The sequence below is a fragment of the Larus michahellis genome, chromosome 2 (genome assembly GCF_964199755.1).
Source record: "Larus michahellis chromosome 2, bLarMic1.1, whole genome shotgun sequence".
Classification (NCBI taxonomy): Eukaryota; Metazoa; Chordata; class Aves; order Charadriiformes; family Laridae; genus Larus; species Larus michahellis.
This window is the reverse complement of record NC_133897.1, coordinates 103799037-103871125: the sequence shown is the minus strand read 5'-3', so window position 1 is coordinate 103871125 and position 72089 is coordinate 103799037. Positions and strand designations below refer to the sequence as shown.

Here is a 72089-nt window from a genome sequence, read left to right as displayed (position 1 = left end):
GGAAAATGCGTGTGTGACTTACAAGAAAGAAAAATGTGGTTAAGAGGGGTTCTTTCCTTCTTTTTAACCCCTTAACAGATTAGGGAGAATATTACTGGCTAAGGATTTTACCAGAGGAGCTAAAGAATGCGTTCCTAAGCCCAATTTTTTTTTCCTATAGTTTCAGAAAATGTAACAAAGTGCTAGGGCATCTGATTGTTCAGCCCCTGCTTTGGCATCGTACAATGCAAACAAGTGCCACACAGCATGGATTGAAGATTCAGAGAGAAAAAGCTGTTGGTGTTCGATAGTGTTTTGGATCTCAGAGAAATCTAAAAATACTAAATACAGCCGGCACATGTGCAGTGCTTTAGCAAGCCGAACATCTGGGAGTATTCTCAAACACTCCCCTTTTGTGTTGCTTGTTATGCTATCAGAGAGCAACAAAGTGCAGAGGAAAACTTAGCGGGTTTTTGTAGTGCTTCTAAGTTCAGATCCAAAGACATTAAAAACTATAATGGGGAAAATTAATATATGCCAGTTTACAACCCTCATTTATTCTAGTCTTAGAGGACACTTATGAGTGCTATGCTGCACCCCTCTCTAGTTTTCTGGATTAACTATTATTCTTGCTGTGGAAATATATGCACATTTAAAATGTCTACATCAGTATTTCCCTCATGGTGTGATTTAACTGAGACTTGTGGAACGCTTTGCAAACTCCAAATGAACTTCACATAATGACATGGAAATAGTAATCTTGTCACCCACCATTCAGAGACACCACTTCTGTTGATGTAATACTTGCTTTTGATACAGCGATGTCGATGTAAAAACCTGCCCTGTAACTCAAAAGTGTCAAAATAAAGATCCAGGTCCAAAATAAATAAAGCAGTTTTGCTATTCTATAGGAGGAGTTTTGCTATAGGCTTCAGTGAGATGAGGATTTTGCTAAGCCATTTGATTTTTGCTCATTAATTTATATTGCATGATCTTATTTAATAAGACTATTTAAGGGAGCAACTACAGCTGTGTGTCTCTGGGTGTCATCCATGCTTAACAGAAAGGGCCAAAGAGTACAGCATCCGCACAAGGCTGTTTTCAAGTCTTAGACAAATAGCGTTAAGTTTGGAATCTGCTGGATCAAACAGTAACTTTTCCAGATAGATACATATTAGAAGCTTTTAGCAGTTAGAAAGGAATAGGATTTTGCCAGGACTGAACAGCAACAGGGAACAAAGGATGTGAAATGGCGACAGCCAAGGCCAGAATCTGATTTAGAGGGCCTGCAGGTCATCAAAAATGAATGAGGAAACCCCCCTTTTTTTTGTTGTTTTTTTTTTTAATGCATCTTTCAAAGTGTTCAGCCCCATGACTGAGATTTTTAAAAAGTATATCAATATAGGCTCTATGGTAAACAATGCCATTTAAAAAAGAAAACCAGGGATGCTTTCAGCTAATTAAGCGGATCTTCTCTTTGGACTCTGATTTTCTGCACATCCTCAGGTGGGCAGTCAGCACTATCTCCGGGAAAATAAACAAGTATGGAAAGAATACTCAGAGGACAGATCAGCACAACACCCCCAAGTTCACACTGTGTTGGGCTGTAAGTAAACAACAGAGCTATGGAGAAGGCCAACCAAAGAACTTCTGAACAGTCTCTGCTATATACTTGTTTCAACAAAGAAATGACTTCAAATTTCAGAGGGATGAAGACAAGGTAAAAGCACGAAAGAGGATCCTGTTTATCAAAGGCTTTGGCTTCCATATGGCCAAAAAGTATTATAAGAAATGCCATCATCTTGTAAGGTAAAAACAAACCATATTGGACAAAACCATATCAGTGAATAGTGACCATATAAACTGACTTGACAAGACCTGCGCTGCCTTACAGAGAAACCCCTGAGTTACAGAGAAAACGTATACTAAAGGTATAACTTAAAAGATATATTCATTACACACCAACATCTTCCTCATGCTTACAGACTAAGTAAAAACGCGGTCACCCTTCTCCAGTGATGGGTTCTCTGCTTTTGCAGGCTGGCCTGCTTACGCCGTGGCTGACATACGAGGATAGAGGAGGCAAAGAGATAGGAATACCCATGCCCATGCATCAAGGCAGATTTTATATTTGTAGAGAATGCATGTGCAGATTTTTATGTACACTAATCAGAATCAGCGGGAAATTTGCACAGACCCTGTGAGCCATCACTTCGAGAAATACGTTGATTGGAACACGGTAACGCACAAAGACAATACTTCTTGAAGCTCAAGTATTCTATAACATCAGTTTAGCGTCCGGCAAAGGTTGAGCTAAGGAGGCAGGTGCCCTGTGCAGTTGTGTAGGCTGCTACACCCAGCCCCACACCACAGGACACCACTGGTTGAACATATTCCCTGGCTCAGTGGAGCTTCTCTGCAGACCTGTATCAATCTTTATAACTATTTTAATAACCTAAATGTAGCTGGGATGGACTTTCCAGTGGTATTTGCCACTGATTTATTGAAGTTAAGAATTTTAATTAAGGTAGTCATCAAACAGTAACTGCTTAGAAAAGTCACTAATTGTTTTTGTGTATTTGCCCTTCACATGGTGCCTTTGGGCACCATTTACAACAGTTGTTGTGCGCCACAGCCGCCAGCAGCTATCAGACTCAGACCCAATGAATCAAAACCACTGAACTCCTCCCGCCGTCAGAAATGAGGAGCCTCTGCAAAGCTGTTAGGACCAGCCACAGAGCATACATTGGGTATCGCATCCTCACACACAAAATGGTGGCCAGGGAGTTCCAGTTTGGCTTTCTCAGTCCCCTTTCCCTAGAATCAAAATAGAAATAAACAAATAACCTTTTCCTTTCTTACCCCTCTGACCCCACTAAAGACAACAAATTAAGATCAGTGCAAAACTAAGCAATAAATTAAATGGAATATTCTGGGGGGGGATCAGGTGTTCCGCGTCCAGATCATCTTTAAAACCTCAATAGGGAGAGTTACAGGCAGGCTGCAAAAGCTGAAGAATGGCCAGATCACAGGATTTGTAATTAGAGTGAGTACACGGTGCTTCCTCGCTGAAAAAAAAAAAAAAAGAAAGATGAGCAGCTGTCTCAGCAATATTAGAGTCAGCGAGGACTCCCAATGAAATCAGATACTCGTCTGCAGAGAAAGTGAGTAGCGTGCATCCATCAGGCGGGCATGTGTCACAGCTAGTTGAAGAGAAATGGCTTCTAGAAAGTTAAGCTTCCTCTGAAACCTCAGCACATCTATTAATAAGGGAGAATGAAAAGAAGGCTAGAAAATAAACTAGAAATACAAGCGGTAGTCACCTGAGGCTGCACATGATTAACTTCACTAAAGCACATTACGTGCCTCTACAAGGAGAAAAATTCAAAGATATACTTTATTGCATTAGATAACGGTAAAAATAAACTGGCGGGGCTCACATACCCATGTGTAACGGTTTCAAGACTCAGACAATTATTTGGGACCAGATTCTGGTTTTACACCAGTTCTATGTCGGTATAACTGCATTTATATCGGGATAAGTTTCAATGGAGTAATTGCACACATCCATCAATTTAAACAGACACAGATGCTCCCAAGCTTTTGTCTAAGCTCTGAAAAAATACTAGAGCTTGTCTGAAGAACTAAGAGCACCAAATTTTACCCTGTACCATGCAAATATTATTTTACTCTTGCAAAGCAATGTCTTCAAGACGGTCAGTACAGGAGCCTGGGAGCCAGAATAATAAGCAACACAGTTTTCAATGGATGCTGACCCCAGGGGTCTCAGCGACGGGGAAATTCACACAACCGGCTCCTTTCTCTCTCTGCTCTGCTGCTAGCACCGTGCCTCATATCTATTCTGCATGGCAGACCAGCTTCGCTCTCACTCCAGGACCCCATCTGCCAGACGTGGCGGTCACCGCCGTACCGGCAGCTATCCCTTGGAGACAGTAGGGACAGCATGTACCTTGCCCTGGCACATCCCAGCTGAGACCTGCTGTTATCACTGCCCAGCAAGCACCGCAGCAGCGAGAGGCGCAGACCTCCCTCCTTGCCTCACACGCTCTTTCTCGTCACGTTTCCTAAGGTCTCATCACCCTTTCAAGCTGTGACTCAGAGGTCTCCTTTGCTGCCACCTAAGTGGGTCCCATAACGTGCTGACAACTGCATCCACCTCGTGGGTCACACGAGGGGCAGAGGTGCTAAGAGGTACTCGGGGCCCAGGTGCTGGTTTTGCTCTGAAGCCACGCCAAGGGGCCAGCAGCAAAGATGGAGGTGTCAACCCTCTCTTGTTTTAACCTCTGAGAACTTTTATTCTGTCTGTGTTTCCATAATGTTTCTAAACAATATTATGACCTGAAAGTGAAACAGAATTAAGTCGAATCTAATTTAAAGCGCTTTAAAAACCAGGTAATTGGCAAAGCAGACTAACAAAATTACGTGCCTGCAGGACAAGGTCCTTTTATTTCTCCTCAGCGGGGAAACAGACTTCCATGCAGTACCGTGCTGCTTTTTTCCTCTTGCAGGCAGGAGAACAAGAGAAGTAATAGCATCAGACAAATGTTATTCTCCCTTTGCCTTGAAACACACACCGCTTCCCAGGCAAGTGAAATCGGTGCCATTCTGCAACAGTCGGATAGCAATTAATCTGTACTCCCTCCACAGCTCGATCCAATGGGGCTTCCATCTGTCCACCCTAAAATGCACGGCGGGCTGGGATCCATGAGGAGATCAGTGGTTCTCGCTGTTTCTTCTCGTGCAGACGGCGCCACCGCGAAGCCTCGTGTGGCAAAGGGTCTGAATGGGCCATTGTAGCCCAGCCCTGCCCGTCCCAGTCCCGGGAAAGGAGGACTTTGTCAGCGGGACTATGCCAAAGGGCTTGGCACGCTCTCCCTTTCAGTTGCATAAGGCAACTGTTCAGAAACTGGTGCAGGGACATAAGCTGGGCCCGAAGGCAGAAAACTGCCCAGAGCTATGAAACACAGATGACAACAGAGCAAAACACCACCGCACAAACTTACAAAAAATCCTCAGTGGCAATTTATATCCTTCCTGAGGACGTCCAAGACCTGAAATGAAAGATTCGCAACCTAATAAAACTACTGTAGCTCCGGAAGTGAGAGTCGGTATGGCAGTCTCGGGTCCGAGGACAGGTGACTCTCCCTGCAGCTTAGCCATGGGAAAGCTTGGCATTTCGCCAAAGCCACCAGCATAGGCCTCCTCTGCAGTTGCTGAGGACACAGCAGCAGCATTGTGGGGTGACCCGTCTCATGCAGACCACTTCTCTGAAGGGTGGGTGTCTCACCTTTCTAGAGGTGACCTTCTCTCACTTGCCATTGACCAGTTCAGATTCAGGTTCAGATCAGATACCTCATTTTCCATGGCACAAACTAGGGGAAATGGATCCTTCCTCTTCTTCCACTTGAATCCAAGCTTCTACAGTGAACTTTCTCATCTTTCACTGCTAGTTTTTGACCAGCTCAGCATTTTTGGTCTCAATTTGGTAAGCTGACATGGTTTGGTAGCAGAATTTTTGCAGGGCTTTTTAGTAGTAGTTCTTATAAATGGTATGAATTAATTATGTGGTATGAATTTACACTGCATGTCACAAATTTTAGGCTTATGTGTTTCCAGAACAGCAAACATTCTGAATTTGCCAGGCAGATGGCTGTCTTCTCGCTCACAGGTCCACCCATGTAGTCCTCCCAGCCCCAGCAGCAGGCGTAGCGTGCCCTCTGTTACAACACCCCAAAGCGAGAGAATTTTTCTGTTAACACAATACAACAACTTCATTTCTAATGATCGCATAATGCTGTGCTCTAATTGAATTTTTTATTTCTTTTATAGTAGTCAATCCTGCAAAAAGAAGCTGCAAGATGAGCTTATAAAGTTTTCTACATTTGCCTGTTTTGTTTATAAAAAGAGCGTATAATGACATATGTTCTTTGAACCAGCTCTTAGCAATTAAAGTTGTTTGCTAATAAAAGTTTGTTGCTTTCATAATACAGATAGAAATGTGTAACTGGGCTACACAAGCAAACTTAAACTCATACTTCAGGCTGATCATTTGAGTTCCTCACTTCATCTGTACTACATTGCAGAATATTTTGCAAAAAATACTTTACCCATACAAAGCTACAAAAGAATGCTGTTAATATTTAATTAGTAACTAGAAGACCCATCACACAGTCCCAGATTTTGTAAATTCATCTGTATAAAATGTCATAAAGACACCATGCCTTCAAGTTAGCATGTCTATTGTTGATAGGCTTGCTTACAGGAACAATTTTTGGCAATAAAAGAACTTACTACAGTGCTGGCTTTATCAGCGTGGCACTCCTGCAAAATCAAACGGACCTCAAGAATGCTGAATTTTAACCTACAGGACAAAGCCAGGCTGAGAAGACAGTGTCAAGTGAGAAGTTTGTAAAGAAAATCCAGTTGAAAGAAAAGGCTTTTCGTGAGATACTGCAGTGAAGGGAAACACCTACGTACCTCAACCAAGTGAGGATTTGTTCCTTTGTCCAACAAAAAGAGGTCATATTACAAAAAGCACGCTGCATAATCAGCTGAAGGAAATGCACTAGTTTGGTTTTTGCTTGATGAATAATTAACATGCAGTTAATTAAGAGGAAAAATGTATGCTAATGCATTCAAAAGTGAAGTTTTCAGCTACTCCTATACATGCTGTAGCAACCGAATGTGTGCAAAATAAAATAACTTATTTTGCAGGAAAAGGGTACTAGTTGAAAACATCAGCTGTGCTTAAATATAATGCCCATTATATGTTATCATTTCGTGACTAGAGAGAACTTGTAGTTGCAGAAAGTGTACTACAAAAACTCTGTATCCTCCTGCACCGAATTACATAAAAGCGAGCAGAATCCGATTGAAATTCAATTAAAAATGAGATAAAGCAGAAGCATAGACCTCGCTTATATATGGGACTTCCTCCAGCTTCATCCTTTGCATTGTCAAAACTCAAACAGACGGAGCAGAAGGAGTGCATTCAGTTCTGAAACTGAAGCCAGAACAACAAGCAGAAGATCCAGGCAATCTGCTGTGTTCCTCACAAGGAGAATTTACAAATAGTGGGAATGTTTTTAATTGTCCGTCTCTCACAAAAAGAAAGGAAAATAGCCTAATGGCAACACAAACTTTTAAAGTCAGGCACATCTAGGAGTATTGTTATCACTCCATGTACAAACAGCAGGTGTAAAAATTCAAGCACCAAAACCTAACGTACAGTAAAATCAGGAGGGGAAAAAAATGGAAAATATAACTGAGAGAAATACCGGGGCAGATCTACTTCTGTAAGTAGCCATAGATCCGTTAGGTGATACGGTACTAAATGTTTTCTTAGGAGTTACTGCAGCTGAGCGCAGAAGCCCTCCCTCACCCTTCTTCCCTACCCTCTCCCAGGTAGACCCTACCACGCATTTACTTGTGGCCTGTGAAAATATTGCCCACATGATATGTGTTGTTTATAGACTTACTAATGGCAACTCGTATTCATGCTTTTAGTTCATGTATTTCAACAAGCAACTATGACCTCACCATCTTTCTAAATAGGTGAGCTGGGCCCTGAAACTTTATAAAATAAAGTGGATATCTAAAATCTGATTCAGTAGCCTAAGGTGCCGACAAAATGTCCTCCCTGCCCTGCTGGCGATCAGTGCGATTTCCCCTCTTCTTACTAGGTATAACCCAATTATCCCAATGCAACTTTGTCTGTGGGGATAGGACACTTTTCTACCATTTGCAAGTATGTTGGGGCTTGCAGCCATGCTCAGAACAATTCTCCACATAGTAAGCAGGTTCCGAGGCGCTCCACAGCATCAGAAATGGCAGGTAGTGACTGAACTTTGATAAGACTGTGGCACTTACCAGGGAATGGGGAAACAAACTTTTCCCCAAACCCTATTCTGGACATTCATTTTGTCACAGTTATGTGAAGGAGGGTAGATTTAGACTGGATATTAGGAAAAAATTCTTTACTGTGAGGGTGGTGAGACACTGGAACAGGTTGCCCAGGGAAGCTGTGGATGCCCCATCCCTGGAAGTGTTCAAGGCCAGGCTGGATGGGGCTTTGAGCAGCCTGGTCTAGTGGGAGGTGTCCCTGCCTATGGCAGGGGGGCTGGAAGTAGATGATCTTTAAGGCCCATTCCAACCAGAACCATTCTATGATTCTATGATTCTATGATTCACGTATACGCTGTGGCACAGGGCAAAGTATATGCAGCTCGTACACAACCGACCTTTTGTGCCCAAGCAAATGCATATTGAAAAGGGAGCAACTATAAAACCTATATATTTAAATGTGAATATTATAATATCGTCTTCATAATTATCATTCCCCTTGCTAGTTTCCAAGATGCTCCGGGAGGATCAAAACACAGCTGCTTCCCTACTGAGAATTTTCACACTTATACCAGCCCCAGGTTTGTTTCCGTCCCGGCCAACAGACGGTGCGGAGCTGCTGGTCCCTGGGCATGGCAGAGCTCTGACTGTTGACTGTTACTTTCGAAAGAAGGCTAAAAACTGACAGGCTGTTTGAATACAACTAAGGAGGAAAAAGGAAAAGGACTTCACTCAATCCAAATGATGGTCTTGCAAATCTTGACTGTTTTCCTTTAAGCCAACTCCAACGAGAAATTTTTTTTCCTCCTTCCTACAAGAACATCAGCATTTGAAACACCAGTGTGGGCTTAAGGAGAAGATGGATTTTCACCATATGAACTGTATGCATAATTTCCAGATAGGAAATGGCATGTTACTTTATTCACATACATTCACATTCATTTATTCACATGAAAAAGAGTTCATATTCTCAGCTATGATTGACATAAGGTACGAAGAGGATTTCTTCCGTAAAAAAAAGCAAACAAATTACGAGTAGTAGGAAGCAATAAGGTTGTTTATTAACACTCTTCTATCTTCACCCTCCTGCCCACCCATCACCCGTGGAATGGCATTCCAAATCCCTGACACAAAATGATAATATACAGTATCAACCATACGTTCTCTGCCATTCCCATCTGAACCTCCAGCACTGCAAATGTAGTCATCTTCTTTCCACAGGGGGAAATAGGAAACATTCATACTTGTGCTTTACCTTTATTTGGCACTCAAACCCCTGTGAAGTAGAAATTTTGCCATTTAACACAGTCCCAGCCTCACAAAATACAGCCTTTCTAAGGATAAAGAAAAGCCTACAGTGTCTGAACAGATTCAAGACACTTTACTAGCATTCTCGCAAGGCTCCTGTTTGATTTGCATGATTATTCAGGTGATGGAGGTTAACTACCCTGAGCAATGGGAGGAAATCAAACTATGATCTTACATGCACAAATACACATAAATTGAGTATTTTAATTCATTTCCTGGAAGATTATTGGCAATGCCCATAGTAACGCCTATTTTGTTAATTTTAGCTTTTATTACAACCATCTCCAGGAAACAGCAACGTTCCCAGAGATATTCCTTGAGCAGAAAAGAAACTCCGTTCACCGAATACATTTCTTGTTGCAAATTATTTACCTGAGGCAAAAATGTTTATCGGCCTTTCTAATTTGGTGGCATAGTACAAGCTCCTGTAACATGGTGAGCTCAACAATTAAGCGGCTGCACTGTTTGGTATTTAAAAAGAAAAGCATTATACAAGCAGTGCTGGATGCAAGGGTAGTTTTTAGCCATTTACGTCAAGGGACAACATTATGCTCATACTATTTGAGCAAGTTCTGGCACTGAATGAAACAAGACTGATTTTTTTTGTCCCGTGGTTTGGGTCAGAGATCAGGAAAAGGAATTTAATGAAAAATTTAGTCAAAGTAAAACTCAGCTGCATGTTACAAAGAGCTCAAAGTTTATAAAGAGCTGCAGGTAACGTCAAAGATTATCAGATAGCTGTGCTGGAGTCCGAAGGTGTAAACGCCCCGTCACAGCAAGGCACAGGGAGGAGATGCGATATCTGACCCTCCAACGTTCAGTAAATGTGGAGCAATTGTAATCAATCTTAAGTGACTTGTGACGCAGTATCACTGTACCACAGGAGGGATGACAGGGTGGTGTTCCCGGGAGAGAGAAGTGAGTAATTTGGTGCCTCGTGGAAAGTGCTCAGAGACATAAGAGAGAAGTCTGACTTAGCAAATGTCATGGTGCATATAGAATGACCAGAGGTGAGCCAACGTCCTGCTGGTGACACCGAGGACAGGATTCCCTCCTGCCTCTTTACTAGTGATAGATACAAAGCACTTTCCACTAGTTAGGGAAAATTCCTCCCCTACTGGCATTGTATTCCCCCTCTCTGTTTTATACATTTTAAAATAAACATGTCAAGGGAGCAAAGAAGTGTTCACATGTTTTCGGAGCTTGCAAGAAAGCTCGCAAGGGTCCGTGCCAGCTGGGTTGTTGCCATATAGATGCTTATGGCACAGAGGACTTGTGCAGTACGTCCTCAAGGACGAAACTTCCCAAAGGGATGCAGAGAACAAAGATGGGATGGTGGGAGTGGGTAGGGGCTCCTGAGCTGCCTACAACAGGCAATCTGCATACAGATGGCCTATAGGGAAGGCTGTCGGGAAGCTCTCCATGAATGCCACCAGTGCAGGCTGCAAAGCTCAGCACCGTGCAGAAGCAGCCTGAGGTTGAAACGGCACCTAGAGGGTATTGTCCTGCACGGTGAGAAACTGGGATCAGGTTCTGGCGGGGATTTGGTGATTCATTTTCCCAGAAGATTTTCATTTAAGACGAACAGAAATTTTTTGAAGAGGTAAATGCTTGGTAGAACTTAATTAATTAAAGTTGGCTGGAAGCCAGACCATCTTGGGCTGTGATTGCTTCTGCTTTTGTTAGCTGAGGAGCATTAGACCGGTTCAATACTTCCACTGGGAGCACTGACACACATGGCAGGTGCTCAGGGAGGTGCCGTTTGCAAAAGGGCTCTTCCCTGTGGGTCCAAAATGGATCATGAAAAGACTTGAGTGGCGTGGGGAATCGCCCAGCCGCTGGGCGTATCCCCTTTCAGAAGAAATGATGTCTATTATTTACAGTCCTCATAGGCATGCGGGCTGTTTAACTGTGTGGATGAGAGAGACCTGATCCTGCCTTTGAACAGCGTTGAAAGTATGATATGATATGATATGATATGATATGACATGACATGACATGACATGACATGACATGACATGACATGATATGATGATATGATAGCAAGACAGAATGGGTTTAGGGAAGAGGGACAGGGAGAAATCAACAAGATGCTCTGTCATTCATGATAAATATATATATATATGTAATTTTATATATATATATATATGTATGTCTATGCATAATTTATAGAGAGACACGTTATTTAGCTGTTTAACTTTCACTTCCTTTCCCAGAAGCTCTATGTGTGTCTTTTCTAGCTGAAAGCGCGACGTTCTGCTTCTGAAGTCAGTGTCCTGAAGTTCAGGGCCTGCTCATGGTGATCTCTCACCCAGAAGTTTTAGGTTACTGATATCGCCTCTCATGCGCTTGCGGCAGCTGTCACAATCAGCCACAGAAGTACCTGTATTCCAGCAACATCAGAAGCGATTTAAGTCAAATAATCAAAACCAATTAAAAGCAAATAACTAAGCATACAGAAGAATGCACTCAGCCTAAGATGCTCTAGTAGACCAAAGCATCTGTGCACCCAGCTGTTTGGTGTATGAAGCAGATGTGACAAGATGTTTGGATCTGGTGTTGTTTATGTATCGGGAGATTTGGGCTGGATGGATTCACAGGCTGTAACAAATGTCCTCATTTATCCTTGCTTGTTCCTATGCTATAGCCTATTCCAGGGGACAGACACGTGGCATCCAGAGAACCCCATATATCAGGAACACTGAAACCTAGTATATTTGCTGGCAGGTCTCCATAAAAGCCAGCTCAAAGAATGAAAGTTATTTGTGGAGCTTCTAATTCTTGAAAATGAATTTTTTAATGTTCAGTAAAATGGAATATAACAAAATTATTCTCGGAGTCCTTACAGAATTCTTGTTCAACAAAATTCCCACAAGTTTGTATAGCAATGTGTTCTGACTCACGGGATTTTATAGTGTGAATCTCCTAATATTTGGGATTTCAATTCAAGCACTACTTTTGGAGTCAAGTGCTTTGTGACAATCTCATTCTGCCCTCCACCTCTTACCCCCAGAGTTGCTATCTCTTCTGGTTGCACAGAAAAGCCTGAAAACATAACCCATATTAAGTCTCAAACACCAGACGGCAAACAGAAATACACAACATTTATTTATTTTATTTTTTTTAATCTCCTGATTTTTAACACTTAGAGTTGGCAATATTGCAACTGGAATTTGGTTTGAATGAAGACTGAGGGCTGAATGCCAACTTGCTTGCTCTCAATCTGAAGAAAAGCAATGCCTGGAAATGCCTGGAAACGAAGGGCCTGATTCACAACTTCCTTCCAGGCAGCCCAGGCTGCCTTACCCTGCCTGTAAACCTCGATCCAAATATTCATGCATATTCCAAACTAGGTCCAAATCCAAACAGTACAAATAGTCTCTTTCTTTAGAACATGCTAACCTCAGGCCCAAAACGCTTTCACTTCTGTGATATGTGAAACCTAGATTTATTTTAAACAAGGTCTTCTCCACTTAAAAACCATCTCTAAGACCTCTGAAACGGAGTATGTAAAATAATCTGAGGATATCTATTTGAAAATAATGTTTTTCCCCAGGTGTGTCTCCTCCAAGTGTTGCCACAAGCAATATTGTGCAGCAACAACTGAAAAAGCACTGCTTATTCTCTCTGAATGAAATGGCTTCTGAATTCACCTACCAGGACCGTAGTGCTTCCTCAAAGCCACCAAACACTGGAATTCAGTAGGAAAAGAAAAGCTGGTTCTACTACATTCACAAATTCCAGTCATTTTGGTAGATATATCCACCAAAAATTTCCGGTCTGTTGCTATGTCTACCAATAATTTCACTTCCTCTTTTTGGATAAAAAGAATTTAACTTGTTGATTTCTTTTTAGTTAATAAGAGCTTATATCGGGGGAAAAGCCCTACATCTCCCACACACCACCCCAAATCCTCTGTGTAGCCAGATATACCAGAGCACCAAGGGTGAATTGTGTGTATGCATATTCCTGTATACCAACAATGCTCCCTACACTGCTCAAACAGCACAGGTTTACAACTTACAAAAGGTATTTAGCACCTGTCCGCTTTCAGGTCTACGGCTCAGTTTTGGCGCTCTGGGCCTCAGTGTGCCCCGGTGAGCCATAACGAATGTTTGGAACAGTACAAACTATTGCAGAAATCATTTCCTATTAACAGTTAACATGAAGCACTCTTTTTACAACAAAGGATGTTGTTGACAAGGTGACAGGTTTGATTGGTCGCATGAAATGGAACTGGTGCTACAGGTTTTGAGTATCGTCTCCTGACAACTCATGCATTAAGCCACAATATACTCATATATAGATTTAGTGCATTCAAGAATCGACGGGAAGAGAAGAAAGGCAGCACAACATCTACTCTGAAGGCTCAAATTTGATTGTAGTGATCCATAAGCATTGTCCTGGTGCTGCTCTCCATAATGAATAACATAACGATGTCTGGGACTGCTCATCGTGCCTCAGAAAGGCCCTTCAAAGTAGCAACAGGTAAATAATGCCAGTTTGTCCTGATCTGGTGCATTTCCCAGTGGAATCCCTTTCACCATTCCTGCAGCACGCTCTCGTGCACAAGCAGGGCATGCGGAGGGACAGAAGCTGGCCACCGCTGTTCCCAGAACTGTCTCGCTCATTGACTTTCACTGGCAAGCACAAGGTTTCGGCAGCAGAAGCGTGTTACCTCAGCTGCCAGTGTCTTGTGTCACCGAAATACTTTCCATCAAAGGGAAACCTCTGCGAAGCAGCAGAGCACAAGGGCCGGCTGGCAGCTTAAGCTTTTGTAATGCTTAACCCTTTTCCTCCCCTCCATGGCAGCTCTTCAGATGAAAAAGGTTCTTTCTGCTTTTGGGAAGTCACCACCTGCCACAGTCTAGTGCAAATATTTGATACTGTAGAAAACCACATATATTGGCAGCAGCAGGCTGCGTGGGCTCTCTTATGAGTCTATTTTACCTTTCAGTAGCCTGCCTGCCATTTGTGGCCACAGAGTAAGTCTGGTACTACTATAAATTACAAAGTTTGCTGCTGTTTGCTGGAGAGAGATAGAAAATTGTATCAGACTGAGCAGCGAGAGGATGTTATCGAAGCTTCCTGAGCCCTAGTCTCCATCACACCCACCCTTCCCCTTGTGGAGGACCGACAGGAAAAGGACCATTCATATATGCATAAACATATCGTATCTCTGCATAGGCTACAAAAACATGCCTGGACACTGCAGTAAAAACGGTGGAGAAAGCACCTTTGTAGGAGATGGCTGAAAATTATGCCAGTGTAGTTGAAGCACAGTTATTGCTACTTGTAACTTGTGACAGCAAAAAAAATGGCTCTGTTAACGAGCCAAGATTTTGATACACTCGTTCCTTATCAGTATAAGGTAACTGACGGATTTACCTTGAAAATATAGATGAGCTCACCTCTGCTCCTGATACGTACGGCTATTGGCTGTGTGTCATTTGGGAGCCATGTGCATATCACATGCTCGTGGCATGACAAAGGGAAGACAGGTTCTGCCTCCAAAAGGATGTTTATATATGTTCTTTCTTGTACAATTTTAGCTGTCACGTGGCAGTGGATACCAGAGACCTTACACACGGGACAGAGCATTTGCGGTTGCGCTCCTATCAAAGGACCAGAAGTTATATCAAAAAAATTGTGATTCCTCAGCTCGATAAGTACCATCAGTAGTTAGCCTTGCTACTGTCCCCCACCAGCGTGAACCATGCCCAGAGCAGGAGAGTCACACAGACAATACACACTGTGCTGGCGGGGGGTGACCCTTAGATCCTGAATGCATTTTATTCTCTAATGGTAAATCTAAGGCTTAGCAGGAACTAAGGGGGACTGGAAAAGACAAGTTTTTTAGAAGACAGTTTATAATAAAAGGTACACAGTTATGGGGGTTTTGCAGCCACGCTTCCCTTTCCCTAGCTTTTAGTTTCAGTTTGTAGTTTCTAAACCATCAAAAATATACATCAGCTAGCGGTAGAAACAAGATTTCAAGTGGAAAGAATCCCGCATAGGATAATATCATCAAGATGACATGTTCTTAAATAAAAGCGTCTAAAGACAGGTATGTAGATCCATTCGTGTTTGGTCACCTAGCGGAATGGATGAACCTATAGAGCATTAAGCATGTGCAGCTCTCACTGACTCTCTCAACACCTGGCCACGACTTAGTGGGGATTTCGCTGCCCAGCGTTGAAAGCACAAACACGAAAACGTCAGTTTTGATTTTAAAACCTAGACCTCACTTCACAGATGACCAGAAGTGGTTTTTTAAGAAAATTAAGGCATTCACTGTAGTGGAGAAAGAAACAGCACTGGAAAAATTAGTAACAGGAAAATGTAAAAGAATTGATTCTGTTGTGATCAGCATATAGAAATTTTGACTGGTGTGAAGCTTGTTCAGTCTCTCTCGTGTTGAAATCAGTCTGAAAAGGGAATTAGCACAAGAGTAGGAAGTACAGAGAGAGATTAAAAAAAAACCTCTGTAAGCTTTCCAAACCATTTCAAACTTAAACAAAACCTACTTCTGTGAGGCTCCATTTCAGCTTTACTCCCTAACTTAGCTTCCTGATAAAACTTCCCAGTTAAGCATGCAGACAGCAAAGCATTAAAAGATTGCTCCCTAACTTCACTCCTTTCTAGGAATTTGTTCTTCGGTGCAAATAAAGATGTTGCTATGTGTGCAGAGAATAACCTATTCCCTACAAAAGCATGTGGGTATCTCGAAATCCTGGGCATATGATTCGAATGAATCAGGCGTCCTGAGTCAGCACGCTGAATGAAGTGTTTCTAACCTCTATAAAGGGCAATTCCCTTAGGTCGAGTTGAGGTCACTAGAGCAATGCAGGGAAACCCATACAGAAAACGCTATGTAAGGACTGCAACTTACAGGCTTGATTTATGGCTGCAGCACAGTGCTCTCCAGCATTTTCAGGGGACTCTTACATTGAAAAACCGAACTAATTATCCGAAAATAACATCTGTTGCGTTCGAGTTCCAAAGCATGCACCTATTAACAAGAAGGATCAGAAAAGCGCTGATTATTTACAGATCGTCTATTTTAACTACCTGGTAGCGGTCCTGAAATCATAATAATTTCCTGATCCCTGTGCTCCTCATCACACAACAAGAACTCATGGCTCCTCCAGGAGACACCAGAATAATTAACGTACCTCTGAAACATCTTCACCTTTAACAAATGCAGCGGGACTAAGAACACAGCTTTGCGACTAGAGCACGAGATACAATATGCCAGCCATTAAAAAGCAGGTTTGCCAAATCTACCGCTGAGTTGCTTTTTCTTTGCTTATCTGTGTATCTGCTGTTGTACAAAAGAGCTTTCAAGAACTGGCCTGAAGACGCATTCTCATTCTTTCTTCCCATAAAAAAGCAGACCTGGCACAGGCACAGTAAATAAAAATAACAAGCATATGATGCCCAAGATGCATGTGAACATTAAGTGACGTTGGCAGCCCCCGCAAATAGAACTCCGGTTAAAAATAGCCTTTGTCTAAATGTGGAAAGTGAGTAAATATAGTAGCAGTTTCAGCTTACTATAGAGGCTTACAGGCTCCAAGTAACAGAGCTTATTATAGAGCATGTGCGTCAGCGAAGGGGAGAAAAGGGAGAAAAGAAAGACGACGCATTCTGCAATTAGTATCTACAATGAGACATAAATTAACTTTTCCCCTCGTTATTTTTCTTGTTGTTTAAAAAATGGACAAAGGAAGGAGCGCTTTCAAATTGTAGCAGTGCTAAAGAGAAAAAAAAAGAGCCGGGAATGAGGAGAAAACTGAAACTAGCACCCAAAAAGCAACACAGGGAGCTTTCTGCACAAAGGATGGTTGCACAGAAAATGAGATGTGAAATTGAGATGTAAAAAGAGACGACAGGTCAGATTTTGATCTCAGTCACCCTGAGACAAATAAGGAGTACAGTAACCTGGCTGGAGGGAGCTCTCCTGGATTTGCGGGCACTCATTTGACTGAGCACAAGCCGGTGAGCCAACTCTTGAATTGACCGAAAAGCAAGCGGCGTCAGTGCTTTCCCCTGCCTCTGTGCACTCCCTACATCCAAGGAAATCTCACGAGTTTCCGGGGATTGCAGAACTTGCTTCACTGAATCAGTATGCCTGCTCTACCTCCTGTTTCGCTCCATAAACTCTTTGAAACGTAGTTGAGGCTGGGAAAGCCCACAAACAAAACCTGTGGGATGTTTTACACCCGAGGAGGAGTACCTGCTGTGGAAGGCAGGTACACATTAAGTGACGTCCTCAGGATGTTATCTCCAAGCGTGACACTGCAGGCAGGAGATCCTGCAATATTTTTAACATTCCCTTTTAGTTGAATTGACAGAGAGGAGAGAAACAGTCCCTGTTCTGTGCCTCTGATCTTCTCAAATCAGAGGTGGGGGTGGGAAAGATCCTCTGTGTTTCTTTCGACGCTCAATTCAGTTACAGCAAAACTCCCCAAAACTCCAATTCCTCCCCTCATTCACACAGAATAGGACCCTTTTCACAGGGTTCGGCGTGCCTCTGCTTCGGTACGGGGTTTCTTATCTTCTTACTTTGCATTGAGAAGAATGGGGCGACAGCGCATAACAGAAAAATAAATGTTTGGGAGTGTTAGATGAGATGCAGCATGATATAAAAGTTGTGACCAGCTAAGAGTTGTCAGCAAAGTTGCCTTATTCGAATGGCATGGTAAATAAATGCTATAAATTCCTAAGTAGTGCCTAAATTAGCTTTTGGCATAGTGCATCACTGTAACAAGTTAATTTTGCAGCTCCAAGGAATAGCCTTATATGGTTCACTTAAGTAATCTTGCTAAATGAATGTTTAAGTGAGAACCATTTGCCAAATGCAAAGCAAGAACCATATATAACCTCTTACACAACTACATAACACAGCAATGTTGGCTGGTTTCCAAAATTCTGGTTTCTGTACAAATTATATTTTCTAACTCCAACCAACACCTGAGCCAAAAAGGAGCTACCTGGAAAATACTAGCATGACTGTTCAGGATTAATGATTTAGCATTTGTCCTGGCCTACCTTCCTCACAGCCATGCAAAATAAACCTTCTTTCTCCCCGCCCCCCCCCATTATCCAGTATGGCAAAGAATAGTTTTGGCAATCCCCTTTACTTTCATTGTTTTGCCAAGAAGAAATAAGAAAGGAAGGAAAAGAGAAAACCGATACGCCAAAAGCTTCATTAGTTATCTCGAAAGAAATTCAACCTCCTTCTAGTCTAGTGCATCATTGTTCCAGTATTTGTGCTGTTTCTCTGGTATTCTTGTCTTACAGCCATCAGGGGCCGCACAAAATGTGTTCAGGAAAGGCAATTACAACATAAGCTGTGTAAGCTTAATGCTCATTGTTTCTCCCTCCCTCCCTCCCTCCCCCCCTTGCATCCTCCACCACCTATAAATATGGCAAGTTAAACTATTAGGGATAACTGAAAAAGTTCAGACAGACATGCCTATGTCTGTTAGTCATTGTGCACGCATTGTAGCAAAATAACCTGCAATAGATGCCGGCTTGTTTCTTGCTAGAGAGTGCTGTTGAGTTCTTGCATTCACAATAAATCTGTTTGGAAGACTGCCCTTAAAGAGTTGCCATGGTGATTATTTTGGTATCACAAAGTAGAAGAAGCTAAAGTACTTACTAGCTGTATCCAAAATCTTGTCTTTTGGGGGGAGAAAAAAAGAAATCAGCAGATGGCATTTGTCAGAAATTCGACATTCTGATTATTACCGGAGTTGTGTTTTTGGAGGGATTCTGGGGTTTGAGGTTTTCTGGCCAGAAAAGGGAGAATGAATGGGGTGAGGGGAAGGAAACGGAAAAAAAGAAATTTGCTATATCTGGGAAAAAAAGAAATTTGCTATATCTGAAATCCCTTTAGCTTGCACTATTACAACAATTTAGGAATAGTCCTTAAAACAGTAGATGTTAAGTAATGAAAATCTTCAAAGGAGCCTCCTTCCAGACTATTTACTAAATACTTAACGTACTGTAACACGAACAAGGGGAAATTGTTATCTCCTTGTGAAAACATCGCATCCTTCCAAATGGTTAATTATAGCTCCTTTTTGCACCTTTCTTATGATGGAATCACAACGTGAATGTCAGAAATGTCCCAAAGAAATCCAGATATCAGGTCTTTCTACTCTGTACAGTACAAGTGCAGGAATATGGGTCTTCAGACTAGGCTGTGTATTTGGTGTGACTGTAACCCAAAGGTGAATTTAGGCTGATTTAGCGCACCGTCTCTCTTCAGTACAAAAGAAAGAAAAAAACCCACCAGTTTAGCTGCTCAAACGCCTGTTTGCTGAATTCTCCAGACAGTCTAGTGCCTGTATATGGGTTTGACACGGATTTAAATTTTAAAGTACAGCAGCAAATTGGGAAAGGTATGCGTACTAGCATGCACCAAGACATGTTGTGAGGTATCTGTAGGGCATTAAGGAGCAAGGGCTGGTCGCACCAGCACACTAGAGTACTGTACAGATACTAGCTTGTGTCCTAGAAGCGGCGTAGCTACATTAGGTACGGGCTATGTGGCTCAGGCAGAGTGCCATGCTGACAGGGCTTTAATGCTTCTCAGATTTGGAGTTAGCTCAGGTATTGCTGCAGGAGGCTGCCTCGCATGATTTAGGGGAGTTGCAATGTGTCATACGGCTTTTTTCATTCACAAGCCTCTTCTTTTGCTCCTTTTAGCTGTCAGTTTTCCTCTGAGGCAATAGCAACTTCCACTTCTTCACATACAAAGAATCCAGAGTTTTGGTGAAAAACAGCTTTGTTTACTTTAAACTTTATTTACTTAAAACTGTAAAATTGGCCCCTTTCTGGTGAAAGGTGCCAGATGAGCAGCTCCAGGAACTGAAACCCTTTATTCACTCTGGAGCTCATTTGCAGCCCATTGGAGTCAACGACAAGCCTCTAATTGACCAGTTTTCTGGCTGCTGGGTCAGGCCTTCACAGGCCGGGCAGCAGCTGTGCAAACTCCTTCACGCTCCCTCCCAAGGGCACCTCCGAGGGAGAGCTTGGGTCCGAGCACGGGGGCCGGTTCAGCCTGAAATCCCGCTCAGAAAACTGCAGCTGCTGAACGGCGATGGGTCCTCACCAAGCTGGTGATTAGAGTTTCTTTTTCCAAAGGGTTCCCATGGAGTTTTTGCTGCCTCTGACACCTCTGGTGTGTGTTTCTCACCTCTGCCCTGTGTCAGGCACAGGAGCAGCGACACGACACCATGAAGGCCATGAAGAACAGGCAGCACCTCATCTCACCTTGAGGTGAGCCATGTTCAGCTGCTGCTCAGGACAGCTTGGTCACTACTGTCCTTTGGGATGGAACTCGTTTCCCAAACAGTTTTCTATCTCTGTACTTAGGATTGGGGTTGTGGGGTTTTTTTTCAATTTTACTGCTGAAAACCAGAACCTGACTCACGTAGGGAAAAGCAAAAGGCAGTAAAAGAACATCAGTACAACAAATTCTCACCCCTCCCTACAATTACGGCACTTTGGGGGGGAAGCAGTGGTTTGTTAAAAAATTTCCAAGAGAGCTTTCAAAGAACATGCTCTATTAAGAAAAAGAAAAATACCCTGCAACCAAAACAAACCACCACCAACCAAAGCCCAGAAAACATAACCAAAACCAACTTTGCTAGCTTTTGTTTCCATTTATGTATGGCTCCCAGGAAGATGTCAGAAATTACTTCTGATCACTTTTGACCAAGTAAGTATGGCTTTGGGTTAGTGACTGGTCACAAAACCCCTCTGCAGCTCTCTGCCTCTGAACCATCCAGGCCCTGTTAGCATCTTCTCTCCCCGCAGAGCTGAAGAGTGACCCAAGAGTCCTCAGCAAAACTGGTGACAACTCTTCACGGGCAAAGGACAGAAAAAGTGAAGAAGCTATGATCAGAAAGGGCAGAGATGAAGAGTATTGCCATGCAGTAGGAAACTCAAAAAGGCAGCTGAGGATTGTATTGTAAGAGTGAATCTGAAGATAATTCAAATAAGTTGCACAGAGGATCAATAAAGTAGGCAAAGATAGCCCTGAGAGGAACACCACAATTAGTTCACTTAGATGGTTTCTTCTCTTAAGGGGCAGAGAAACAGCAAACAGGTAGCACGTGCTGGTAACTTATTTTTATTGTTCAAAACTTTTGTTCAGCAGCACATCATGTGTGTCTATAAAAAAAAGGCCTATCTGGACGCACTGTATACATGTTTAGAGTTTCCTGCTATAATAAGAACACTGTGCCTTAAAGTTTAGCCTCACCATAACTTTCAAAATACTTACTGACATGTAAACAATACCTCTCTGTCTCTTATATTAGTACCACCAAGGTCTCCCTGAGGAAAAGATTTGTTTAATAATTGACTTATAGCAGATGTTAGAATGAATATTGGAATTTTAACCAGGACAATTTTTGGAGGGAAAGTCTGAAATGGTACACTAGAAGTTCCAGCAAGCAGTATACGCAGAGCTCAAAAAAGTAACTGAAGCGAGAGTCAGTTCCACATTAGAATAAGCACACTCCGTGGGCAACTTCATTCGAGGCAGAGTGTCAGCGGGAGTGACTTGAAGCCCTGGTTCAAAGATAGCTGAAGTCATGGGAAATACTCTGTTGACTTGGCTGGGAAGACATGCCAAAGTCTGGTTCTAGAGGTCTCACACGTGTTACCCTTCATTTGGGACAAGTTACCATTGAACAGGGTTTGACAAGAGGCTGGAGAGGATGGAGGTCTGGGGAGGAAGCTGCTGAATGAAAGGGTGGGCTAGGCAGCAACAGTGGCTATTTTGCAGCTATTTTGACCTTATTTTCTTTATTGGACAGACTAACAAAAGAGATCCTGGTTCTGCTGGTTCTCTCCTAGATCTTTCTCCTCTCAGAAAGCCGGTTCTTATAATCCTGTTTGTTCACATATTGCTAAATTATCAGTGTGTTCATTTTTATCTCTGTCAGTCTTATTTCCTTATTTCTTGATGTAATGAGTTGTCTAATTACTGCGACATCAATTCCTTAAGGAACTTCAAATAATTACATCTGTGTATTTCAATGACATCCTGAAGAGTTTGGGGGAGGTTTGCTTCAGGCTCAATAGCATCAGGTGCCTCCTGATACATACACTTTCTGCCAAGATCTCCCTTCTTCCCTACTTGCTGAAACATCTAGAAACAAATATATGTCAGTCCTAATTAAAACAATCACCCAAGTGCTGGATCTGACTCAGGGATTGTCATTGTAATTTTAAGAGCTGCTTTCTCCACACAGTTGCACAAAGCGTCTCATTTTACTCGGAATTTCCATGTTTCAGTGAGACCATGTCTCAGTTTTTCCTTCCTTTCGTTTTCAAAAAGGGTCAAATTATACAGTTGTTCTAGCTGTAGTTGTGTATATTCAAAGGAGCAATGGAAATAGCAGTGAGTCAGAAAAGTTTGTTTTGTTTTGTTGCAGGATTGGTATAGTCCGCAGTGTGTTTTTTTTTAATGCACAAGCAGAACTGCAGTCCTGTTTGCCTTTCACTGAGCCAAGGAAGGGGCAGGGGGAGCTGTGTAGAAACTGTAGTCGAAGTAGGGCACCGCACTGGTCTCTTGAAACACAGTGCCTTTCAGTACCGGTGTCAGCTGAGACACCCAGAACATGGGATACTGTCCCCGTCTCCTGGACTATCACTTTGCGTTAGCAGAGGAACACCACAGTAACGCCATAGACATGCTGGCTCCTACCCCCCAAAATGAGCAGTCGCGAACCATCTGAACAACACTCACCCTTCCTAGCTTCACACATCCATACCTGTGCCAGCCACCTAGACTTCAAAGCAAAAGAGGCATTTCTAGTGTCGATTCATTTCATCCTAATGCAGCTATGTAAAATAATCCAGGTAAATTATACCACAGAAACCCCCTTCTCCCTCTTCCCAGACTATAAAGGGAGTCAAGAACAAAAGCTTAAGTGTTGTAAGGTCCATCTTGCTTCTGTTAAGGGCATTTGGGAAAGAGAGAGAATACTTGGGGGAAGAACGAAGGGAAGGTCAGTGGTGTAAATGTACCTAACTGCAGAATCAGAAGAGTACACTTAGTATAACCTTGGGCCCTTCTAACTAGAACATTGTACACGAATTGGGGGCGGAGGCTTTTTTAAACATTAATGCTCCCTGGCATATGTTCTAAATAAATGAGCGGAATGAAAGAGCATGGAAAAATATTTTGTACTGGGATTATTAATCTCTATGGTATTCAGCCACTTCTTAGCAACAAACATTCCCCCGAGGAATTATTTCAATCAGAACTCACTTCTTGGTCTCTGAGTCCTTTCGGGCATATTTGAATTACACGTGGGGCATGAAATGTATTTTGGGGCATAACCACAGGGCAGTTCAGAAAGACCTTGGGGATAGTTTTGTACATACACTGTGAGCAGATAAATTGCATTTAAAATCATCCAGTTGGAATTCCACTGCTCTGGAGGAAGTTGCTGCTCGGGATCAGCATGAAACATCTCCCAGCTGAACACTGCTACGTACCAACAAGCAGCACCGTACCATCAGCCACAAGGTCCAACAGCTCCGTGTGTCACATGCAAACATGTCTTATCAGATGCATGGTATCTGTTTTTAATCACATAAAAACCAGTGATTAGAAAAGTTAGGGAGCAGCTTAATGATTTGGAAGGTTAGGCGATTTCATTCATGCTTCAGAGATGGTAATGAACATGTTTTGGCATGGGAAGCAATGGTATATTTTTCTTCTTCAAAGTGTGTCAACAGCTTGAGAAGATACTTCATCCTGTGGAGGATTGCGCTGAAGATAAGGAGGGATTTTATAATAAAAAAATTATATATATATTATATATAATATATGTAATGTTAATATATATTATATATAATATAATAGATTTTAACTACACATTTGGATAGTAATTGCAATATGGAAATTGCATATTCAGCAGTCACTCCAATGGTCACTTATCAAAAACTACTGTGACTCTGGCTATTCAGCATATTATGGGATAATACTGCACAGAAAGGTGACAGTGGATGATGTAGGGAATGAGTCCTAGCAAGGCCCTCCAGCCTCACACTTCTTTTCTGGCCTTTGAGAACAAAACCTGTGCAAACAGTGGAGGCTGGGGTTGCTTGTCATCATCTCTGCTTCTGTTTCATTTCTGTGGAAGGGACCTTGGAGTTGTAATAATTTTATTAGCAACATAATACAGGTATTACATAGAATACCTATATAATACATAGGTATAGGGAAAGAGTGACCTCTGGAAGGTCAGATGCAGCCAAGTGGAAGCGATATTGTAAGTCTAACCTTCCTTTTGCTGCTGCCAGGCTTGGTTCCTGCACTGAGCTTTCCACAGCTGGATCAAAGAAACCAAGCATGAATACTTTTCCCGTTAGAAAATCTTTGACACGCAGCCAGAATGGTGTGAGTGTGTATTCAGAAGTTCATAGTGGTCACAATCCATAGAGACTGTAAATAGGCCCCCGATCTCATCTAACTTTCAGATATTTTTACATTGCAGACACGTACACCTGAACAAGTCACCCAAGTTCTCTGTTTAGCCAGTGGAAAGCAACGGGCATTGCTGTTGCATCATTTCTTGAGAATAAAATGAATTATGAGCTAAAATGCTAGGAGAACCAAAAGGGAATCTCACATGTAAGGCCAGGTGGGACTGGCTGGAGCCAGAGGGCAACAGGTAGACCCACTCTCGTGTCTTTGACCCAGAATTACCCTGTCTAACACCAGGCAGTTAACCACAGCACCTGAGTTCAGAATCTACCCTCCTTCAGAAGCCATCAAAGACTGATACTTTCAAAGACCAAGACGTTATGACGGACACAAGCGTCCCTAGAAATTTCTCCCAGTCACACCCTACCCTCCAGCTGAGATTTGTACACCGGAGGCCTCTCATCATGAAAAACACGGTGCTGTTACTGCTGCTGCACCTTCTGCTGTATGCTCCTCCACCAAGCCCAGAGCCACGGAGCCAAACTGCATCTGCCGTCGCGAGCTGCCCAGGTCTCTGTGCCTCTCAGAGCTACCTTTGTGAACTGGGCACGTCACCGCACACCCAACTCACCCAGCATGAGGTAAAGGCAGCACAACACTCCATCTCAGCACACAACTTAAGAGAACAAGATCACATTTCCTGGGTAATTGCTATTGTTTTATCCGTTTGGTAACTAATTTTCATTGTGTACGCCAAGTTTCAGAGGCCAGTTAAACATTTGGCAACACTAAACAATTAGCAGATTTTCATTTACGTAGCAGCAGTCTTTTGGCAATCACGCTGACTTACAGGAGAACACATCTTTGCAGTTTATTGATATTACATATATTTCAGACATTTCCTAAAATAAATACTGATCGATTGCTAGAAAGGTCGTTATCAAGAATATTCAGTCATTGCTTCTCAGAATCTATTTCCTGCACCTGCAAAGCCTCCATTAGTCTGCTAGCAGTACTAACACCTATTTTACTTCACTGTGCCTGTCCTGGAACTAAATAAATAAATAAGAGGGAGAAATGTCAATGAAGACATTAATTTTTGTAGTATCTTTTTTCACACTGTGGGGAGACAGGAACTGTTGTTCAGTCACTCTTTCAGAATCAGCTTGCATTTTGGTCTCCTATAGAAAATAATAGAGAAATCTATTTTGATTTCAATGTCAGCTGGGCCAATGGGGGATTTTCTATAGCTGAGATACTAAAAAAATGCTAAAGTTAATATGTTAAATTCTGCTTGTCATTCAGTTTACAACTGTTAGAGCTGATAGGTTAAAAATCCTGGTTCCTCTGGTGTGGTTTCCTGGTGTGGAAAACTCTGACCAAATAAAACATAGATGGAGGAAAGAATGAAATGCAATTTTGTAAATGTCCTTCTCTGGTTCTCTTGCAATTTAATTTAAAAGATGTAAATACAGTAAAATGTAACTTTGATCATAATTATCAGCCACCAGGTCTGGTCTGCGTAGCACAGGCAGCCTGCCAAAGATGATTTTAAAGACAAAGTCGCTAGCACTTTTTTAACAGGTCTAATCCTTCATATTAGAGAAGGTGGAGGGGACTTGTTATTTTGATGAGGAGCATTTTTTATCAGAAGTGGCTCACAATGGAAGGGAATGCAGGCTTTCTTGCTTTCACTGCATTTTTCTTCGTTTTCTTTGTTTCCTTTAAAATTAAATGCCAGTAAACTTAATTTTGAAATGAAACAAAACATTCCTCTAAAGAAAAATCTAAGTATAATTCAAAAGCTTTGAGCTGAACTGTCATTTCTTTTTGAAAGAAAACAATGTAATGAATTTTACACAGATGTTTCAATTAACTGGAACGGATATTTCTTAAAGGGAAAACATCCCCTCCACATTCTTCTTTAGAACTAGCCTGTTACAAACATGCTTTGCTTTCACTAAAAGGTGTTTGCTGTTCTTGGTACAGAAAGGGATCTCTGCCCCGATCCTTGCCATCGCCGGTGGCCGGAAGCTATGCAGCCTTCTCCACTCCTAAATGCAAGGTAATTGTTGAGGGTGACTGCCGGGTTCTATCCCTTTCTTTGTCATGCATTTGTGCAATACCTGGGCACAAAATATCCTTTTTCCCGCTTGTACTCCTTTGTGCAAGCAGTGGACAGAAAGGGTCTCTTTCCAACTAAGGGTGTTGCTGCCCACTGGGGTTGAGTATTTTTTTTCTCATGGGGCAAGAATGGGAGGGTGACCAGAAAGGGAAAATACTGAAGTTAGCAGGTGGTAGATTTAAAGACAGCAAAAGAAATCACTTTTTCACACATCGGCGAATCATTATGGAATGTATTGCCATGGGATATTGGGGAGTCAGGAAGAGTAAAAATAATTCAAAGGGAGATTAAAACAAGTTCCCTGGCAGCCTATACAGCTATCATATGCTAAAGCGCAGAGACAATATCTGGCTCAAGAAGCTTCCACATTCCTGGTTTCCCGGCAAACCACTGAGAAGTATCTCTCTGTAATTGCCTTGTTCTGCTTCTCTTTCTCTAAACATCTGCTGCAGGCCACTGTCAGAAAACGCGTGTTGGGCTGGCTGGACCTTCGATCTGACCCACGGTAGCGGTTCTTGTGGCATACACTAAGGGGACGAGACTATCTCCTCCTGCACACCAGCCACTGAAGCTGACAAGATGTGGAAAGGAGTGCGAACTGAGCCCTAATTAATAGTGATGCAAGAGCAGCTCTGGAGGCGCTGTGCCTCCCTAAGACATGACAACTCCCAGAACTGGCGCAGGAGTGATAGGGGCTCTACACTATCCCTAGAGCATAGCTTGTTGCTTGATGCCATAGTTTAGTACTAAGTATGCAAGTGCATTTTCAACATAGCTGGTGGCAGAAATTGCACTTCTAAGCTGTCTGGTGGATTTATATGCTTAAAGGATTATGAATTATTGCAAACCAGTACCGTTTGCAATGTTTTGCTTTCTATCCTACAGATCCAATTACTTGAGGGCATATTTGATTGTATATGTAGTCAGACTAGGGGTTTGCTCTGGTTATTTTACATTTTCATTACAATAAGTTAACACAGAGGCAGACCTCAATCTAACAGACTCATGCTAAACTTCAGCAGTATTACTTAACTGAGTAAAGCTAAGTACATGAGTAAGTAAAGAATTAAGCACAGACCTCAACAATGAGGCATCTCTAAGGACGGAACCACAACACAAATAAACAGATCTGGAAGGATATAAACCACACCTAATCCTGCTTGAATGGCAACAATTGTTTGTGCCTGAGCCACTTGCACACAACCAGATTTGAATAAACAATTTCTGGGACAGGAAGCAGAATCTATGGTATATAATACTGTCCAAGTAAATATGAACCTAGGAGGTGCACGTAGCACGTATCTTGCCGTGAAGGTAAGAAAGGAATGAACATACAGTGTGTGCCAGGCCACAGAGAGAGACCAGAGGTGTGGGAGAATGCACAGAGAACCTCTGTTCCACTTGCATTCCAAAGAGACTGAAACCTCACATCTTATTTCAGGGATCCATTTTCCCATATCAGTACCAACCCTGTGTGAAAATTTATATCACAAAATCCCAGCAAAGAGGGACTCATACCCGTCTCTAGGTTTCATATTAGAACTAGCACAGGGCATACTGCGCAGGTGGACTGAGCAGGATGCATTCCACTATGTCCACCATGGGTTGAGAATGAATGCTGTGGACAGGCACAGCTCACAGGATTGAACAACCGTGATAATTTTCACTGCAAAAAACTCCCCCCAAAACCACACAGAAGGAGAAGGAATCCTTTCAGCCTCCCAGTAGGACCTACAGGATTCATTAAGAGCCAAGTTTTTCCAAGCTACCGTCTACGTTTGGAAAAACTATTATGTGGTACAACTGGGACGGTTCTCACACAACTGGCACAAGGGGAAATTTTCTGTAACTGTGAGCAAGCAGTCATGAAGAGGCATTTTGGTACCTATATCACCTTCCTTCTTGTATTCCCAGGTAAGACTATTAATGCTTTGTCCAGCTGCTCAGACCAGTTGTACCTCTTTTCTGGCCTGCAGAAGCCTCTGCCCAACAGGTTCTGGTTTTAATTACTTCAACTTGACAGCTATTCAGAGTACCTATCTTTCTTCACCAGCCACTCACACAGCTCTGTAAACAACTGCAGCATAAATAAATAATGGGTGGTTACAGAGAAGACAGACTCATTTTGAAGAGGCATAGTGATAGGGCAAAAGGCAACGGACACCAGTTCCAACACGGGAAATTCCAACTAGATCTAAGGAAAAAATGTGCATGATGAGAGGGGTCAAACACTGGATCAGGTAGTCCAGAGAGGATGTAGAACCTTGATCCTTGGAGATATTTAAATACCCACTGGACAAGGCCCTAAACAACCTGCCATAACTTTGGAAGTGGTCCTGCTCTTAGTGAGGTGTTGGACTAGAGACCTTCAGACGTTCCCTTTTCCCTAAACAATTCTGTAATGCTAGTAAACCTGTACCAAGTAAATGCACCTTTGTAACTAATTAGCAAAGGAGACGTTTTGTTATTAAAGAAAAAAAAAAGCAAATGGAACAAGTTGATGTCCTTTAAAGAGTACAGAAAAGGCCACACAATTAGAGTGGATACCGTTGCTAATGAGGAGGAGGCATCATATTAACACACAGCTGCAATTACAAAGCATAGTAGTATTCTTCTGAGAGCCCAGAGTAAGGCTGTGCTTGTAGTTACTTAGCCACAGAGGTATAATATAGGTGTGCCCGACTGATGGTGGGTGGAAACTGCACTGTACATGTGGCAAGGGTTTTGGTTACTTTTGTGAAAGTAGTCATTCTTTTGCATATGTTCCCACTCCAAACCTAATATCCCTTTGCTGAAGATACAGACTGTAGCCTCATGCTTTCTGTCATTGAATTATCCAAAAGTCTGGCCATCAGGTAGACAAAGCACTTTAAACACAGTCTGTCCAGGTTCATACTTTAAGAATGTAAAAACAGATACAATAGTAAGGCGCGAAACCATAAGTTCAGCTGTCATTTGTTCTAGTTTTTATGAACATTCAACATAATTCTCCAAAGTACAAGAACGATTTTGACAAACTGCAGCAAGTTCAGTGAAGGGCCACCAAGACAGATGGGGAGGGTCCCCCATACTACAGATGAGGAAGATGGAAGAGCTTAAGCTGTGCCAGAACCTTCTTCTAAATTCACATCGTCTGGTGCCCCCACAGTGACAGACTGCTAGTCAAAGCCTGAGTACCTTTCATAACTGCAGAGGTTTCCTCAGTCACGTTCGTATTTCCTTCGCTGGTTATGTTTCAGGTGGAACTTGGTCATTGGCTCCGTATCTGTTGCACCTGACCAAAACTGTTTTAGATCACCTCAAAAGACTGCAATGGCTAACTTACCCCTTCATCAGCCCTGGGTGCTATTACCATGGTTTTTACCTTTCATCCCTCCTCCCCTACCTGACACATTATCTTTTAGCTGAAAGGATTCAGCACAGAGTGACAATCAACAGTTCAAAACATTCCAGCCCAGGAAGGAGCAGGGAAAGTTGCAGCCTTTTATGCACAGCGTTTGCTCCCCAAAACAAAATCAATAATACAGAGGGGAAGAAAGGTGAGATTTCCCCTTACTTAAAGAGGAATTTCTGGTCTGCTGGGATCAGTCCCTGTTGATTAGATATAAAATGTAGATATTGAAAGACACTACTGTAAAACTCCAGGAGCCCTCAAGATATAGAGAGCGTGCCACAAAAAGCAAGAACAAAAATCAAGGGATTGTGCACAACTTACTTGCTAAATCTACAGCAAACTGGGAACACTGCCAGACCAAACTGCTCCAATGAAGAGAGGCATTTGCCACAACAAACATTCCACTCCACATCCTGGATCACACAGTTTTAAAGAGACATATTTGAGCAGCAAATAAAATGCAATGACAAAATCAAATTTAACATCAGAGAGGAATCTTTTAGTATCTGCCAGTCCTTCGAGTGTCAAATACAGGGAAAAAACCAGAGAAGCTAAGGCTCCGCTTTTTGCTTTCCACTGTTTATGATGAAATGACTTATTCAGAGGACAGATACTGTGAATATGTGAGCTGTGCTATGACCAGCTGGCCTATTTTGGATTTCAGCCGCAATACACAGATGGAAAGTATGTTTCTAGATTGCATGATTTCTTTTTAAAATCTGCTTTTTTTTTTTTTTTTTAAGCAGCAATTACTGAGGTTAAGGAGAAAGTGTTGCAGTTCCTTTGAAGCTTAAAGCAAGTCCAAAGATCATTCAAACACCATTTTCTGAATGTTTTTCTAGAGACCTGCACATCTTTTGTCATCCTGCTGCTGAAATCTCAACACAGGTGACAGAAATTATATGTTGTTTCACAGCTTGCCCTGTGGAAAAGGTATGAAAAAAGTCAAAAGATTTCACAGAGAAATATGAAAGCTACCATGTGTATTTGCCGTCTCTGTCAATATGAGCTACATTTAGTTTGGGCAGGAGCCTTTCATTATCAACAGCCCAAGGAATATGAGGAACTGGAGAAAATAGAAGTGGGACCATTCTAGGTGCCTTCCAGCATTGCTAGAGTCAACTTGTCAAAAACAATCTCTTTCCCTGTGCAAGATCAATTTGCATACAAACTGCACAGGCTGAATCAGTCCTCTCTTCTTACTTGGAATGCTGCGTGGCAGCATTTCTGGATTAACTTCCATTAATCATTCCTGGATCCCAGCACTTTTCTTTCTTTTAAACCCACACACAAAACCTTGCAAACTCACTCAGGCTGATGTCTTGTTTCAGATTACAATTGCTATACCAGTGCCCTGTTTGGGACCAGTATATTTTACTTTGGTGTTTATAGGGACATATTATCAAACAGGTTTAGTCCTTCCAAAAGGCAGTGCTAACACACAACTTAACCAGGATGCTATATGAGGCGATGGGAAAAGGAATGGTTCCAGGTGTACCCATACACCCAGCTGATTTCTACTCTTCTTCCTTTAAGAGAGAGAAAATGAGGGAGCTTCCTAAAACCAGGAGGTACAGAGTTGTAGCCGTGTGTTTCCTACCAGCCCTCCACAAATCCCAAAAGTGACAAATGCCCCATAATCTGCACACGGCGGAAACTGAAGCTCAGGATTTGATGTTGTCCCTACTTAAGGAAGTAGAAGATCCAGCTCAGGCCTCAGCAAATGAAGAGTAGACCTGGTTACAGAACAGGTAGATTTTTACTTTTGGAACTGAGCCCCCCTTATATTCGACCCAGGCTTTGATACTCTGGTCAGGCAAGGCTTGTTAAAGAAAGATTTTATTCCAACACCCGAAGATGTACTAAGTGCAGTCACTTGCTGGTGAAACAAGTACATAAATAACATGATTTTAATTTACAGGGCAAAAAAGCCCAACGACTCCCTGCCTTCCCCTGTTCTCCCCCTCTCTGCACACAAGGCACTTTAAAGCCACAGGATTTTCATTCACCCATAAGCAAATCATCGGTTTAGCTCTCTTCTTGTACTGGCAGGAAGTGGTCTTCTGAGACCTGAAAAACTCAGCAAGTTTCTGAACAGATACACCCACCTTTTGGGGTTGATTTTTTTATTTGTTCTTTAAGAGAAGCCTACAAACGTATTTGCTCAAAGACATTGTCCCTCCCATAAAGAAAAAAAATACATTGTGGAAAGTGTAGTTTTGAGATCTGCAAAATCACCTCTAAATAGATTCATAATGAGGCATTGTATCTTCTTTTACAGATTGTCTTTAAGACAGCAAAGAAACCTTGTGTAAGTAAACCTGTGCTGTAATGTTTTGCCATACCCCATGATCATGTATTTTCAGTGATCTAGTATTGAGCAAGGGTAGCAAATGACCTAGAGAAAACAAAAGATGAGTTCCTTATGACAGAAGACATCTTGTTTACATGCTCCATAAAAATGGGTTGCAATATTCCCAAAATGGCTGCTGCCCCTTTGGACGGACAGGCTGCCTAAAGAAGGGAAGACAGAGTATAGCCATAGCCACCAAAAATAAATATATTTTATCAAGTCAGGTACCAAGGAGTACCTTTGCTGTTCAATCAGATTCAACTCTTTTTAAATAATATGACAAAATTTTTGCCTCATGTTGATGCAAATGGGCAGGGTTCCAGATATCTCCACTGAGAATATCATCTTAAAACTGGGCAAACAAAAAGAAAAGGCTCTTGAATAGTTTTAATTTTCTAGAATTTGCCAAGGCTGCTTACTGCTAGGCTACTGTCCCTGCAGCACTATTTTCTTGGACAGACAGCCCAACCCCCCTGGTTTCTTCAAGCCTTCTGCCTTGTAAGCTTTATGCCCATAGAATGGGCAACAATACGCAATTATTTGAAACGTCAGTGCAAAACAAAACAATTCACATTTTGAATATCAGGTGTCAACTTCTCATAGCAAAGCATTTGCAACTAAATCCTACAACAAAAAGTTGAGAGAAATATTATTTTTTTAAAACTTACAATGACAGGAATTTTCTTTAATTCATTCAGTTTTGTATGAGGGCTGCACATCATCTTAGACGAGTTAAGAGAGCCATACTATGAGGAAGAACAGTTTCTCAAAAAAGTTAGGTCGTCCATCAGATTTTTTTCCCCACACCATCTTATAGACTTATCTGTTGATTTTTATGCTTAAATTTATTTTTAAACTTCTCAGCAGAACTTTAGAGGTATTAGAAGTCTAAATACTTCTACTTGAGTTATTCTAGAACTCTAATACTTTGAGGAGTATTAGAGGTCAATATAGGCTTAAATGGTTGTATTTTCCTCATGCATCTTCAGCAATACTGATTTTAAGATTTGAATCAACAATAAGCAAGATAGCCCAGTAACAGGCAGGAACCTATTTCTGACTCCTCTTTGACCCAGGTACAGGCACGAGCACTTCAACGTGTAAGAAAAAGCAATAGATTCTCCCAGTTTACAATACATGTATCAGTAGGTATTCCTGGTATCTCCCTTCATAGGATTGAGAGAAGGATTTGAGTCAGCATGTCACATGCATCCCAGGTCTACATTCTCCTGTTGTCTTACGCATGAGGTTAAATGAGAAACAGAGGGAATTAGAAAGAAAAAATAGGGACCGATGCCAAGAGTGCAAGACATATATTTCATGCTGATGACAGAGCGACTTGTGTTTGTCCTCATGTCTGTATGTATCTCACTCGGGGGCTATGGCATGTCGCAGGGAAAGCCTTCAATATCAACTTCACCAATTCCTGACCAACACCTCCACTGAAAACATGTCTATTAGTCCTGGTGTCACCATATTGTAAATTAACCCTAAACTGATATGAACAGGTTTACAAAAATACTAATGTTTTCAAGATTTCAAAATATTTGCTTTTCTGGAAGTTCTTTCATTACTGAGCAATCAATGGCATAAACCTGAGAACCAGCCTTTGCACAATGTTTGGCTCTTACTGCCCAGCAGATAGGAAGTTAGAAAGGAACCCCGCTTTGTTCTGCATACAATACAGAGGACAAGATACATGCCAGATCATGCTCCTGAATTTTCCCTTTATGATCCTCACACCCACATCTCTCCAGTCTCAGGCAGATGTCTTCTCACGGGGCCAATCCCACCATGTAAGCTCCCCTTTCCTTGCAGCAGAATTTTGCCTTCCGAGCTGGCTGTTGTGCAGCGCCGTCCGGAGCAACCATGCGGCTGCATGCAGCCTGTCGGAAGGTGGCACCACGGAGATACAGTTGACAGCAATGTCCCCAGGCGGCTGTGCTCCTCTTGCTAATGATTGGCACCGAAGCAAAACCTGAGTTAGGTGTTGTTTTTCCAGCAGGATCACAAAACACTAATCCTGGCTGCTGGTTGGATAAATTATAAGAATAAGTCTGTCTCTCATAACAACAGGAAGGAAAAAAATGTTGTCACTACCTGCCAGTACTGGGTGACCATGATGGGTGACATCATACTTCATCTTGTTGAGAACAGAAGTTGTAGAGATTCATACCCTATCAAAGAAAAAAGCATACAGAAGGTAGAAACCAGGTCAGGTTAGTAAGAGCAACCGTAAAAAATAGTTTAAGTACGTACAGATAAAATTAGAAATGCCTATGTGAGATGCCTGATGAGGGATATGAGTAATGTCTTGTTATACTTGCTGTAACGATATCAGTGCTAAGGAGATGATCAGAAAAGTTTTGGTCTGGTTGTTGAAAAACAATTAACGGTATGGACAAATGAGACTGAGAACATCAGCATGTTTAATTTCTTCTTATGTTTCTTCACTTTTCAAAACCGCAAGGCAATAAAAAACAGATCAGAAAGAAAGACCAAAACAGGTTACTAGAGCAGGTTACAGAATATATTTAGTTGTTTTCAGACCAGCTATGCCAAAAAAGATTCACCATGGAATACTCAGTCAAACATTTTCCACAAGGAGATTTGCTATTATTTTTGAGAACTCACAGAAGACAGGGAGATGCCAGAAGAGTTGAAAAAGACAAACTCCTGGTTTAATTTTGAAGGGAGAAGACGACTTATCTTTACTTCTGCTTTCAGAATAAAAAACTCATGAAAAAAAGGAAAAAGAAGGAAATGCAGTATCTGAGTAGTTAATTTAGTAGGTAGAATGACGAGATGTGTTGAGATCTGCAGTAACAGCAGTAACAGCTTTTGGACCTCTTAGTGTTCAATATTTTTATTAGAGACCTGGAAGATGGACTAGGAGCCTGCAAACTTAACCAGCACACAACACAAAGCTGGGAATGACTGCAAGAATACAGAAATACAGGCTTAGAATACAAATGATCTCGACAAAATGGAGGAATGCCTAGAAAAAAGACTGGGTACAGTTCAATCAGAACAACTGCAAATATTTATACTTGGGTAGGAAAGAGAAAGTGCACAAAAATGGAGGGAGAATAACTGGCTAAGCAGTAGCTTTGTGGAAATGGATCTAGGTATTATAGGAAATTGCAAGTTGGATTATGTGTCAACAATGTAACGCTGTCGTGAAAATGGCAAATCATAAAAAGATAACTATGAGGAAAAATGAAAAGAATTGAACCTTTTGAGAGAAGGGGCATATTTGACAATGGTAGAAAATGGATAGCAATGGGGGTCTTTCAATTGAGAAAGTGTAAACATTTTCTTTCTGAAAAGAAGAAAAATAACAAGGGAAAATAAGAAAGAAAACAGACCGGAATGGGATAAATGTATGATATCAATTGTTTTCTTAAGGGAATTTAACCAGTTGCAATTTCACTCTTATGCTGTATATCAGAGGTTAATATCTGAGTAAAGATAGTTAAATTGGCTTTTTATTATTGAATTATAATCACTTGAGCAATTATAAAAACAGGTGTTCCTGATTGAAATCAATTATTCCTTCACCTGATCACTGTACAGCTGATAAGAACTCAAGATTGCTACACAAGTACTCTCTCACTTGTACTGAAGCCTTCTTGAAAGGCATTTATTAAGCCAAGATGCTCTGGAAAGAAACTCCACTGAAGGACAAGGACAAAGATTAAAATCTTCTAAGAAAGAGTGTGCAGGCTGTGGTGTCTGCAGATCTTGATTTGATCATTAAGTAGCCTTGATACTTAGTTGACTGCTGGAAAGAAGTGTTTTCAATATGTCTACGGGAATTTTCTCAGGCTTCTAGACATATCGTTTAATCTTAAATCTTTCAGTCTATGATGTTTGCAAGAGTACAGTGTAACCAGGATGTTTAATGGCTCAGCTAAACAGAAGTTAAAGTAGTAGATGGTGTGCGTTTGGTTTAGCCTTAGCAATAAGATGATTGGAAAAAACACCAAGGGGTTCAGAGGCAGCAGAAATATTTTTCACAAGCAGCTGGAAAATAAGCTTGCCTGGAAACCCAGTGGGTATGTCTGCTGCTCTAAATGGAATACCGGTACTTTGTATGAAGTAGCAGGCATCATCTGAAATACTTTAATGGGATCGATGTAATTCCATATTGGTGATAATAAGGAAAATGTCTTCTCTGAGATGGTTTATCTGCCATGTAATGGATGCTTATTCTGGTTTTCCCTTCTCCAGAACCTTTCCTGAACTTTTTTCTAAACTGAGGTAAATTAAGTGGGACTTCTTTCCTTAATAAGTTGGCTACGCATTAGGGTCTGTTAGTGCCTGTTAAAATTTTAATGTGGCTTCTTAATCATTCTTTCTTACTGATCATCCATCCAATACAAAGTTTCATACATTTGTTTCACCATTGTAAATGACGTTTCACCATTGTAAATGACGCTATACCTCACGTTTGGCACCATTCACTCAGCAAGCTGTGTTCTGAGTAAACTTATTTTTATATACGAATATGAAAAACCAGTTTCTTTCTTAATGTGGAAATCCAGTGCCTTTGGTTGCCCAAACATGCATGAAAGTCAGCAATTTGATTACTTCTGTTGTGAAGCTGAGATAAACACAGCATTTTGAAGTACTTAGATTCTTCAGCCTCTAAAATGTAAGTCTAGTTTTCACTCTGGCAAATTCTTACATACTTAATGATCTCCTTCTTCCTATTTAATACAATTATTTTGTAGACGGAGCAGCAATTACTTCAAATGCAAGCTGTCCCATCTTTATCAAGTACAGAATTTATCACAAGGTACCTACAAGTCTTTACAGGAAATCAAATGCAGAGTTAAAACATCGGTGCTTTCACTGCACTGCTACATTCTGCCTTTGCTCACTTTTGTTTGAGTAGTAATGACCTAAATGTTGGCTCCAACTAAAGCTGTCATGGAGACAGTGCTAAGTTAGAACTTAACAAGCAGTCTTAACATGGTCTGTCCCTCCAGCTGCTCTGGCTTTTGAGTAAGGCAACACTGACGGAAAACTTTCTCAACAGGCTACCGTAAATTCCTCACTCAGTTGATGATCTATGTTGCGCAAAGAAGATTAATGCTTTTGGTACAAGCCAACATAGCCACTGCCAGAAGTAAGAGCATAAAATAGCTTTTATAGGAAAAAAAAATATTTCCTATGTTGGGAAGAATTGCTTTTGGGGCCACAGTTCGTAAAGAGACTTTCCTACTGGCTTTCTGAACTCCAGCTAACCCCATCTATGCAAATAGGCTCCCAGGAAGGTGTAGACAGCTGGACACAGGTTACGGCAGCCTCCTAGAGAATCTTTTTCAAGTCCTCAAATCAGCAGTGGAATCATTAGTGATAAGTATTAGTAGATTTATAAAGAGTAAACCTACTAAAAGCAAAATTGGCTGATCTTGTGGAGAGAAACAGAAAACTTTTAGGGAGCCGGAATGCAGTAAAAGTTGTCCGGTCTCAGCAAAACAGTTGATGCTCTTTCATGGGAACTTTATATCAAAACTGCAACTGCGGCACCGTCACGCAGAATGAAAACTCTTTCAGGAAATCCAAGAAAGTGCATTTATAGGCTTTGAATTCAACTAGTGAAAACTATGATTTAGATCGGTCTTTTCTTAAGCACCAGTAAATCACTCATAGCTTCAGACAAATCATTCATAGCATGTACCATTTGGAATGGTCTCCATAGGTGGTTAAGTACCATAATTAAAAAGTGCAGTCAATACCTTAGATATCTCAGAAAGGTTAAGATTTTTTCAAAGGCGCTGATTTCTACAGATTATTTCTGGAAATAACCGTTGGTATGTATACTGTGTGTGCACTATTTTTGATAGTAAAAATTGGAGCTACTCTGGATTTGTGGATGAAATGGTATATGTTTGTCTGTGATACCTGATTTAACATACTTCACCAAATGATGTTTTGGGGTAAAATTACTTTATTGAATTACTATGAAGTATTTCCATAAATATTCTTTACTATTTCTGTAACATTTATGAATACTTCATCCGGTGAATTGCCTAGTGAAAACAAAACAACACAAACACAAATCTGACTAACATTTTCATTGAAATATTTTGATTATTCAACAATTTAAATCATATATCTGAAGGCTGAAGAAACATGACTATGTTATTTGTGTGATATTAGGAAAACCTGTCTTAACGTTTCAGAAAGGAAGAACATGGCATTTCTAATACTAATCTGGTAAAAAATGTAAAAAGCTGTGTCAAAAAAGATGTTTTGAGCCTGCAGAGAAATGCAGTAGTTTCCACGCCTCAGTCTTTGAACCACCAGCTGTCTATGAGGCTTTGGAAGTGGCCTGCTCAAACCAACTTTGCCAGTTGGCATTTATTGCTACAGCCAAACTTTTTTTAGCCAAAGCTAAACCGTTGATTTAATAAGTCGCAGTTTCAGGCAATTCTATGGCCACCAAGCATTACCTGGGAATGTGCTAGCCTGTGGGGTCCCATGCGAGCCAGCGCATCTGACAACTTCCACTGTGTGACTGACTCTTTGTCAGGTTCTGCTGCTTTACAGTAGTTCACAAAGACAAATTGCTTAGGCATCAATGGGTAGAGAATTCAATAGGACTTTTCTAGCTGAAGCTAGTATTTTATTTTGCGATTGTTGTTTTTACACGCAAAAATATTCATTGGTGAAGTATTAAACTAAAAAAAAATATTGAAAAGTCAAAGTAAAATCCTTGGTTAAAGCAAATTTTGATCATTCGGGCTGTGTAATGTACCACAGGTGAATTCTAATTTCTCACTGACCTCTGTTCAGTCTCACATCTTGGGGCAAAAAAGAGAAAACTGTGACCATATCAGAGACCTAGATGACCAATTCCAAAAGTGTGCAAAAGCACCAAGAACACTAAATCAGATCAGTGTTGAAAATGGACATTAACATTTTACCAGGTGGCTTGTCTTTAAAAATCTTGCTTGAAGCACAAGAAGCTTGAAGCTTTCTTACTTTCTACTTTGAATAAAGGGTTTTGGAACAAAATCCCATCATATTAATAATTCACGCTTTGTTTGGTGTCCATTTGGGGAAATGATTCAACTTTAGAAGCACCATTTGAAAAAAAATATAGGAAGCAAAATTCCTAAGAACTGTTTTTATAACTTATTAATGCTTAAGTATTTTAATCTATTAAAGTGAAGATGTATATAGTATTATAATCATTATCAAACAGCAATCATTCATAACAAATCACAGAGATTTTTCTAATATTTAGAACAGCTTATCTGTTAGGGCTCTGAGTGCACCAGTAGGCCTTAATGGCCCTGTCTGCCCTGGCCTGGAACCTCCAGCCACATCTTCTGCTCATGGGCCAAGGAGCTCCATCTAAACTCAAGCCTTGGTCTTCATTCCTTCCTTCCTTCAGCTGTGCTCTAACGGGAAGGGAAGGGAAGGGAAGGGAAGGGAAGGGAAGGGAAGGGAAGGGAAGGGAAGGGAAGGGAAGGGAAGGGAAGGGAAGGGAAGGGAAGGGAAGGGAAGGGAAGGGAAGGGAAGGGAAGGGAAGGGAAGGGACATACAATGATCATCTAGTCCAACTGCCTGTGCTCACGCACAGCTGGCTCTGGCTCCCGGATAGATCCCAGACCATGCTGCAGCTTTGCCTCTGGCTGTGTCTCCTGAATTGACATGGCTCATGGTTTTACTTTGTCTGGGATTATCTGTGGACCTGTTATCGGTGCTCTGCTCACCGAGCGCGGGTCCTGTGGGACTGCACCCTGGTCAATAATGGTGACAGTGATCACCCTTGTCTTCTGTCTTGTCCTCCTTTGTGGTGCAGCCTTGCAGTGGTTGCTCCTTTAAATTAATAATCTTCAAAAAGACCATTTGAAACACCCTTTCTCTAAAAACAATCCAAATTTAAAAATATGTAATGACATTCACTGTGGAATAAAAATACTTCTTAAAAAAAATAGGCAAGTTAAAGAAACATTCTTTGGATTGAGCCTGAAAGAAAACTTAATAGTTAGAATTGCATACTCTTCAGACACTTCAGTCCATTCTCAACTCTTTCTAGTATCGGGGAAATTTAAAGGAAATTTGATGAGGGCCTCATTCTTCCAGCCTTTAGACATAAGGGGCAATAGCTAAAAAAGGACAGATTTTAATGGCCGGTTCCATAATTCGTCTCCTCTTTTCAGCAGAGTTCATAGCTGTGATTTGGCTTCTTGAGTAGTGCCCAGAGAAAACAAGGACATTTTGGGAAAAACTCTACAATCAATACTGGGGAGTGGGAGAAGAAGACAAGTATTGTCCTAGACCAGCCGACAGGTAATGCAGCCGAAAGGTATATGTTATATATCTTCCTTCTTCAGAAAAGCATTCTTACATGTTTCGGCCCTAAAACCTCTTCCAGACTCAGACATCTAAGTGATTTCCTTTATAAAACAGAAGAAAACCTAATGATTGGCCCATGTTACTGAAGAATGTAATGGCTGATGCCCTCAAGATGTGAGCATCCCATGTTCATTTCCTTCTTCATCCTAAAGAGTTTTGTGAGTTTCAGAGTTTTGAGGTGTACCTGGAACTTTTTCCTTGTAGTAACTTCACCCAAACTCCTGAAAGCTGACTATTTTAGAATATGAACTATAACAATTAGATTTTCTGTGCGAATTCAAAGTCACTGGATAAGACAGACTGGAAATAAATAGCCTTTGCAGATGGGTCTTTGCTTCTAGGGTGGGTTTCAGACAAGCTCCACAACATTCAGAGTTACAGAAAACACTGTCCTTCCTGATCTGTAGAAATTTTTTTATTTCCATTGCCTCTGATGTCTACATGTCTTGCTTTTTCTTCTTACCATTTCCGGTTGTTTCAGAGGCTCTCAATGCTTCCATGGGTTTCTCTCCCAAGAGCAAAGCTCAGTTATTCCCAAGTCAAGAACTACAGTCCCTCTTTAGAGGGGACTCCCTGACCCGTTTATTTTCTTCTGGGAAGAGCGGGTCACCCATCTGAGACCAAACTCATAAAACAGAAATAGCCTTCCAAAAGAATTCAACTCTGAAACCATTACACCCGAATCACCAGCCATAGAAGACTCTTTTTAGTTCTCCCTGTCACAGTGCACCCATTGTGCAGAAAAGAGCAAATTGCACCCTGAATAAGAGGACAATTCAGGTTGGAAGGGACCTCAGGCAGCCTCTAGTCCAACATCATGCTCAAAAAAAGGTCATTCATGATGTCAGACTGGGTGGCTCGGGGCTTTATCCAGCCAGGTATCAAAAATCTCCAACATGACTGAACAACATCTCTGGACACCTGTTGCCATGCTTGACTATCTTCATGGTGAAAATATTTGTCCCTATATTCAATCTGAGCACCACTTATTTCAATTTAGGCCCATTGCTTCTTTTCTTCATGCCACGCACCACTCTGAAGAGCCTGGATCCACCTTCTTAGTAACATTCTTCTAGGTATTATAAGATTGCTGTTAGGTGCTCCTGAAGCCCTCTTTTCCTCTGAACAACCCTCAGTCCCCGTCCACTCCTCACAGGCCAAGCATTCCAGCTGCCAGCCACCTTGATGGTCCTTTGCTGAACTTGTTCCAGGTTATCCACGTCTTTCTTGTATTTGGGGTCCCAAAACCAGATGCAATATCCTAGACGTGGTCTAATGAGTGCTGAGTAAAAGAGGATAATCACTTCCCTCAGTCTACTGGCTGTTACTAATGCAGCTCATGATGCTTTTAGCCACCTTTGCTGCTGGTTCGTCTTCAGCTTTCTGACCACCAGGACCCTCAGTCTGTTTTCAGCAGAGGTGCCCCCCAGCTGCTCAGTCCCCAGCCTGCTTGAGTTGTCCATGGCCAATAAAAACATCACGCATTGCATGTGTGGCGCAGGGCCCGATCCTACAGGCACTCATCCATACTTAGCTTGGCCTCTCAGTGTCCACACACAATGTCAGAGTGACCAGTGCCAGAGACTGGAGCACCTGTCTCCCAGTCTGCCACAGCGATGCCTGCGCCTGACAATGGACCTCATTGATTCAGACTCCAACCCACAGACTGGCCCTGGCCCAGCTTCGAGCCTGACTTGCTGGTGACCAGCTGGACCCTGGCTTGCTGCTTTGCATTCCCACTTGACCTCAGGCCAGCTCCTCTGGTGATGTGGACATGGGGTGCCAGCTCTGGTCCAGCCCTGCCCGCCCTGCCTGGGCGCTGTGGGATGGAGCCTGGCCAGCATGGCCCCTTCTGTTACAGGGCCTGGCTCCCTTGCCTGCGGGCAGCAGCCAGCCCTCACCGCTCCCCAGGGGGCTCAGGTAGGGGCTGAAGACACCAGGCAGGTCCTGGAGCACCGGGGCCCAGAGGCCGCAGTGTGCTGGGGGCCTTCAAGGGTCTGGTCTCCTCACAGTGCACCACGGGCCCTAACAACATGTGCCTCCGTGGCAGGCATTTTGGCAGCCTGTCATGGTTTCAGTCGGGATAGAGTTAACTTTCTCACTAGCAGCTGGTATAGTGCTATGTTTCGGATTTGGGATGAGAAATAGTGTACTTCTGAATAGCACACTGATGTTTTTAGTTGCTGCTAAGCAGTCAAGGCCTTTTCTCCTCCTCACACCGCCCCACCAGTGAGCAGGCTGGGGGGGCACAAAAAGTTGGGAGGAGACACAGCCGGGACAGTTGACCCCAACTGACCAGAGGGATATTCCATACCATGTGATGTCATGCTTAGCATATAAAGCCGGTGAGAAGAAGAAGGAAGGGGGGGACATTCAGAGTGGTGGCATTTTTATTCCCAAGTATTTGTTACGTGTGATGGAGCCCTGCTTTCCTGGAGATGGCTGAACACCTGCCTGCCGATGGGAAGCTGTGAATGAATCCCTTGTTTTGCTTTGCTTGTGTGCGTGGCTTTTGCTTCACCTATTAAACTGAAACTGTCTTTACCTCAACCCATGAGTTTTTTCTCACTTCACTCTTCCAGTTCTCTCCCTGATCCCATCTGGGAGGAGTGAGGGAGCAGCTGCTCAGTTCTAACTGCCGTCTGAGGTTGAACCATGACACGGCCACACAGGACGACTTCAGCTACCCAAAGCCTGCTGCAGATGGACATGTGAGAAGATAGGACTTTTTTTTTCTCCACCATGGGCACCAGTAACAGTTCTTAATGACCATGCCTGTGTCCTGCCTTGTTGGTCCCCCGACCAGTTTTCCATTTTCCATTAAAATGTTCTCTATCATTAGATAATGGCATGATGGAGACCAAGACACTGAAGGGCAAAAGTAACCAAACTGTTCATCTTTGATACTGTCCTCTGCGGCTCCTGTTAATCATACAGTGGAAGAAGAGAAGGGTAATTCGGCCTGATGGACTGCAGATACAGGAAAAAGGCATTTTCAGGATACATATGTTGTTTTTCTGCTGTGTTTTATTACCAGGCCTCTTCAATAGAAAAACAAACTTAGCAGTCACTATCAGAATTAGTGTCGATGACGCAATTTGAAATGTAAAAAGATTTTAAATTTGATTGATCAATAACTATATTAAATGTTCAGTTAAGAGACCCTTTGTAAGAAAAAAATGCCCTGTGGGAGTTTTTGTTTTCAAAATTATTTTAAATTCATCTACCAGCTCTATATTCTCTAGAATAGAAATTTTTCAGCTCTTTTTCTTTAGGAAAATATTTGAATTACCAATAGTTTTATTTGTAATTTTATAATATGCAATGTATATATTTAAAATAAATAATACAATTACAAATGCAAAGTTTAAATCCTTTGCCAAGATTCAGTTACGTCCAAATTCACCTCTTTCTTTCTGCCACAGGACCCACCTCTCCGTTGCTGTTGGAAAGTGTCAACATCCAAGAAGCTTCACTGAACATGCTGTAATTCTGAACTCAGAGCTAGTTATTAGCTGCAGGGTTTTTTCTCTCACAGCTTTATCAACACAGTACAATACACACCATGATGACTTATGATTGCTAAGGGCTAATTAAAAGGCACTGATATTTCTAATGACAGTTAGGCTAGATTATGTTCTCTTTTTCCTATCAATAGATTGCTTTTCCATCAGGCCGGAATATGACCATGATAGGTAGATATCATACCCCTACTTGTTCAAAATCAGTTCAAATCTTACTTATTTCTCAGCAAAGGATTTTTCAGTAAAAAGCCCATCACCTGCAAAATAGCGAGCAACGCATTACGTTCACCACACAGGGAGAAAAGGTGCAGAGCTATTTATTCTGATCTGAGTCATAACTAAGTATGTTAGGGCTGGGCCCTGATTTTTTTTAGGCAATGAGCGATAGATTAGGGGCTTGCTTAGCTATTCTTCAGTCATTAACACTATGCTTGTCGAATTCTCTGTGCTTAACAAAATCCGATAATTGCCGATAGCATTAGTTCTGCATCTTTGGAGAATGGCCAGCACAGATTCTAATGAAATAAGCCGACCATGCAACAAGGGATTTAGGAAGTACTGCTATGCTGCCTACAATGACATTTTATTACTGATTAAATAATCTCTGGATCTGACTATTCTGCAGTATTTTGCAACCTTACAATAGCTAGATTCAAACACTTTATGAAAATAAGAACAATGTGATTCTCAGAGGGTCTAATCTTTTGAAAATGGAGTCAAGTTGTTCAAAACCAGAAGCTCATTAGCTATCTCATTGCAAATTGTGTTAAGGCTGGATCCAAGCTGTATACACAGTGTCTTTGAAAGCATATAAAGTAAGTACATTTGGGCATATGCATTTTGAAAATTAGTGTATTAATTCAGTAATACGAACCATGTTTCACATTCATGCTTCATGGTCTCTGCCGATTTTTTTAGAGGTTTCTAATTGGAGTTTTAGGCTGGAGTCCCGGCTATGCGAAAGACTTATCTGCCCTACAAGCCTTGCATCTGCTATATCTCTGAACCACTACAGCAACCACAATATTTCCTCTCTTGTCCAAAATTTTACACAGTCTGTATGGACAGATCAGGCAGCCCCCCTCCTTACAGGAGAAGGATGCCACAGTCGGAGCCTTTTCTGTAAAACAACACAGAGCATGGCACTGTTCTGCAGAGCCCATAGCACGCTGCCATCCATCTGCCTTGCAGAGCTGCTCTTTCAGATAGGATGGGGCCCAGCATCACAGTGGATCAGGGATAGCGACTTCTGTTATTTATGTGATTTAATTTAATTTAATTTTTGCACACTTTCTCAATGGGATTGCTTATAGGGCAATTCAGCTCGACTGAATTTCTCTTGAAATACCTATGTCTTAAAAGAGCTCAAACAAGCACAAAGAGCTGTTGCAGAGGTCTCCTTTCAAGAAACGTGGTTCTATAAATCAATAGTAAGAAAAGAACTGGAGGAAAATGTAATATCGCTGAATAAATTAACCAATCAAATCAAATTTATCCAAGCAGTTTAAAAATCACTCTTGCCATCATACGAACTCATGCACCACTGTGCTTAGGAAGTATCGGGTATTTTCAGCAGCATAGATCTCAAGAACAGCAACATATACTTTACTCCAGTGGAAATACAGTCCATGGTATTAGTGTTACGTTCCTTTGGATAGTGTTCCTTTAGTGTTCCTTTGGATACCAAGAGATCTGTTGTTCCAAAAGTGCCTGTTGAAGAGCAGAAACTGTGTTGAAAGGCCTGGTGTGTGCACTGGCGAAAATGCTTGGAGATTCTTGCAAATAAACTGGCACGGGGCTTGGTAAGACATAGTCTTTACCTCCTTTTTTTAATCAAATTTTAAATATACTTTAGTATTACACTGCCTTACGGATGCAATGACAGTGTTTGAGTTTTGGTGACCCTGAATGATTTGCAAATCTTGATGCAGATGTAATGCAATCTATCCTCAAGAAAGACAGTATTATTTAAAACATTTGGGAGGAATTTTACTGTATTCATTATGTAGACTCCTTCTTAACCATAACTACAACTTTCTGGGACTTCTTGTCATATTTATGGTTCTTACCAGGAGTGAATATGGTTTGTATTTAACAGTTATGATGAATAGTTTTTATGCACCACAGCAAAACTCGGTATTTTAAATTTATAGTTGCTTTGAATTTGAATCATGAAATATTCATTATATTTTCACAACAAAAAGTTCTTCTAACAAATCATTCACTCAGTTCGTTTTGTATACTAATTTCATGTAGGTCTAGAATACAAATTCTGTGCAGAAGTAGGAGCGTTACCACAACAGGCAGCTGGTTACCAAACATTTGGAATCTGAGTATTTGAAGAAATAATGTGACTTTAATTATTTTTTCCTCATAGTCTGGGGTGCAGTCATAAATTCTTTGTTTGGGAAACACAGCTCAGACTCTATAATATAGTTAATGGTATTTTTGCAAGCAGAAAATCAACACAACTTGCTCTGCTCTGCACCACTGTCTGTATCCATTAAAAGCTGATATGAGCTCCCATAACAAGTTTTAACTGACAATAGTTTGGCACATTCATCAGCTTCAGACCTATTTGAAATATGTACGTTCTTTGTTTTACCTGGGCATTTCTGGTTTAACTTTTCTGCAGATATCTTTTCATAGCAAGATGAATCACCATAAAATATAGTCTTATATAAAAATATGGACCAAGTGGTTTACATGGTTCTTTATCAACCTCTGAAAATACAGATCAGAGTTGAACATTGTACTGCTTGGCTTGGTCTTCAACGGTTCATGGGAAGCTGATGACTTTTTCCATATCTATCCAGCCAGGGTTTGCAATGCTGGAGTGTAGAGGGAGTATTACACCACCCTGCTTCCGATTTTCACCACTGGTGGTGTCCAGGCTAGGCGTAACCAACCAAACAACAGAAAGTCATCCACATTCCCAACAGCTGGCCACCGCTTTAGTTTAGCCATTGATTTCAGTAGCTGGAGAGGAAACGTAGAAGGCCTACACTAAATCTGTCGCATTTTAATCACTCCACTTTGTTGTGATTAAGCATTATGATAGTTAAAGTCACAGGGATTGATTATTATGCATAATTTTATTGGTGGGATTGGTTTAGGAAGGCTAACCTTTGAAACTTGGTTCTTCCCCGGAAGCGACTGATCTACCAAAATTGTTACTATTCAGGAAGCTGTTTCATCTAGAAAATTTAAGATGCATATTTCACAGTAGACATAGCTCCTGGTTACCATTCAGTAACAGAACTAGAGTTGTGTATGAATTACAATTTCTATATTTAATTAAATTTTATTAATAATAATTTTTCTATATTTTAAGTCAGACAATGAAAGATAAAATTATCTGTTTAAATTCCTAATGAACCCAATGTCTGTTTTCCTACCAAAGCAAACAAAAAAGGTTTCATTTTGTGGGTTTTCATTTTACTTTTAAAAAATTTTCCAAATTAATTTTAGGCAAATATTGTGATGAAATTATTTTTCATTAAAAAACTAAAATTTCTATAAAAGGATCATAATCAAAACAATCTATTTCCACATTTTCTTCAGACTTTTGCCTGGTATGTTTCAGAAATTCTAAATAGGTAAGTTGTTCCAATAATCTGAAAATCTGCACAACTTTTTAAAATGTTATCATGAATTTTTAAATTTTGAAAATATGCTCACGAAAAAATTCTGTACCATGATAAGTTGCTTGAAATGCATTTTTCTTAATTTTTATTATGCACTCTCTCTTTTAAAATCAATACAAATGAGAAGTCTGCAAATTTTCCAGTGGAGGACTCCATCTTTCTTCCGAGGTCCTTATACTTCTGACTGCTCTGTGGGTACATAATGAATGTAACCAAAGTTAAAAAAAAAAATAAAAATTAAAAAGTAAACCAGAATACATTCATTTAATTTCTGTGATGCAAATGTTTTTAAATCTGAATCATGATTTCAACACTTTAATGTGACTGTGCAAAAATCCCTTCAAGCAAATCCTTAAAAGATCAACATTAGTATCAGATCCAGACAAAGAAATGATTCCAGGCACAAGATACCAGAAGAAAAGAGAATGGAGAATTACCACTGTAGACTCAATAGGCAAAGGAAGTGCTGAGAAAAGTAAATATAAGGTTGTTAATTAAACCAGTAAAATAAGGGGGAGAGGTTACATAGAGGAAATTAAACTCATTCTGAAGCATAAACGCAGACATAAAACTGGAAATTCCATCATTAGACAATAGAATATGCAAGAACACAACCCTTAATCTCTGCCGTTTCTTCAGTATAAACAAATCTGCTGGTTGCTAGCATTATTGCTGAAAACAGCTCTCATCAAATTGTACACAGAGAATAAGTTTCATCTTTTGGAAATAAAGCTATTACTTCCATTATACGTCTTTGTCCAGGAAACCTACATTTACGTCCAGATTGAAACCAGTCAAAGACACAGTTTCTTATTAAGTAGTCAACAACCTGAAGGCACTGCTTTCTCTAAAGCCTTAAATAAAAAAAAGTAAATGGGGAAAGGGGTCCAGAAGGCAGGATCTAATGTAATTTAAAACTGGAATTACATCAGCAGTTTCAAACAGATGGCAGAATGTAGAGATAAATGTGTTAGCTCCTTTAGCTTATTTGGTCTCTCCATTGTTTGCATCATTAAAACAGGAATAGTTTACAATTTAAAAATATACTGCGTATTATACATTGGAAAAATGGACATGCACCCACTGAGTGGAAGGAGGTAGGATTAAATTAATTTGCCATACTTTAATGTACAGTATCTGGGATGCTTTAGGCAAGTCTGCAAATAGGTTTCCTAGGAAATGAGATGAACAAAAATATAATGACCTTGAAATTATACCCCCAAATGTCCCAAGTATTTAGCAACCTGGCTCAGAAGTGGTAATTACATAAAAAATACAAAAGATCCTTAATTGCTTCAGTTATAGTGTATCTAGGCAGGTCAGTTACTGTACACAGCTGCAAAAAAATCGTACGTGATTAATAGGGGGTTGCTTATGATAGTGCTAACTAGCTAGTGTATAGTGCAAAACACTCATTTCTTTTCCAATTAAAGAAAAAAAATCTGGTTTTGATTAGGCTCTTCAGAAGGTCTAAGTCTGTAGCAGCAAAATACTCCACTCTTATGCTATTAAATGTCTTAGTCAAGGACCGAGCAGCATATATTCACGAAAAACAGGAAGGTTTAGATAAAATACCAGGGTGAAAATGCTGCAAATATCAAAATAAGGCACTTCAGACCATTCTGGTTATTCTAGTTTGTCAGTTGTAAAACTAAAGGGTAAACCAGTTCAAATAAATAAGACTGATAGAGGTCTGTCTCCAGAGCTGGAACCAGGCACCAACTTTTCCCGTGATTTGTTACACTGCAATTAATTATTCTTTTCATGTAGCTCTAAACTCATTCCAGCAAAGTCTGCAGCAGGAAGCATTCAAAAATCATATAAGAGAGCTTGCAATACTTCAACATAGTATTGCAGTTCCAAGAGATCCAGGAGAAACGCTGAACTGTATGCAGAGCTCTCCAGATTTGTGAACTTCTTGTGGTTCACCCAACCACAGGTTGGGGAAAACGTGCAGTCGTGTTCTTTGGAGCATTGCCTGGAAAACATGCTCTGCCAATGAGTGGCTAAAATGGACCCTGCTCAGGTCAGAGTGTGCACTTCTTGAAGGTATGACTTTGCCCACTGTGATTCTTGAGCTTGTCTGTCCTCTGGGCATGTTCTCAGTAAGTCCATGGGCTCTGATGACCTTCAGGCATGACTCCATCTAGGCTTGGGGAGGGGAAGGGACCAGGAATCAGAGGAGGGGGCACAAATGGCAACCATCGGTGGGGCTAAAATCCAGAAAATTTGTGGGTTTCCTCTTGTCATCTCTCAGGAGAAGCATGAAACTTGGCACTGACAATTCAGTCTTCCTTCCTAGGTGTAACAGTCAACACTTCACAGAGGTGGATAGAGCAGCTCGCTCAGGCATTCATTAAGGATTCTCCTTGCAGATCTCTCCATATCTTGGCAAACTCATGTGTGTGAGGTCACCATAGCAGCTAGACAGTGAGAATTTTTTTACATAGCAAAACCTGAGAGTCTAGGAAATGAAACAAGACCTTGAAATAAATACTGTTGTCACAAATGGGCTTTTGAAACTACTCTCCAAATCTCGGTCGTTCCCACAGCTTTGTCTTCACTTGAGAAAAAAAAAACTTAACGGCTATTTTTCTAGTTTCTGGTGTGCATGCGTGTGTATATTCATACTCATTGAATTTAAATCCCTCCCAATTTATAGTTTTCAGAGAAAGTAACAGACAGTTTTTAAAGCCCTGAAAACAATCATATTATTCCCTGGCAGAGGAGGAGATTCAAAGGCAAAACGGAATTAATTTGTGCTATAATTTGCCTGTTCATGTTAGCCTGCATATTGAGTGTTATCAGAAACTACAGGATTAGATCAAGCACTGTGAAAAGAGCTCTGGGAAGAGATTTTCAGAAATAAATACAGACATGCATTCTGCTTTGCTTATCACTGGGATCATGGCAAGTGATAAAGGGAGACTTGGGATGCAGAGAAGTAATGAGACTTTGGGAAGTCCTGGGAAAAATCCTGAATTATCATACGAGTGAATCCCTCTTGAAGTCTCACTGAAGCCGTCTGTGGCAAACCCTCTCCACTGCTCTTAAAAAGGCATGGTTTGCCAAGCTCTGTGGCCACTTGGCTCTGCCATAGATTCATTGTGTGCCCACATCTTTTTCCTGACCAAGTCTTCTTGTGCCTTAGAGAAGAGAACAAGCTAAACTCTCCAGCAGATTTTGGATTTGGTGCTCTATAATCTCATTTTTGGCATCTATGCAAGGACCAGACAAAATCTCATTCAGAGAAAGCAGAATTTCCTACAATCCAGACAAAAGTTGCACCAAATGGTCTGATTTCCTTAAAGGGTCTGATTTCACGTGTTCAAACTCTGTGTAGATAATGATTTGCAAGTGATGTCTTTCCTATATCATTCCTACTATAGATTGCCACTCACCAGATCAAACATAAAATTTTCATTTTTAAGAATTGAAATGCAGAACAGAGAGGGTATCCCCCCAAGAGAAATCTGCACAAAACAATATTAACTGCAAGGCAGGTCAAATGTTCACTGACACATCTTGACAATGCCCCTTTTCTTTACATTGACTCTATTTGATTAAACTGATTGAAATGCATTTCATACTTGTGCTTTGTCAGTCTATATTTTGGGCTTCATGAACAAAATGATACTAGATTGACTTACCCAGATACTTCACAAAGCTTGTCATGTTGAATTAATTAATGTTGCTTGTACAGCGTGAGAATATGGAGATTCATCTTTTCATTTCTGCATTTGCTTTATAGCCAAATAAGGGGATGATAAAACATAACATTGGTAGTTAATAGACATTTTTAATGTCTTCATTTCTTTAGAAACATACAATGGAAATATGACAATAATTGTCACACACGTTATGTAATATTACTTACATAAAACCAGAAATACTACAGTAGTAACCAAGAGTAGCAATGAATAAAACTAACTGTGCTTTCTCTTTTCCATTAATGAGTGGTGCAGAAACTGATCATACATTCAATAACCCTTTAGAAACACAAACATAGAAAATTTTACTAAATCTGCAAAGTTTGGGGAGGAGATAGATTTTGTACTTAAGTCTTGCAACATTGATTGTGAAGTCAGTAGAATTTTATTAACATCATTTACAACACGGTAGTGCTTCCCCCATCTTACTTATAGATATAATACCCATATGGGCTTTTGGAGGTTTTTTATGATATCCAAACCCCTTGTTGTTCAACACTACGCCTAAATAATGCTGAAGTCCATTTTAGTGCATTTCTTTTTGTACTACGTAAAATGAGCAATCAGCGTAAAACATGAAAGATGTCAATTAGTTTTACAAATGCAATTAAAAGCAATGATGTGAATGCATTGTATTTTTGGGTGAGAGGCTGAACAAAGCATCGTCAAATATGATTGTCATTCAAGCAGATGTAACGTGGTCAAATACAATATTCTGTCCAGAAGCTGTCATCATTTGGTTTTGTCAAAAGCCCCTTTTACCTTTTACTCCTTAGTCAGGAGATCCATGAAAGAGCAGTTAAGTCACTTTTACACTGGCTCGCTGTACATACATTGCTTTATTTCAGCAGCAATGGAGTCAGAAGTCCAGATGGAAGCTACAGAAGCTCCCATTGCCAAAACTTTGTTCACTGTATTTATGGCTTACACGCCATAAAAACACTTAATACATCTGAGTGCCTGAGGAAGTACGTACTTACCTTGGTACACTAAATTATCTCTCTGAACTGCGTGGCTCACTTCCCACTTCTTCTTCTCTTTGTGGCGTAGAGGCTAAGAAAACTAGTCCTGGCCCTGCTACTGGCAACTGAAATAGATTCTGCCTTTGCAGGCGGGAAAGTTGGAGGCTGTAACATCATGCTGGTGGGAAGACGGGCAATAGATATACCAAGCATCTGCCAAAAAAGTGAAGCTACAGATTTGCAATGTAGTCTGCTGAAAGAGGACTACACCAGACTACACCAGTTCTACACCTGACTGCGCTTCAGGCACCAGGGAACTCCACACACATGGTTGAAGCAGCTCAACAGACACAAAGGTCCAGAGCTGTGAATTCAAGGCCTTGTACCAAAGGTTACTTCCAACTGACCTGGTCATTTGAAGTGGAAGGAGGAGTCAGCCTGGGCTGCCATCAGCTATAGAAACCGTCATGCCATAATTACATTGTCTAGCTGGGTGGCCTAGGTTTGAATGTAGCTTTTCTACCTCTCCAGACCTCAAACCCATCCCTGCTTCCCTGTAATTTGAGTATCATTCATTTTTATTTCCAAAACACAGAGAATATGATTGTGCTTTCAACGTATCTTTTCTCTTCTGGCTTTCTTACAAATTTAAACTAAATAACAACTCTGTCTTTTGCTTTTCATCATATATTTTTCTTAGGAATGGAAAAAAAAAGTTGAGATAACTACACTCTTGCTTTAATTTCTGCTTAATGGCAAAAGTCTGTGGGGTGAGGAGGGAGGGAAGCGGGGAAGAGAGAGGCAGAGAGGAAGGAAGAGAAGGGCTGGGAGAGAAGAGGGAGGAAGAGGGAAGAAAGGAAGGAAGAAAGAAGGGAAGGAGGGAGGAAAGGGAGAAAAAAGAGAAGGAAAAGGCAACAGGGAAGGAAGAAGATGAGGGAGAGAGGAAGAAGGGAAGGGAGTAAGGGAGGAAAACAGGAAGGCAATGAGAAACGGGAAGGGAAAGGAAAGGAAGGCAAGGGAGGGAAGGAAAGAAAAGAAAGAAAGGAGGGAAATATAAAAAGAAATGAGCATAGGTAATAGACTGTAGAAGAAATGAAGTTTTCATCTCAGCAGCCAGAACAGGCAAGATGAACTTTTTCAGGCAGCCCCGTAGTATGAAAATTAGACTACAGGTTGGAGTCAATAAGTCCAAGGAAGAATATGACAAATAAAGTACAGCTGTGCATCGTATTTGTAATAATGCAGCATAATTAGAAAGTGATTAGAAAGCATAATGGTTATCAAATGATACTTATGCCGGAGATGCATTGCAACTCATCTGCAAGTGCTATGAGACCCTTGCTTCCTCACAGAAACTTTGGCGAGATTCCTCTGTTACAGGCAAGCTGTTATTGTTTCTTATAGTGGTAAAATGCTCAGAAATTCAGTATTGATAACTTCCTTTCTGTTAAGTTCATAAAATTATTCTGCTTTTATATATAGCACTGTATAAATCTGTTTACTCTGGTCCATGACTAATATTTTCACTTAATTGCTTTTCAAGTAAGTTATTTGAAACACTTTCCTCTTCTGTAACTGGGTCTTTTAGCTTACTTAATTGCTGGCCTATTTGCTGAAAAAGCTGAAAACTCTCACAAATGCATAATTCCTGACTGAGGTGGAATACAACTTTTATAAGATATCCAGTATAGGCTTACAGATTTCCAGCGACAAGAGCAAGGTTCATGTCTAGGTAAGTAGTTTCCAGGGGTCAACTAGCCACACCAAGAAGTAGGCACATCATTTCTAGCTTGATTTATCTACATTTACTTTCCAGAAATCTCATTTCTGCCATTTTCTTTAGTGTTCGACATCTCTTGTGTGCCATAAATGAGTCTTTTAAGCTTTTTTTTTAATACAGAAACTAAATAGCACATTGCATCAGTCACATTTACATAGGTTTTACAGACTCGTAATCTTTTCTGAACTCTTTCCTAATGCCAGGCTGCTTGGTGTTTAGAGACTGGATAGGATTTTAGTGGCAGTTTCCTCAAGGCAGTACCACCTTCTATTACTACTTGACAGCCCTGCTTTTTACAGAGCAGGCTCAAGCACGCTTAGCCAGAGACCACAGAAGTTCACATTCAGCTGCTTATTCAGTTTACACTTGAGTCTCTTTCAGAGTCACCACTTCCCAGATTATCCTTTGTGCAAATATGAGGTTACTCTATTTCTGCACGTATCATGTGAGCAGACCCAACCCAGACATCCATATTGTTATAATAACTGATCAGTCCTTGCTCGTATTATTGTTTTCCAATCTGTATCCGCAAAATGGACTAACACCACACTCACATTTTTGTCCAGATGAATGCATTGGAACTACTCAAGACAGCTCCCAGTGGTTCACTGTTGTGAGTGCCCCCTGATGATTTTGATTACCCATTGACAGTATTAGGATGAAAACAGACCAGCAGTGATGCTTGTCTGTGCAGACTTTGGGAGGCTGTTACTCCACTCAGAAACAAACTATATTTGCTGTAGTCCAGAGGGTCCTTTACATCACCACTTGTGCCCATCTATTCTTCTGATGGCTGCTAAGTGGCACTCACACAGTTCACACTTAATTTCTTAGGTGGACAAAGGTATTTGTTCACAAGCTGGATAATATCTAATTTCCTGAGTCTTTTGCATTCATTATTTAATATTTTCCTCCATTAAAATCTCTATCCTGGTTTAGATTATTTGTAAAACAGTCGCATAAAAAAAGCAGGCTACAAATGATTCTCCAGTATACATAGCAAACGTACCATGAGTAGCTCCCATGTTCACATCAACTACCCATCAGACAGCAACCTGCAGGAAATAAACAGTTCAACATAACGTGAAAAATATTCATTTATATGTTGCAGATGAATGTTTATTATTGATTCTCAAATAATAGAACAGGAGTGAGTTTTGTGCAAATGAATAATTGAGCCAACCTTGCTATCTTCAGTACAGGCTAAGTTAGTTTAGACCAACCACATTCAGCTGGAATGATGGTCCTTAATGGAACACACATCATGCTGCATAGTTTGCTCAGCCAAAATTGTCTTCTGCTTGAATTGCCCAGTGGCTGTACCACAGAGAAGCATGCCAATTACCTCCTGGTGCAATCTCTAGAAAGGTTTTGGAAGATCTGAGGATGCGCACATGTTACAGTGAAAGCAAAGTAACCATGAAGTCATTCCTGCAGTTAAAATACTGCATAGTTTTTATGGTACATTTTTGAATTTTCCAAAGCATTAAGGAAATTCCAGCTTAAAACTCTTTGGACAGTCTGCCTGCCTGTGCGAGGGTGTGAGGTACTATTGGGTTTTGACTTTCCACTGTCTATTATAGTGAACTATAAGAACAGGAAGTATAAAATTATATACCCTGGTAACTGGAGGCACCAGAAGGATGTAGTGTAACAAAACCGCTGAAGAGCACATAAGGGAAACATGGGGGAGTAACATGGCTGTGGCTCGACCTCCCCCATCTTGTCCCTCCTTTCTAGTCCCATCAAGATTTCATCTGCTTCCCCCCCCCGACCATGAATACTAGCACCACCAGAAAAAATGCATGTTGTCAAAAATTCTTAGCGACTGAATATAGTACAAGTGCTTATTCTTTATCAGATGTGAATGAATTGGATCATATTGTAAAAAAAACTTGAGAAGGTTGCAGATTTGGTCTGTCTTCACTGTATAATATGAACAAAAGCTCATGCATTGTGAGCAACTCACTAGCCTACTTGCCTACAGCTCCATGCAGCAGTTAAACAATTGGTTTGGCATTTTCAAAGGAACTTAACTGGTTGTCATGCCTCTTCAATGTATCTATATTAAAAATACACTTATCTATATTTGTAATGTGTTAAACACTTTCATATTTCATGTTACACTTAGGCCTTCTTTCTGTGATGTTGCCAATGTCAGAGAAGGATGGATTTCAGTAAACTGTCTGCTGCTCCTGGATGTAGATGTAATATATGTAACTGAAAATGAAATTTCAGATTTGTTTCACAAAGACAAGATACATTTCAGCTTTAAATCTTGATGTTAATGTTATAGCCAAAATGGATGAATTTCTCTCCTAAGCCATAAAAGACCATTTAATAAATTGGTCAGTCTCCTTGTTCAGTTAATATAGCAGAGAGAGGCATTCTTTAGAAACGTTGATACAACCTCAAGTGGAGTTTCTATCCAGAGTTTTCATTTTTAAAAAGTGACATATTTTACTCTGTAGAAAACTGTATGTTACTGCAGAAAACAACAGCTGTCTTTTGTGCAGTTTCCTTGACACTTGCTTACTTCCCATTATCTTCAATGGAGATGAATATGTGTATCTGAGGAAATATTTTGGCCCTGAGAGAAAGAAAGAAGGGCAATAGGAGCATTTGGTTTTTAAGTGTCTGCATAACTCCAACTTATTTTCTTAGTACAGCTGAATCTACCGGTGACTCTTGGTAGAAGCTAGCTTTTCTCACACTGAATACACAGCCCCAAAGAGACTTTTGTCTGGTGCTTGGTGGATGACTGAAGCGATGGAATCAAAAGACTGTTCCGTGGGACGCAGACTGGTAGGTGGAAGGGTGGAAGAGGGCAACTTTATCGGCAGTATGTGTTTATCTTGTTTTGCTGTATTTCCTGAGCTAACAAACTCTTTTCTGGTCATGTGTATCTCTGCCTCTTCAGAGGGCTATGAGAGACGTTAAGTATTCCAGGCTTTTACGGCAGGAAAGAGGAAGGAGAGAAATAAGTTATTTCTCAAGAAAGACCTCTCAAGCTTTTTCTGTTGATATTACACACTCATCAGAAGATTCCCAATAGCGAAATGCTGCCTGTTTTGCTCCTGTTCGCCTTTCCAGTTAAAGAAATCCTGCAGCTGAACTCCTGCTTCACTTCTTAGCTAAACCATGGCAGACCTGCACCTGTATATCAGCAATAAGAGTATTAAAAAGAACAGGCAAATGTGTTGACTCTTTTCTCTTTGACAGTCCTTTTTTTCAAACCTCTTTTGATAGTTTCCTCCCAGAAACAGAGTGAGGAGTGTGTGCAAACACTTGTTCTCCACATCAAGCCTGACTGAACAATTTCTCTGCTATTCTGAGCTTCTGGTGAACTGAAAATTACCAGCTGTACTGAATTGTGACAAACTCTGTGTGTGTGTGTGTGTACATGTGCATGTGCACTCTGGGGAAGAGGGAACAAAGAGATAAACAGAAACTATCATATCTGATGACAGTGAATTCATTTTCACATTCATGACCCAATCTAGCATTTCAATTCACCAAAATACAAATGCAGCCTTACCTTCTGACTAAAGATTATTTCTTGGAGCCCTCATATAAGCATATATGGAGATACGCAGAACAAGGAATTCTCTAATGCATTTCCTGGCTGAGGCATAGTTAACAAATAGGGCAGCAAACGCGTAAGTGCAATCACCATTGCAGAAGTTTGAAAAAGAAAATGAGATTGGGCCAGGGAAGAAGACAGGTATTTTACGGTTATGCGGCTTCCACTTCATACTCCAGAATGGCTGATCTGCATCGAGATATGCTCAAAGTTGATCAATAACAAGCTAATTTTTGTAATCTTCTAAAAAGAAGATTACAAGCAGTCAGGTTATCAGAGCTTAACTAGCTAACACTCCTCAGATGATTTGCAATGACAAACGGTAACTCATTAAGCTGCAGTAACATAGTTGCCACCCTTTGATATCTATACTCTTAGTATTAAAGTGGTACCAAACTAAGCTTTTTTAAAATCAGTGTGCTACGTCACTCCTTCCATGTTGAAGTAAACTACAGTCACTATAAAAAACGTGTGTAACAACCCAGCTAGCTAAATCCTTGCCAAAAATTGACTTCAATAGCTGTCTACAGAGTCTGCCAGAATACTGTCGGCCAACTCATACCATGTGTGCCTTGTAGGGTCATGGCTTTAAAAGGACAACAGATTTGCCAAAATCTATCCATCTTTTCAGCTGGAATCCTCTCCATTGATCATGAAATTTAGTCACATCTAACAGGAAGGAAACAGCCAACAGCCAACAGCCATCAGCACAGAGCACACCTAGGAGAAACTAAAGAATGTTTTTAGACCCCGAATGGAAGCACTTTGTGCAAGATGGCTTGTCGTAGAATCCACCCTGGAGGACTTAGGGGATAAGAGTTCTTCTGTCTCTTTCATGGACTCAGAATCTCAGGATGATGGGATAGGAGGTCACTGATGAACTGAAAAATGAGACAAACTCTGATTGCTCCCACTGCCACTGCTGTTTGTTCTGGTCTGAGTATTTGCCATATCTGAGGTTGCATGGAGATTTGCATGCAATATCTGTGTGTCTGGGATTACATTTACTCAGACGGCGTACAGGGACGGTGCTCTACTTTGGCAAGATGAGGAAGAAGCAATGGAGACCTGCATTCTGGGCAGAATGGCTTAAGTGAGATGAACTGAAAAGGATATAAGAAGAATATGGGGAAAAAGATGCAGAAGGAGCAGAAAGAAAAGGATGAATAAGAGACTGGGCAGAGAAATGAAGAATCAGAGTGGACAAACAAGAATAGCTGAAAGGGAAGGAAAGGCACATGAAAGCATCTTGGAAGCCCAGGAGCCACGAAACATTACGGTTTTACAAATCAAACTTCTATAAAGGATCAGGCTGATTTTTGTAACTGAATTTGCCGGGGGGGTGGGGGGAGAAGAACAAAGAAATACCCAGCTCCAAAGACCTGGGCTGAGGCTGGGCGCGAGCTCATTTCACAGTAAAACTCTATCAGCAGCGAAAACCGTGTGCCCATGTGTAAGGGCAATGCTGGCGACAGCGCTGACAGTGATGGCACTACATTTACTGACCATTTGGGAGGTGGGGGATGGCAGGGGTGGGGTGGGGAGTGCAAACAGCTTCAGCACAACACTTCCAAGAGAAGAGAAAATGGTCAGCAGAGAATTCCCCTGTTCTCCCTTTGTCACCCGTGATGATTTATGAACCTCTCTGCAGCTCCGTCCTGGTCTTTTCAATGAAAGAATCCAGCTAGCTTTCTCATAATGGCAGAAGTAATTAAAAAGGGGATCAACTTCAGAGGAACATAAAACACACACCAGAAGTCTGCCTCTTTAATGCTATCCCCTACATACTTTACTGGCGGGGATTCTGCTAATCTAATACCTGTTAATTTTCTTTCTAATTAGGGCTATAGCTCACCAGAGGCTGTTTTATACTTAATTTGTTGGGGTTTTATTATATGGCTCAACAGTCAGCCAACCACTGTATGCATCATGTGATCCTGGTTGAGATCTTTCAGGCATTACTGCACACTGAGGCCCTTGGAGAGAACGTGCCACTACAATTTGTGAGTCACCCGTTCTTGCTCTGCCTAGCTCTTGTCATGTGTGTGCTTGTCAGGATTCATCTCCGTCTCCATTACCCCTGGGGCAGAAGTCATAGTTTGTTTCTGCTCACTTGTCTGATTTTTAGCAGATCATATTCCCATCTTCAGAACCTTAAGCAAGTGCCATCTTTGGAGAATTTAAGGTGGAATTCTAAGTGCCGATTTAATTCAACTCAAATACATCATCTAATTGACACGAAATATCCCCAGTTCAACCATTTTTCAAGGTTAAGGTAGACCACTATACAGAGGAAGAAAATTAAATGAAAAGCATTCTTTACCGTTACCAAAAAGAAAACTGATTTTCTTAACTGTTTTCCTTGTCTTTCTGTCATTTTTAAAAAATATTTACTTTCAAGACTTTAAAATGAAGTTGAGGCCCGAGGCAGATTTTATTTGTCTGAAACACACCTGAGACCTTCATTAATTCTATTTTTGCCAGAAAGGTTTGCAACCAAATCATGCACCAGTTAAACAATTAGCTTGGAAATTATCAGGGGAAAAATGAGAGAGTACATCACTACAAAGCAAAGTCCATGGTGCTTTAGTGATCAGAACATAATATATTGACAATGAAAGAACATTTTCTTAAGCCACTATAAGCCAGAGGACTGACCGATCTTTGTTTTGCATCTGGGATGTCAGCTTCCAGGTAAACAAGGTATTAGTACATCATTGACTCCAAATCGGTGAGCAAAGGTGGTCACCAACAGCTGTTAAATAGTAAACCTCATCCTCCATCTCTGTGGATGCAAGGAAGGATGCCACCTAAAAGTCGCTCAGCCACACACAGAGAATGAAGGCAGCATTTGTTATGTCATCCTAAACAACACATGAATTCCAGAGAACCACCATGCTGCTTATCTGAATACACAAAGGGCTTAATTTTCATGCACGCAATTCCCATGACTTTGTCATTGAAGCTCTTACAGAAATAGGATAATGGAAACTCTTGCCTATCTCTGCAGCAGAAATAAACCTCAGAAAATTCCTACGTTCTCTACTGTTGTCTGGTCGGATTTTACTGAAAGAGACGGAGAGTGCAAGGTCAAGATAATGGTTGCTGTTGTTGAAAACCTTCAGAAATACCACATCAACTAAAAATAATAAATATAAAATCATTCATATCGCCAAATAACCTAATCAGCCCATCTAGCCACACATCTAGTAGCTTTCAATACGTGAGCTAGCTCCAGCTAGCTCAAAAGAAGAGCAATTGGTCTGGATCTGGTTTTGGGTACAGAAGCATGGCTGGTCGGACAATCTTCAGTGGTATTTGGATGGGAAAACTATGGGAATTAGAGTTCTTTCTAGTTTGCGAAGTTCACGGCAAAGTAAACAAGGAAGCTGGGCTTCTACCTACTGTGTATAGATGTACAAGAGGCAGTTGACAATTCCAAAGTGCAGTTGAGTCACCCTCCATCAGCCGTGGAAGACTACTTGTTCCAGGAACAAATAATCTATGACACAATGTAATGCGTTGTTTCTTTTCCACCCAGCAAAAGAAATTATCCTCAATTGAAACAACATATGTCAGCTAAAAAGGTTCTACCTTACGTCCCATGGAAGAGCACAAAGCACAGAAAAACAGACAACCCAAACTCTACCAGCAAAAACTCACAGAACTGAAGGAGCTTCAGGTGGTGAAAGCAGTTTTACTGGAGATGTGATATAACCATATTTTTCTGAACGTGCCCTGGCAGGCCTAGGTAGATCTCTAGAAGGGAATTCCTTGCACAAAAGAAAAAAAATAGAGAGGGTAGGCTTGCACAATACACATTGAAATTACGCATCTCAGTGTCACCCTCTGCTAGGTAGGCCTGACAAACTTCTCTGAAAGACAATGAAATATGCAGGAAGACCATGTCCATTGGGAGTCTTCAGACAGAATGGTTCAGATTCCTGAGGAAGTGTCTAACCCAGGGAATACTGTAGATATGGAGGAAGGATGTTACAAAGGAGGAGTCACTCCAGAAATGGCCAGCTCCTCTAGTCTTCCACAGGCACCTGCTGTTGGCTTCTATCAGAGAAAATATACTGACCTGGATGGAACTTCTCCACACAGAAAGTAGCTCTTCTGCTCTCTACTTACCTGTCCCTGGTATCCCTTCCTGCATTCAGACCCATTTCCATGCAGTGCTCCAGTCCCTGGCCTCCTTAAGAGGGATTGCAAGCACCAAGGGACATTAATGCTGATGCGATCATCAATGACTGCTGCTGGAAATCCGTGCAGAAATATATGCTATGCACAGGGAAGCAGACAGCAACAATACCCAGCTCTCCTTCCCTCTCTCCCTTCCTCCACTTGGAATTGAAATTCAAAGAATTTCCATTCCTTGGAGAAGGGGTTAGCACAGGCAAGCCATGCTTCAGTGGCACCCCTCCCATGAGTGTGGCCATATCACATGTGTAAATACCAATATGTGCATGTAAGCACCTGATTTTAGGCAGGATTTTTTGGATGTGCAAGAATGAGTGACAGGGGCAAATTCACATATGCAGGCTGGTCAAAATTACAGTGTTTTGATCCATCTGTCTAATTTTCCTCACAGAGGGGACAAAGGGAAGGTCAGACAGTGGAAGTACTTCTGCCCTTTTCAGACAAACTACAGCTTGCACCTCTGAGGCGTGAGGCCTCCTGTAGTCCTGAGAAGTTTGTGGTGACAAGGTAGGTTCAAGGTCAAGCCTGACAAGCAAATCATCAAGTCAGGGTTAGGCCAGGTCTGACAGTGGTAGCGTGTCATACACATTCGCGTGATCACCAGGCAAGTCCATGGTGACAAGGCAGGTCCAATGTCAAGCTAGGAGCAGAGTCCACAGGTCAGGATCCAGCCAGGTCAACAGGGCCCATGGCCAGGCATGACTGCAACACAGCTGGAGCTAGAGACAGGCACGCTCATAGCATAATTTGTGCAGGGAATAAGCTGCAATTGAGCCCCTGAGCAGAGGGAATGAGTGGAGGACCCAGGTGAGGTTCGTCATAGCAACTAAGGCCCATTAACGCACTCAGGACCCTGACATAGTTTTTCTAGGAGCTGTACAGCAGGAGAGGCAAAAAAGTGCCAAGAAACTTTGGCCTGAACCAAGGAATACCCAGCAAAATAATGAGCCCCAGCTGTTCCAGCAGGGCTCATGCTGCAGGAGTGTCAGACAGGCTCAGACGTTTCCTGTCCCATCGTTTTGCCCCAGAACATTTGAAAAACAAATAAATAATAGTGAGAGCCAATCTGCGGTGACCGTGCCCAAAAGAAAAGGCAGCCAGCCAATGTGACATTTGCTTTCCTCACACCCAAAAAAACCAGCAATAAACAAATTCTTAAGGGGGGGCTAGGAGAAATATTAAAGGCCTTAGGTCGCAACAGATTTTAAAGCAAACATTGTAAAATTTAGCACAAAGTACTATCTTAATAGAGTGTTTTCATAATGCACGGTTTATGAGGACAGAGCCATACCTGTAGATTTCTAAGCTTTTGCTGTTTTCAAATTCACCCTTAGGATTCTGATCATGACTTTTTATTAATTTAATTTCTCTACAAGAAAACAAGTAGCTGGGTAAGCATATGAGCTAAGGCAGCCTAATTTTGCATGGCTTTTGGGCTTGTGATAACTGACTTTTAAACTTCTTAACGACCAGAGAATGAGAGAATAAGCAGGAGCGAAAACTTAACTGCAGAGCAGATCCCCTGTTGTCTGCTGCCATAGATGCTGAATGAAGCACTTCCTGTGGCTCGGCATTCGTAACCACACTTTTACAAGAGTATCTCTGACAGATAACACAAGCAGGTGTTTTCCCCCCAAGAGGATTAAGAGAATCACCCTTTTCTGCTCTGTGCCTGATTTCATGAAGCATCTAGGAACAGATCTCTGGTCCTCTTTCAAATCTCACCGAAACTGGCCAGCGCATTCAAAAGACACACGCACATGCAAAGAATGGGAAAAGAAAAGAAAGCAGGACTGCATCAGTCACATTCCTTAGGAAAGCAAGCTAAAAGGAAAAAATATTAATCACGTGATAATCACTCTAATTGATTTTTAGAGACAGGTTGCATACAAACAGAAAAGTAGGGGTTTTTTTGAGGGGATATATAAAAATAATAAATAAGATACTAATATCTTATACTATCTGCACATACATGGATCAAACTGTCTGCAGATATTGAATAACTGTCCCGGCTGTGTCTCCTCCCAAATTTTGTGCGCCCCACCCCCACTCACTGGTGGGGTGATATGAGGAGCAGAAAAGGCCTTGACCGTTTAGCAGCAACGACAACCACCAGTGTTTTACCAACACTATTTTCACCCCAAATCCAAAACATAGCCCCACACCAGCTGCTAGCAAGAAGTTTAACTCCATCCCAGCTGAAACCATGACAAGGCTAAACAAACCTAATTCTACTTTTTTTTTTTTAATGTTGATCACTGTCTCCAGTTAGTCTTTTTAATCTCTGAACTGTACCTCCATTTGGCCCACATCTTTTCTGAAGTATGGTGCCCAAAACGGTATGAAATACTCCAGCTGAGACTTCTCCATCATCCATTCAGCCGCATTTTGACATCTCCAGATGTTTTCTCTTGGTTTGATTTAGTCTTGTGCAAGCTCTGGCAGTGTATAAGGACAGGCATATTTGGAAAAAAAAAAAGGGGGGCACCAAATGAAAAACTGAAGGGTTAAAACGTAGTATGAGAGTTTGTGAGACACAAACTGTTAGAAGTGAACAGAATTACAGTTATAGAAGGGCTTATTACTAGCAATAACTAGAAGTTCAGAAAGCAAATATATTTCCTCCTGATTGGTGCCCTACATTACTGCAAGCATTACAGATGGCCATAAGCTCCTTTAGAATTCAAAGACTTTCCAGGTATCCTCTCATTGTAGCCTCATATGCAGACCCTTGCAGACGCCAACCCCAGTGCAATAATACTAGTGAATTTTCTTCAAGTGCAAGTTCTTCAAGTGAATCGCTGAAGTTTGTTCCTCATGCTTTGCAAACCAGTCCAGTGTGACCTTTTAAGGTGCAGAACAATTGTGAAAGCCCCATATACCAATTTCAGCTGGATCAAGCTGTAGATGCTGTCTAGTAAAGAGCTGCCTCTGCAAATAAGAGGATGAAGACTGAATGCCCTGATAGCTTTTTCTAAATGTAGTTTCAGTGAATCTCCGAAAAATTGTGAGAAATTATTATCTCTTGACAAGTCAGTAATCTGTTCTCCTTCAATACAAGTTGGGGATGTTCTAGACGGAATGTGTTGCACAGTACAGCCATGATTCCTGAAACTCTAGCGCACATTACTCTTCAACCTAACAGAAGGTTCTTGCTCATAAAGAATTGCAGACAAGGATCATGACCAGCTACATGAAGTGAAGCTAAAAATAGAGGATTTCCTTTTAGCAAGAATTTTTTGTAAGGCACATTAAGCCATATCAGTGCATTCGGGGATAACCTGGTTTTCAAAATAATCTTGGTACAGTCACCACTGAATGCCACCACATACTAGTCTTGTTCCAACACCAAATCTATGTTTGCAGGCCACTTTCTGTAGACTCTGGGCAGCTTCTGAGTTTTGCAGTTCTCTGACAACGTCATCATACAGAAGGTGCTCCAGCTACCGACCCTGGAAACCTGCTCCAGGACTTCTAAAAATCGAAATCTCAGTTCTGTGATGGGGAGGCTTGCAGCTTTCAGAGCCTTCTCCCTCACAGGGCTTTCAGGATTACAGATTTAGGAAGCCTCAGACTCTGCACATGCTTGGGAACCCAGAGTCTGGCAATATGCCTCTTGCATCTCCCCTGAAACTGAGTTATGAAATACCTGCATTGCCAGGAATCCAGAGACTCAGACAGGAATTCTACAGGACACCTGTGTTATAAAGTAATGACAAATGCTTGTAATACACTCAGGCTCAACAAAAATTTAATTGATCAAAACCTATTTCATTGAGAAATTTCGGTCTAACTTTTAAAGTGGAATATTTGACCTCAAAAGAGACAATATGTATACATACACAGTTCCTTTCCAGACATGGTCTTTTCCCAGCAGCCAGGTGTTCTCTTTGTCTCACTTCAGCACTGGAGGGACACTGGGGAGGGAGGAGGATGCCAGATATTCATAATTCCATTCTGCTAACAGCATAGTGGCCCTAATTTTCTGAGTTTTCAAAAGATCTGGGATTTTTTACATCACATCATTGCAAAAAACACGGCTGTAATGAAATTTAATACATGTATGGCTACATTGAGATGTCTCCCTATAAAACCCCCTTCTATTCAAAGTAGTATAAGCTCTTACCATGATGCTTTTGAGCCAAGATAAAACAAGCTATTGATCTTCCAGTGTCTTGTATACCGTGTCTTCCACTCTCTTCTTCTAAAGTCTCTTTCCATAGCTCCAGGTTTTTTCTCTGAGGATTAGGCCCCTTAGCCATATCTCTATTAAATATAAAACAGCCTTTGGTGAGCTATAGCCCTAATTAGAAAGAAAATTAACAGGTATTAGATTAGCAGAATCCCCGCCAGTAAGGTATGTAGGGGATAGCATTAGAGGCAGACTTTTGGTGTGTGTTTTATGTTCCTCTGAAGTTGATCCCCTTTTTAATTACTTCTGCCACTATGAGAAAGCTAGCTGGATTCTTTCATTGAAAAGACCAGGACGGAGCTGCAGAGAGGTTCATAAATCATCACGGGTGACAAAAGGAGAAAGGGGGAATTCTCTCTGCTGCTCACTTTCTCTTCTCTTGGAAGTGTTGTGCTGAAGCTGTTTGCATCCCCCATGTGCTGTCCCCCACCTCCCAAATGGTCAGTAAATGTAGTGCCATCACTGTCAACGCTGTTGCCAGCGTTGCCGTTACACATGGGCACACGGTTTTCCCTGCTGATAGAGTTTTACTGTGAAATGAGCTCACACCCAGCCTCAGCCCAGGTCTTTGGAGCTGGGTTTTCATTTGTTCTTTTCCCTCCCTGGTAAATTCAGTTACAAAAATCAGCCCGATCCTTTATAGAAGTTTGATTTGCAAAACTGTAACGTTTCATGGCTTCCCCAGAAGCCATGAAAATTTCCCAGACTTTCCCTTCCTTTCCTCTCTAATGATTCTAAAAGACCGTCAAGGTCCAAGTGGAGTGAGTGAATTCCACAGTGAGTGAATTCCACAATTTGATTCCTGCAGACAGTAGATCCACAGATCTCCATCTGCTAAACAGAAGCCACAAAATATAGCAAGTTGCATTAGGCCACACTTCTACCGGAGAAACAAGTCAATCATCAGCAAATGAGAAAGTGGTTTCCTATACAATACTTTCCATTTAAAGGCTTTTTAGACTCTTTTGACATTTTGCTATGTGGAACGTATCCTCCAATTTGGCTGTGATTTTATATGTGCTCTCCAAAATACCTACTCAGAGCATCTTCTGATGCTGTCTTCACCAGTACTACAAAATAATATGTCCACGTAGACATGGTCTTCTAATTACAACTTCCTGACAGACAAGCAGACTAGAAAGATGGTGGCAACAAAAATCAGCACATCTGAACTCTTAAGTTAGGCAAACTGAAGTATACATCACCTGGGCCTACACATATGCATGTGTTGCTTTTACAGCAACAGGTAAGATAGAAGAAATTGTGCAAGGCAGTACAAAGAATGAACAGCGGACTAATAGTTAATGCACTGAGAGAGAGGCATTGTTGTGAATTAGATGAGCTTTGATTCAGGCCCTTTATGTAGAGGCTGGTGGAAGGCAAAACAGGAGACTAGGTAAAGAAGCACTGGCAGCCCTGCAAAATGCAGGGTAGGGCTCAGAATACCAAATTTTTTGCAGTCAACACAGTGCCAAGGCAATGCGTTCTCTTTTGGAAACATAAGCCATAGAGCAAGGCAGAGAAAAATGAACTATTCCAAACCTGAGCAACTCCTCGTTGCTTTTGTTTTTTTCTTTCCTGTCTCCCAATTACATGACGTTAAGGCAGCTAAGATTAGATAATACTTCCGCAAAACATCTTAGCCTGTTGGGTTCTTTGTAACCCAATTTTTATTGAAAATTATAATCCTGTCTATTTACTCCCATACCTGTATCAGAAAGCATAAGTAGACTCCAAAGCCTAGCTGACCCAAGACAGTGTCTGAGTTGCTCAATACCCAGTGGAAACTGCTAGAAAGGAACAGCTATTATCAAAAGGTGACTGAAATGTTCTGCTAGATATCTACTGATTCAGTGTTCAGTAATATGTAACAAATATAGCTTACACTGTCAGACAGTAAGGACATTGTGACCAGTCAGCCAAATTTTTAACCACATCTTAGCAATGTTGTCTACTAATAGAGAACAAATATCTACGGGTTCACTGCTCCCTTCCTTGCATTCTATTGCCAAGAAAATGCAAACCAAGCCAAAAAATCCAGTGGATAGCATGGTGTGGATTCATCTTCATGCATGCTACAGCTCTCACTTCATAAGAAGCAGTGCTTTGTTGAGATCCAATATTAATACCAAAAGTGATCTCTCTTCAACTCCTGAGGGAGACAGCGCAAGTGCATTGTTCATTTCTGTTCATTTCTGTGTTTCACTATCCGATGGTAAAATCCTTGACCCAGTGAAGTCATTACAACCTTTATCATTGATTTCAATCCTGCCCTATATTAAGTATCTCCTTGTAACTAAGGAAGGCTTACTTGTGCAGGGACAGACTGTTCTCAAAGTGCCATCTAAGGCTAAAATAATTCTCCAAGGAACTGAGAATCATCACAGATCTCATCATGTTCTAGTGCAGGGCTCTTTAAGTTTGCTTTCAGTAACGTGAATAGCAAGATTTATTTTAAAATCAAAATGTATTTGAACATAATGAGCATTAAAAACAAAAGTTAAGGCAGTGAAGCCTTAGTAAAGCCAATCGTAACACCAGGTAGTACTACAGCAAAACTCTTAATTTTAACATTGGGGAAAAAAAATAATCATCGCTCCTGTTGTAAAAAAGGTCAAACTCTATTTTGGAAAGGCTTTTCATCTTAAATAAGCTACATCTAGCAGTGACTTTACAGTTGACAAAGACTTTGAAGCAGCAAAACCCTGCTCCATGTGACAAGATGTGGGACAAAATGGTGATGCAAAAATAGAAGGATAAATATAACTAAATGTGCCACTCGGAACACAGAAAGCTGAGGCAGGTGTTGTCATAGCTGTCAACCCTCAGGTTCCTTCTTTCTTCAAATTTTCCAAATCACATCTTGATTCTTCCTTAAAAACCATGGAAAAGCAAAATAAGGACCAGATATGAGATTTTTTGATTTTAAATCCATAATGCCAAGTGTTTTGAAAAGCAATCTAAAACTGCTGCATATTGGTTTTAAAAACAACAATAAAACAAAACAAAACAAAAAACCCCACAGTGGTCTTGATTTTCTTTTCTAGAATTCAGAGCTTTTCTTCTGAGAGATTAGCAAAGACAAGAGTTTCTGGAGAACAAAACAGTAGTCTTAAAATATTAAAGCCTAAGATAAAACACATACAAATACAATTAAATATTTCCTAGAAATGAATTTAAAACACTCCTCACTTGTAAAAAAGTAATCTAGAAGAATCTAGCATGAAAACACAGAGTTTGGACTTCTTAATGACGTCTCAGAGGCAAAAGTATCCCCAGTTGCATTTCTGCAAGGACTGAAATGAGAAAATCCCCACCATTATGAGACTGTTACAAAAATAGCCAGCACTGGCAAAGGAGGGTCAACTGACTTCAGTAAACGAGGGAAATACTGGCAAGCGAAACCTTGACCTCTAGCAGCAATATTCTCATTTCAAGACCTAGAGGTCTACACACATAACCACCTATTTCTGTCGGAGTCTACTCTTGCTGCAATCCATCCCTGGGCAGACAGCCAGCGCAAAATCTCTCCAGCACAGAAGCCCCACTTAAGCCATGGGTTTAACAGGAACATAAATGAAGGGAGTGGTTGAAAATAACCTGCCCTTACAAGGCAATCACTTTTCAGGATTCCCAGGCTATAGAGAAAAGGCATCTGTAAACAGCAGAGTCCTGCCTTTCCACATCACCGTCTTCTCGTTGGAAAAGGAAACCTTGAGCAATATCTGTGAAAGGAGCAGTCGCAATGTGGGGAAGAGAGCTTTTAGTGGGTTTGGTTTTCCTTAAACTGCCCCTCTATGGCTACTAACGGTAGCCGAGCAGTGGAGCACGCTTTTTCCCTGATCTGTACAATGCGAGAGCAGGGGGATGTGTGCTCCTGGAACCTCTTTGCAGATGGTGAGCTTTTTTTTTTTTTTTTATGCCTTCGTCTTTTCCGCTAGCTCATAATCTGCCCCCCAGCTTCCCTGGGGCCAAGGAGAAGAGGATGATCTTTATTTAGCTCTCCTCGGGGACTGGGTGAATCACAGAGTAACATCTAATCCCTCTTGCACTCCACAACTGTATAACATCCCAGCTGAATACCAAGCCACGGAAAATAAGTTGCAGTTTTAAATACAAAAATCAGGCAGAAAGAACAAGCACAGTCAGAGCAGTTACCAGTTGCCACCGTAAAACTTAAACTGAAAAATGAAACCAAGTCAAGGTAAGAAAAGAAAACAACCAAAGACCGGGGAGGGTGCAGAAACCACCTAGAAATGCCAAGATACCACATTCTGTATTTTGGCACTTAATTTTTCTTCATTTTTTTGAAAAATGACATTAATTAGTCATTGGGTGAATTCATTGCATGATTTTTTATTTTTTTCCTGGAGAGGGCAGGAAGCCATGTTTTTTAAATGCTTGGCCACCATGTTTGGTATCTGAGCTGTATCTCATGCACTGTTTGTCATTTCACGCCACTTAGAACAAATCCCAGCTGGCTGGAATCCTAGTCCTGTGGACTGTGAGTCATGGATATTAAATGACCATCATGTGAGCCCCTGCATGCTGCTGTGGTTAGTGTATGACACTGTAAAGTTGTACAGTATCTTATCACAGCAGATCATCAATATGAATATACAGTTTGAGCGGGAGCACTTTCATAACAACACCAAACAAATTACTTGTTTTAGCAAGCAGTAAGCAAGGGGTAGGGATGTGTGAAGCCGAAGCAAAGGTACGGTGTTTCCAGGGGACCGGTAAGCCACAGCAAATCCGCTGGTGGTTCTGAAATAGCAGAACTGGGGCAAGAATGGAAAAGATACTGTCTGTAATGGACAGGTTTGCAAGAAACTTTAAGTCTCCTCAAGGAAATCCCGTAGCAGTCTTTTTAATGGGTAATTGTAACCTAGTCCAGTCTTACTGAAGTATCCAACCAGGATAAGGAACCAAACACAAACATTTAAGAGTCTGGCTCTTAGGAATCAGAATAAATTTGGGGATTGACTAAAATACCAGTCCCAATTCAGGATTTTAGAATAAGTAATGAGATATTTTTCACTGATGTGATACGGACAATCCTTGAAGTGTATGGTTTTACTCTAGCAGAAGCTCAAATTAGAAGATTTACTGAGCAATCTGTTTCATGCTAATCAATGTCATGCAGGAAATTTGTACTAGAAATCAGATTGGAAACAACCTGGGGAAAGGACAAAATGTTATTTTCAAAGAATAGCATTTCGTACCTGGATTAGGTAGTTTTATTCCATCCTAGTTACGGGCTGGGTAAGTTCCTGCCATCGGTGATCAAATGAAAATCCATTTGAGACAACACACAGGAAAACCCTGTAAGAGTTAGATGCGAAAGCCCATTTTCATCTTCAACAGCATGGGTAAGTTACTGTTGTTAGCCAGTCTGAACTGTTATCCAGTTATCTTCTGCAGGTTACTATGAAATCACATGCTGCTGTCAAAGTTCCGATGAGTCTATAATGTTTCAGTCTTCAGTCACAGCTCCAACAAAATGAATTCTGTAGCTGCCAGTTCCAGCGTGGATCTGTTTTTCTGTCTTGCATGTGTTTTTCTCCCTCGTAACAGCTACCAGCTCCTTCCCACTATCCCAGCAGTTTCCCCTACCTTTGCTT

At 41.1% G+C, this 72089-nt stretch overlaps 1 long non-coding RNA gene across 6 annotated transcripts; it reads right to left on the bottom strand.

Moving 5' to 3' along the window:
* Nucleotides 1-48103: 48103 nt before the first annotated feature.
* On the bottom strand, nucleotides 48104-71867 carry LOC141739362 (uncharacterized). 6 transcript variants are annotated; one of them, XR_012585683.1, is made up of 10 exons: nucleotides 71691-71867; nucleotides 66400-66539; nucleotides 66116-66190; nucleotides 65923-65970; nucleotides 64569-64711; nucleotides 61043-64003; nucleotides 55497-55542; nucleotides 52726-52920; nucleotides 51686-51778; nucleotides 48104-50499 (listed from the first exon to the last, which is right to left on the bottom strand). It is a non-coding gene; the product is annotated as an uncharacterized LOC141739362 (long non-coding RNA). The 6 variants fall into 6 exon arrangements; XR_012585679.1 differs by lacking the exon at nucleotides 65923-65970 and having other exon boundaries at nucleotides 71691-71862; XR_012585680.1 differs by lacking the exon at nucleotides 65923-65970 and having other exon boundaries at nucleotides 48104-50458; nucleotides 71691-71862.
* Nucleotides 71868-72089: the final 222 nt, after the last annotated feature.